Below are 72,089 nucleotides of genomic sequence, written 5' to 3'. Positions count from 1 at the left end.
TTTTGAATTTGAATTCTGCATCATTGATACATTTTTTAATTTATTTTAAATGTTTACAAAATTATTTTTCTACAAAATTTGAACTAACTAAATAAACAATATTTACATTTATTAAATGAAATGATTGTAAAAAAAATGTAACCACTATTTATACATTTTAATTTTACAGGCTAATGTAACCATATAAAAATTAAAAATAAATTAATATTAAAAAAATTGTCATAAAAAAAAATTGTTGTCACAACACATTACAATAAAAAAATAAAAAAATATTTATAATTAAATATTAAATGAAATGATTATAAAAAAAATTTCAACCACTATTTCTACATTTGGATTTTACATACTAATGTAATTAGGAGTAAAAACATTTTTCATGGCATGGCTTAAGCTATTTTTTTTTTATTTTATATAAAAGACTTTTTTTAAAAAAAAAAATTTGTGCCATCAAAATTGTTGTCATAACATACTACAATAAAAAAATAAAAAATATATTTAAAATTAAATACTAAATAAAATAGTTAACAAAAAATGCAACCACCACTTATACATTTCGATTTTACATGCTAATGTAATCATATAAAAATTAAAAAATACATTATAAAGAATTTTTTTTGAGGTATTGATTTTTTTTCTTTTAAAAAGATTTTTTTTTTTTAAAAAAAAAAAAATTGTGCCTTCAACATTGTTCAGCATTGTTGTCACAACACATTATAATAACAAAATAAAAAATATTTATAATTAAATATTAAATGAAATTTTTATAAAAAAAAAAAATGCAACCACTATTTAAACATTTGGAGTTTACATGCTAATGTAATCAGATAAAATTTAAAAAATAAATTATAAAGAATTTTTTTGAGGTATTGAATTTTTTTTTTATAAAAATATTTAAAAAAAAAATTTGTTCCTTCAACATTGTTCAACATTGTTGTCACAACACATTACAATAACAAAATAAAAAATATTTATAATTAAATATTAAATGAAATTATTATAAAAAAAATGCAACCACTATTTATACATTTGGAGTTTACATGCTATGTAATCATATAAAAATTAAAAAATAAATTATAAAGAAAAAAATTCGTACATAGTTGTTTTTTGGGCTTCAATCACTTGAATATTTGTTATCTTTTTGAATAACCTGCAAGAAAAAAAAAATCAATGAAAACTGATATATATAAAATGTATTAATATAATTATAGGTGTTATGATTTTTAGATATTCTATAAAAAAAAAACCAATCACTAATTATTATATATAAAATTCTAAAAGTAAGTGCATAGCTCGCTCTCTCTCTCTCTATATATATATATATATATATATATATATTTAAATTAAAATTGCTAAATATATCACCATAAATTTTTTAGGCTTTATATCAGCCGAAAATCATTGTTCAAAAAAAAAAAAAATACGAAAACAAAAACAAAAACAAAAACAAAAACAAAAACAAAATCAAAATCAAAATCAAAATGTCAGTTGGAGATCACCCATGAAAAACAATTGATTGTATATATTCCCAAGCTCTGAAGCTATAGTTAGAGAGGCAACCAAGCCAACAAACGAAATAAAAAATAAAAATAAAGGCAAGAGATAATGTTCTTCGGCTTCAACTTCAACACAGAGTCACTTACAAGTTTGTTCTTCGTCTTCAACACTGAGGCAGCCTTGAAGACTTCAACACAGGTTCATCTATTCCCTCTTCCCTCTTCTCTCTTCTCTCTCTCTCTCTCTCTCTCTCTCTATCTCTCACTCATCTGTATTTCCTCTTCTCTCTGTCTTCATCTTCCCATGAGCCACTCTTTTTTATTTTTTGATCAGAAACTAGATGGTTGAAAATTTGTAAATCTGAAGATTTGAAAATTTGTGGATATATTCTGAAAAGAGGAAAATTTGTGGATGCATTCTCACCTCAAAGTTTTTCACAAGCTAAAAAGAGAAAAGACAAAATCTGTTCAATCATAATAAAGGTATGTACAACAGCATCCATAGTTTTTCAGCCTTTTCTTTTGCTTTTTTTTTTTTTTTGTGAAAAGAATTAGCTAATAATAGAGCGTAACGGTGCGTAACGGGCATTACGGCCACTACGGCCACTACGACGGCCGTAACAGCCGATACACCTATGAATCTCAATCACACCGCAAAAGTAGGGGTAACGCGTGGTGTCTACCGCCGCAACTGTTACGTAACGGCTGCAACTGTTACATAACACCGCATTTTGAAACCTTGGCCATAATAATCCGATAAGCACAACAACCTATCGCATGAACCAACAATCTTGAAAAATTCGTCGTAGTTTTGAAATGGGTATTCAAATTTCACAAACTCATCGCCAAATGTCTCATCATCGGTAAAGTAGGGATCTCGATTCTCATATTTGAACTTGATGAGTAGTTGTTAGTGTGGTTTGATTTAGTTCGATTGAGGTGTGTGGTGAGGAAACCTGGGTTGGTGACTAAGGAGTACCAAGATTTGCAGACTAACCTGAATCGAAGTAAAGACTTCACAGGTAGTCTTGCAAGGATTTCGATCAAGACTTCCATAAGTATGCAAGCGTTCGAAATTGATTTCTTCGTTGTTGTCGACATTTTTCTTTTGTTGCTTCTAAACTTCGTCGGCAATTGGGAAAAAAGATGATTGAGACTAAACAAAGACTTATGAAGGGATGTAAATTTCAACCACAAACTAGAACATAAAACCCAAAACCTATAAAGAACATAAAACCAAAACCCTAAAACTACACAATATCACTTGGGTTAAAACCTAAAACCTAGATATTAACTTCTTGTACCAACATAACAGATCAAAATCAAAACCCTAGATTCAACTTGCGTACATATTAGAACACAAAGTATCGATTAGTAGCAATGAAACAAAGAGAGATGAAGATTGAGAAAGAAACAGAGAGAGAGAGAGAGAGAGAGAGATAGACATAGAGAGATATACCAAGCTCTGTATCAAAGCCTAAATCGCGAATCCTATTGAAATGAAAGGAGGGCAATTTCTATCCCGATAAAGAAAAGATAAAGGAGTGAAATAGCTATTCCGTAGTGTTTGAAACAGAATACTCATTCAGTCCTATTAGTGAATGGTTATTCCGTTTGGAATGCCTATTCTATATTTTTTAAGGCAACCAAACAACGGAGTGGTTATTCCAATGGAATGATCATATTCCATTCCAACCTTCATTATCATGAACTAAACATAGCCTAAGAGGAAACAACTTTTATTGTCCCATTCCTCACTCATACAATAAAGTAAACAAATTTAAGATGATTGACTTTAGTAGTAGTCAATTTCAAGGGAAAGTGCCAATATTAAAATTCTTGATATCTCAAATAATTTTATTGAAGATACATTCCTCTTTTGGTTGGGAACCCTTACAGAGGGTCCGTTTGGTTTGGTTTTCAGAATCAATTTTGAAAGATAATTTTGTGAAAAGAGTTTTCAATTTTTGAAAATTTGTTTAGTTTCACATTCTAAATATATTTTTAGAAAATTGAAAATTCAAAACTCATTTGGTTTAGTGATTCTGAAATAATTGTTAAAACTCTATTTGGTTATAGAGTTTTCAAAAATAACTTTTGAATTTCAATTTGTCTTTTATTGTTTATGTGAACTTTTTAAATATTTTAATCAATGATTTTGAATTTTTAGATCTACTCAATCTAAACATAGTTAAAATGTATAAAATTTTATGAAAAAAATCTTTTAAACAATCATTAAATGCTAATGAACATACCAAAACAAATATACAATTTTATTTTATATTTTTCAATTTTTAGATCTACTCAATCTAAATACACTTAAAACGTAGAAATAAAGTTGATTAACTTTAAAATATGATGTACCGCATACTTCAACATATATATCGATTCAATTAATGCAGCTTTGGTAATCGAAATAAATTTCATTTCAAATAGTCTTGGGAATAGAGATAAATTTGGAATAGATTTGAAATAATTTTGGTTATAGAGATAAATTTGATTTGAAATAGTCTTGGGAATAATGATAAATTTTGAATAGATTTGAAATAGTTTTGGGAATAGAGATAAATTTAAAATAGTTTTGGAAATAGAGATAAACAAATGAGCTTTCAATTTTGGGCTCTCAAAAACCCATTCAGAAATCCAAACCAAATGGGGTCATAGATTGTCATCTTGCGATCCAATAAATTCTATGGTGCAATAGAGAGTCCTGAAACTAAGTTAGTGTTACCAAATTTGCGTATCATTGACCTCTCTTATAATGGTTTTATAGAGGAATTGCTAACAAAATATTTTCAAAATTGGAATGCAATGAAATTTTTTGATGAGGACCAGATGATATATACGAAGGCTACTATAAGGGAAGACCATGTGTTAGCAGAAAACTATTTTTACTAAATGACCATTACAAACAAAGCTGTAAATATAGTGTACAATGTGATCCTGGATATCTTCACTACCATTGATTTGTCAAGCAACAAATTTAAAGGGGAGATTCCAAAATCTATTAAAAACCTTAAGGGGCTCTAGCTCAACCTTTTGAACAATGATTTAAGTGGTCAAATCCCAACATGCTTTGGGGAACCTGACAAACCTCGAATCATTGGACCTTTCTCAAAACAAGCTCTCGATCAAGGTTTCAAAATGCGGTGTTACGTAATGGTTACAGCGGTAGGCACCACGTGTTACCCCCGCATTTGCGGTGTGATTGAGATTCACAGGTGTATCGGCCATTGTAGCGGCTGTAACAGTGCTGTAACGGCCGTAACGGCCATAATGCTATTTTATTACCTAATTCTTTTCCAAAAAAAAAAAAGGAAAAGAAAAGGCTGAAAAACTATGGATGCTGTTGTACATACCTTTATTATGATTGAACAGATTTTGTCTTTCCTCTTTTTAGCCCGTGAAAAACTTTGAGGTGAGAATGCATCCACAAATTTTCCTCTTTTCAGAATATATCCACAAATTTTCAGATCTTCAGATCTGAAAATTGCAATTGATTCAAATCTTTAGATTTACAAATTTTCAACCATCTAGTTTCTGATCAAAAAATAAAAAAGAGTGGCTCATGGGAAGATAAAGACAGAGAGAAGAGGAAATACGGATGAGTGAGAGATAGAAAGAGAGAGAGAGAAGAGGGAATAGATGAACCTGTGTTGAAGTCTTTAAGGATGCCTCTGTGTTGAAGATGAAGAACAAACCTGTAAGTGACTCTGTGTTGAAGTTGAAGCCGAAGAACATTATCTCCTGCCTTTTTTTATTTTTTTTATTTTGTTTGTTGGCTTGGCTACCTCTCCGACTATAGCTTCAGACCTTGGGAACATATATAATCAATTGTTTTTCATGGGTGATCTCCAGCTGGCATTTTGATTTTGTTTTTTCTTTTGGAGTTTTTTTTTTCTTTTTGAACAATGATTTTCGGCTGATATAAAGCCTAAAAAAATTATGGTGATATATTTAGCTATTTTAATTTAAAAATATAGAGAGAGAGAGAGCTATGCACTTACTTTTAGCATTTTATATATAATAATTAGTGATTGATCTTTTTTTTTATAACATCTAAAAATCATAACACCTATAATTATATTAATACATTATATATATATATATATATATATATATATATATATCAGTTTTCATTGATTTTTTTTTTCTTGCAGGTTATTCAAAAAGATAACAAATATTCAAGTGATTGAAACCCAAAAAACAACTATGTATGAATTTTTTTCTTTATAATTTATTTTTTAATTTTTATATGATTACATAGCATGTAAACTCCAAATGTATAAATAGTGGTTGCATTTTTTTTTATAATAATTTCATTTAATATTTAATTATAAATATTTTTTATTTTGTTATTGTAATGTGTTGTGACAACAATGTTGAACAATGTTGAAGGCACAATTTTTTTTTTTAAAAAAAATCTTTTTAAAAGAAAAAAAAATCAATACCTCAAAAAAAAATTCTTTATAATTTATTTTTTAATTTTTATATGATTACATTAGCATGTAAAATCGAAATGTATAAGTAGTGGTTGCATTTTTTGTTAACTATTTTATTTAGTATTTAATTTTAAATATTTTTTTTATTTTGTTATTATAGTGTGTTGTGACAACAATTTTGATGGCACAAATTTTAAAAAATAAATAAATTAATTAAAAAATGTATCAATGATGCAGAATTCAAATTCAAAAATGCCACGACAAAAGGGAGCCAATGATGAACCCCCAAGTGATGATATTAGTTGGAAATTTGGAACTTCAGTTGAAGGCACTAGACATCATATTATTTGCAAATTTTGTGGACATCTCATTAAAGGTGAGATTACGCATTTCAAACAACACTTAGCACATCAAATTGGGCAAGTGTGTTCTTGTCCTAGTGTTAATAGAGACATGATGCAAGAAATAATGAAACATTTACAAGATAAGAAAATGAGTAAAGCAGACAAACAAAAGAGAAAAGATGAATTTGAGGCACATATTAGGGGAGATGATCTCTATTATGAGGATAAATGAGGAAATTTTGTTGATCTTCGAGATGATGACTCTAACTCTAATCTAGAGATGACTAGGGCTAGACAAGCAAGCATTCGTTCACAACAACAATGGGAGGAAAGGCAACAATTTAGACTAGGTACAGCAGGTCATTGTAGACATCCCATTTTTGACCGTCCTCAAAACTTGGATGTGCTTGCAAGTACATCCGATTACAAGTTTGATTGCTCGTTGAGCGCTCAACTTTCGCAACGGAATGCCAGGTTTGCTCTTTCCAAACCCTATTTCCATTCTGTCTCATTTTTTGACCATGCCTTGGTCCCTCCATATTGATGTTTGTGATGGCCTGCCGGCCATGGAGAAGGGGCTGCCGACCATGGATTTGGCCCTGCCGGCCATTGATAAGGCCTGCCAGCCATCAATGAGGCACTGCCGGCCACCACTGATGGCTGGCAGGACACCTTGTTTTCAACAGATATTATTTTAGATCTTTTGAGCCAACTATTTTTCACTGAGCCATCCTCCATATATGGAGGGATGGAGGCCATTTCAAGCTTGTCAAGCAAGCTTTGCATTGCATTGCTCTATATAAAGGGAGGCTCCTCCCCTTTTCCAGAGGTTCAAATTTTTTTAGAGACAAAATCTCACACTCTCTCTTGAATTCTCACTCTCTCTATATATATTGTGCTCAATAGTGCCTTAAAGTGTGTTTTCTTCACATTTTTGCAAAGGAACATCTAGTCAAACACCACTACCTTGGAGCTGAGACTTTTGGAGGTTTGTTTGGAACTCAAAAGGCTGGTTTTGGCTCAGAAAAAGACCTGTCTTGCTGTTGTACTTCAAGGGTGAGCATGTTCCTCTTTTAGGCATATTTTTGTATACCATGTTAGCCCTCCTTGCATGCTGTTTTAGGCTTGGTTGTTAACTACAAAAAGTTCTATTTTTAAGTGCTTAGAATGGTTGTTTGAGGCCTCTTTGGTGTTGAGGATGTTCTACCCTCTTATGTGCCTTATTTGCTTAGCTTTGGTGCCATCCCTTTAGGCCCTTGAGTTCACCTTTGTTTGGCCTTTCCATCACTGAATTCTAGAGGAATTTTAGTAGTGGAAAGTGGGTTTTGAGACCCAAAATGGATGGGGGTGCCCCCCCTCCTTTTGTGCTTTGTTTGCATGTATTGTTGGTTCAACACTTTGGCATGTTTTTCTACCTTCTTGAGGCTCTATCTCAGCATGTTTTAGGCCTTATTTTAACGTGTTATAACTCTGTTTTGGGTTGGTTTGGTTGCCACTTGCATGCTTCATGTACTTGTAGTGCAATCTTGTTTACTAGCCTAGCATGTTTGGAGTTTTAGCCTATTGATCTAGCATGTGTATGCTTTATTCCAGCACATTTTTGGCTTTGATTTAATATGCTTTAGGTCTGATTTGAGTGGTTTTGGTCATGCATGCCTTGCTTTGCATGGCTCTAGTGTGATTGGCCTTGCTAGCCTTAAGCTTTGAGACCTCTAGTATGTTATATTTGAGCTTTTTGCATGGCATGGCATCATTTGGCATGGCATCATTTGGCATGTTATTTCAGATCATATACCTCTGCCATATTCTTGCATTTATCGCCATTTTGTTATGCTTTAGGGTTGATCCTTATGCTTCACTTATAAGCCTATATGTAGGCATGCTTGCCTAAGCTTTGGGGCTACCATCTCAGCATGTTTTTGGTGTTACTTTGCCATGTTACAACTCTGATTTTTGTTGGTAGAGTCACCTCTTACTTAGTTTTGGTATGTGTAGTCTAATCCCACTCATTGGCCTTGCATGCATCATACTTCATGCCTCCCATTCTAGCTTGCTTTGGCTACACTTCATCATGTTTCTAGCATTGTTTTGTCCTACCTTAGGACTGTTTTGAGTGATCTTGGTCTTTCGGGGCTTGCTTGATATGGCTATGGTGCAAGTACCTTAGCTAGTCTTGAGTTTTGAGCACAGTAGTATGCTATGTTTGTGATGATTGCATGTTTCGGCATTGTTTAACATGTTATTTCAGAGCGAATACATATGTCATGTTCTCACTTCTTTCATTCCTTGAGAGCTTTTGAGAGTTATGTTTAATGCCTAGCTTGCGACGCAATGCATGAGCATGTTGTTGTAGCTTTTGGTGCTTCATTTCCAGCAGGATTTTGCCACTGTTTTGGCATGCATGGGGTCTGTTTGGTGTTGGTTTAGTCCATCGAGCATTGCTTTGCATGATTCTAGTGTTGTGTCCTTCATTAGCTTTTAATGCTTAAGTGTTCTAGTATGTTGTGCATGAGTGTTTGCATGTTAGAGTCTTGCATTTCATGCCAAGATTAGCATGTTGTTTGCATGTCATGTTGCTTGCTTTGCATTGTGTTCAATCGGATGTTGTGTTGAACACAAGGTGGATTAGTTCATTTCATACTTGAAGTGATGAAGTGAGCCAATCTCCCTTGGTCTCCATTGCCTTTGATCTGTCATGATAAGGAGATGGTTTAAGTGTCTTGTTTGTCATGCATTTATTGAATTTGTACATGTTGGATCTTTGGCCATCATGCATTGAGATGCTTGATTGATGGTTTTGGATCCAACGGTGCGTCTCCCTTGATGTTTTGAGGTGATATGGAGGGGTATGGTACATACATGTCCTTAGAAGACCGTCCATTTCCTCTCTTTTGAGCTCTGTTGCAGAATGGAGTTTCAGTACAGTAGTGGCCGCAGTGCCTTATTGATGGCCGTCACCTCTTCATCCGTGGCCGACACTACACATCCTTAGCTGGCGGGAGGGTCGGCAGTCACCATTCATAGCCGGCAGGCCACTAGTGCATTCCCCAGCAATGATTTGGTAAGGTTCAGCAGCAAGTTCTTGGAGAAACCCTGCACACAGAGCCTCTAAAGAGCAAACCGGAGAGCTTTTAAGGGCGGAAACCGAGCATGCATCCTTCATTGTTCAAGGCAGAGCTGTGGCAGCCTAATTTAGATGCTTTTCATACCTAGTTGGTTTTGTAACTTAATTAATTTGATTAATTAGTCAAAGTTTTGTAATAATTAATTAGCTTAGCATAGTTAATTAGTCGGTTTATAATAATTAGTTTAATTAGCGTAGCTAGTTAGCTAAATTCATTCGGACCCTCCGTCGAGAGGGCACAATGTTGTAATAAGTGTGCATGAGTGTGTGAATGACTTCCAACCCCACGTCTTTCTCCCTTTTATTTACCAGCTTTTGATGGTTAGTTTTAGGGCATATTTCAATTAGCATACTTATGCTTTGCATGCGTGCATCATTCATTCGTATTGCATGCACCGAGTGTCACGACCCCAAACCGTCCCTAGTAGGGTGGTGTCATGATGGCCGGTAATCCGAGATTACCAAGGCCTCTTACGAGGATTCACACACACACACAGAGTATAAATAAGGGGCTTACAAATGCGGAAGCAGTAAATTAAAATCCAAGTGGTCCATAAGAGCTGTGCATAGATCAAATGAAATGACATACATAATATGATTTTACAATCAGTTGCTTAATAAAACAAAATACATGTTACATCTTGATCAAAAGGCTTCTCAAGCCGACGTATGCAAAATACAAGTATTACAGGTCGAGAAGCATAATCTTCAAGATTGCCGACATGAATACAAGTCAAGCTGACATAACATGAATCCAAAACAAGCTTGTAAAACACATCTAGGCGTCGCCGCCGTCCTGCTCATCACCTACATATATATAGAGAGGGTGAGCTTGGATACTCAGTGAATGGTACAAGTAATAAAGGGTTTGCATGAATAATTGCCGAAGTCTTTCAAACAAAACATATCAAACTTTACAAATCAAGGGATGAACCACGTTCATCTAACAAATCTTCGAAGCTTCAAAGGATGCTTACGAGCATCAACATATTACAAAATGATGACATACCAAACAACAAACCCACGCGATAAACCGTCAATGGCAAAACAAGGGAATAATCGACCCGGAATCGATAAAACGAACCCACCCGCACAAGGCCGTCGGTGGCAAGGGAGATATCTCAAACAAGAGTGCTACAAAGAGTTTAGAGTCCTCTAGCACAAAAGGACCTATGTTACAAAGGCTTAAAGTCCTCTAACACGAAAAGGACTTGTACTGCGAAAGTTTAGAGTCCTCCAGCACAAGGGACTTGTACTGCAAACGTTTAGAGTCCTCCAGTGTAAGGGACTTTCCAAGAATGTCATTCGAAACAAAGCTAATACTTGATACAAAAAATAGGGATAATCATTCATGCTTGACAAATACTTTTATCAAAACGAAGCGAAGCAAGCTTTATCAAAACATTACAACATAGCTTTATTAAAAATACCACTCACTTAGTTCTTCAAACGTCGGGGTCAAGGCGAAAGTCCAAGTCCTACAAACACATGGCAAAGTCTATTGAACGCACTTTCAAACAAGTTTCACATGCAAACGGATGATCTCGGCATTTTTCAAAACTAAGTTAAATCAAAACAAAACATTGTTTCTCATCTCGAAAAAACAAGCTGGGCACCAACCAGGTCTTGGCCGAGGTTCCACACCTTTTCGCCGAGGTGGGGTCCCGACGGCCACTGTCAAAAGCGAAGTCGGGAAAATCTGGGTTTCCCTTTCGGGAACATGAAGAACATGAAGATGGAGAAGATGAAGGACATGCATGCTAAAATCATAACTTGTTATTACAAATTCTGAGATTTCATGCTATGAGTTCGAAAACATGGACCTGGGCACCCATACTTGAAGATCTTAAGAAAACAAACACAAAAACATGGTTCTTGATGCAAACTTTCGGATCAAAACAAGACTTTTATTCAAGAACACATGAATATCACTTCTCTTTCTAAAACTAAACTTTAAATCAATGCATGGCTTACAAATCGTGCTCGATCATGCAATGCAGTTAGATTGTCAATAAGAACAACAAGAGTAGATTAAGATTCTAACCTCAAAACTCGAATCTAACGGTTCAAACTCCAACGATCAAGCTTGGAGGTCTACTCTCCCACTCAAAAGCTTCTCCTCCTTCTTCCTAGAGTCTCTCTCTCTCTAAAAGACAAGATTTGATACAAAAAAGATATGTTTTCTCGACAGTCCCTGACTTAACCCTCTGCTGGGACACGTGGCATCAGCTGATTGGCTCTTCTCAAAAAGGTGACTGACTGATAAGACAAGATTATGACAAAGTGTGCTCAACAAGCTAGGCGGCAAGAGCACTCCGGCAGTGATGATCTCGGCTAAGGACAAAGCTTCGGCAAGTAGGGTAATAGTGACATCGGCTTGGAAGGACAACACTTGACTAAGATGTGCCACACCTTGGCCTAGATGTGCCACACCTCGGTCTAGGTCATATCAATCCAGGAACAAAATCACTTAGGTGCAAGGACAACATCTCGGCCTAGATAATACACATCCCGGCCTTGGTGCTGCACACCTCGGCCTAGATAGTGACATCTCGGCCAATATGCCAGGGCGAAGATGGAGGTCAACCAAGGTGATTCCAAGATAATTCTAAGTGTAAAAAGGGTTCAAAGGTGACTAGGCTTAAGATGACCTTGGCAACACACCAGGCAAGAACAAAGCACGCAGGCAACACTCAAGCAAAACAAGACAACATTTGCAAATTTAACATAACAAGACAAGATCATACATAAATGTATGCAAGTATGACTAAGTTGAAGTGAGGGTTGTTACACCGAACTCGGCGCATCATTCAAACTGTATTGTATTTCAATACGCTTCTTTGAATACATGTATCCAATGTCGCATTCATATGCCATCTTAGATAGCCGAGCCTACTTAGTTACATTTTGCATGTGTTGCATTAGGCACTTGACATAGCTAGGATCATGCATTGATTACTAACTAGCTTCTGTTTTGGCTTGGAGTACACTATAAGTGTTTATGTTTTAGCATCCTTGCATGTGTGTAACTGACTGCCATGATAGCATGCTTGCCATGAGGTTATGTGCTTAAATGATTAACTGCATGAATGCCTGTGGATGAAGGCTTCATTTCTTGAATTGGAACAATTCATCAAAATGTACGTTTTAAGCCCACTTGAGAGTGGCAAATCATGTTTTAAGCCCATTTAAGGGTGGCAAATCCGCGCTTTAGCCTACTTGAGGGTAGCAACTTCAAACCATTTTCGAAAAACAAACATGAGATGTTTTGTTCCAAATTGAGTGATTTAGTCTATACATGTGTATTGTACACATCACATAGTAAGTTAGGTTAATAAATCGGAATAAGAAAACATGTGTTTTCAAAAACAACATATCATGTTAGTAGAGGCCGATATTTGATCAGGCGAGCAGGGGTGCTCATTTCAGGACCTTCCCCTCTTGTACCCAAGTTCCCGAGCCGAGGCAACTTTGGTGATGACAGACACGTGGCCTTAGGCATGAGTCAGGGTTTCCTAAATTTTTCCAAAACAAAATATTTAGGTGGCGACTCTAAATTGTAGCAAAGCAGTCCATGTTTGGCGCTTTTTTATTAAAATCGATTTTCCAAAACGATTTGTCGGATTTGGACTCTTTGGTGATTTATCAGTCTTACATTGCACTTTGTGAGATTAGATTTAGAACCGTGACAGGAGTCTGAACTATAGTAGCTAGAACCCAAATCCACGCACTCTCCGAAAGGGGGCGCGCGGAGAGAGTTCGGGACGGTCTACAGTTTCTGGCGACTCTGTTGGGGATTTAGAGAACTTGACTCGAACATCATGACATGTTGTTTTATCTACACTTATGTGTTTCTTTGCATTGCATTTGCATTGGTGCGTCTAGGATACCGTGTTTGCCATCTACTATTCCTGAACGGTTTACCGGAGGCTTGCTCAAAAAAGCGTTCCATAAGGCTGACCGGTTACAGGCTCTACCACGATGGGAACACAAACCTCGGTTTTTACCGAGGCATCCTTTTTAACCATTCGACCTAGTGCATATCGGAAGCCGTAAAGACCATTCCAAACTAGGACAGGTTACTTACCCGATAGTAGGTTGTTTGAAAACCGCTGCATGCGTAGTGAAACCCTAGCTCCTAACAAAATAGGACAGGGAAACCCTACCCCACCATAGGGGTGTTTTGGCTCTCATTTGCTTGCTATGTGCTTTTAGAGTGCGTCTCTACAGGAATGCATGTATCAATTTGCAAGTCTGAGTATCAATCTGAGGACATCAGTATTTGAGGGTATTAGATTTGGGGCAGTGATTTGGGGGTAGCGATTAGTGTTTGAGAATAGTTCTTTCAGCTTGTGATTATCAATTGTGTGGTGTGTTTATTTAAGCCGAAATGCTGTCCGTTTTTCTGCTTGTTGTTTCCTTATTTTGCTTTATTTATCTTTTTACAGGGTAGTATAGCATCATTGCTTCCAAGGAGGTAGTTTCCCCCAAAGCACTCTGGGTTAGAGGTAGAAGGCTTCATCGATCCGAGGATCTAGTTGATGGACAAGCAGTGTTCTTTTCATTACCCCCGGTTGCAAGGCAGAGGGCAGTTAGGCAGGGAATATCAGTACAATAATTGTTGGTTCAGCGATCATTGTCCACCCCACCAGTGAGTAGTCGGGCTGAGGTTTCCGTTTCTACCACAGAGAGAGATACACCTATTTAGTTAGATCAGCACCTTATGGCAGGTATGGAGGACATGATGCGTCAGCTCCAAGAGACCATGCAAGCCATGCAGCGGGATGCTGCCCGCAGGCCGAGGTTACTGCACGCCAGGTAGAAGTGGTAACTCAACAGGCAGAGTTGATTGCCAGACTTCAGCAACAGCAGCAACCACAACAAGCCGGAGCATCTGCTTCACATCCACCCCCACCCCCACCTAGAGTTCCAACACTCGGGGATAATGTAAACGTCCAGGAGGATACGGACGCTCCAACGGGGCCAGTCCCGCCACCAGTTCTACCATAGACTTCAAAGACACCGACCTTCTCAACAGATACACCGTTTGAATCTGAGATGGACCCAACTGCTCTGAAGATGAGTAAGCTTGAAAAGCTGTTTAAACAGGCCCAGGGGGTCAATTCCATTCCAGACATAGAGGATGGTTACACTGATTCGACAGTAACATTGCCAAACAAATTCAAGATGCCTCACATAGACCGTTTTGACGGCTCGGGTGACCCTATGGTTCACCTGAGGCTGTTCTCAGATATTTTGTGCCAGATGGGCTTGACGAGACTCCAGAAACTATCACTCTTTGGTCGGACCCTGTCGGGTATTGCGGCTATTTGGTATGCCAAACTGGAGGACTCAGTGAAAAGGAGCTGGGAGGAAATAGCTGAGGCCTTCGTCGCACAATATTCATACAATACCCAGATTGAAGTCACGACCTGTGATCTTGAAGCGACCAGGCAAGAGTCGAAAGAAGGCTTTTCTGACTTTGTCACTCGATGGAGGGCCAAGGCCTCCATGATGACAACTCGGCCATTGGAGAAGGCTTAGATAAGAATGGTTGTGCGCAACCTCCAACCGAAGCTGATGCAGAAAATGATCGTCTTACCCCTCCCCACGTTTGCGGACTTACATGAGATTGGGGTACAAATTGAGGACGTTATGAAGCAAGGTCAGATTGACCAAGACAGGGAACAGCCCAAGAGGGCATTTACACGTAGTTCGAATGCAGGCACGAGTAGTACTGCAGCTGCCAGAACTTCTAATGTGGGCATGGTCACCACCACTACCCAAAAAACAGCCACACCTTTCACCAGTACATCCAAAACCGCCTCTCAACCAACAAACTATCCACCCCGAGGCAAGAGGGTTTTTACCCCACTTTATATGCCTTTGTCTAAAGCTCTAGAGGTCCTACTCAGGAAAGGACATCTGAAACCATTAGAACAACGGCCTTTACCCGATCCTCTCCCTCCAAAGCATGACCCGACTAAATACTATGCATTCCATCGGCAGCAAGGTGACGACACCGACTTCTGCTTTCAACTACATCATGAGATTCAAGATCTCATTGACAACAAGGTGATTGCACCCCCAGACAAACCAAATTTCACCACCAACCCACTCCCACAATACACTACAAGAAAATGCACTTTTGGCGACTAAAGTTTTAGTCGCCAAAATTAAGGTTTTTAGTCGCCGAAGTCTTTTCCCGACTAAATATTTTGGTCGCTAGATTTGTCGCGGAAAAACAGTCGGGGAAGGTTTTCGCGACTAAATTTTTTTTAGTCGCCAAAAGCTCTATAAATGGCAACTAATATTTTTAGTCCCCAAAAATAATATTTTAGTCACCAAAAATTTTATTTTACGCTACTAAAACTTTGGTCGCCAAAACTTGCAGTATCTACGGTGACCAAAGTTTTAGTCGCCAAAGGGTATTTTTTCCATCTTATTTTATTATTATTATTTTTTTAGCTACTAAATTCTTAGTCGCCTAAAGTCTTTTTTTTTATTTCAGCTACTAAATATTTAGTAGCCAAAATTTTTTCTCTATTTTATTTTTATTTTTAGCTACTAAATATTTAGTAGCCAAAAGTTTTTTTTCCATTTTTTTTTTTAATTTTTAGCTACTAACATGACAGTTGTATTTAAATAAAGAATTAGCAAATTACAAGCTTGGGTGGGAAGACAGTTCCATAGCTTGCGTGGGATTTATTCCAAACAATATCTAAATAAATATAATTTGTATACAGAACAAATTATCCACAAATTTTTTTTTCCTATCAATCCATAAATCAACACAATGAGACAAACTCAGAACATTTATAATCAAGTTGTGGGTGAGATTCCATCCCAGATCTCAATTAACCTTTATCCCAAATCCAAGTGAACTTCTGCAGATTGGCCTACACTGTAAAGCCATTTGTCAAAACATTAAAATGATAGCTACCTAAGAAAACAGTGGTTGTAACATCCATAGTGTCCAAATCTGAACCATTTTCCAAACTAATAAAGTAAGTCATTTTATTGACATTGTAGTGTCAGTTTCTCCAAACTAATGAAGTAAAAAAATCATCATTTAGTTTGTCAATAAACTAATCATTTTAGTCTGAAATTTATAGACAAACTGAAATTTATATTCAAGCTGGTAATGATGAACATAGTAAAGGCCAAAAATGAATATTCAGAAGGCAAACAATTTAGCATTTGCAGTTTGCTTCCTAAGGTAAGACAAAATCACCTCTGTTTGTATAATTGTATCATTTTAGCTTCCATTCTCTCTGATCTCACAATAAATCCCCCATTACTTAACCTGGATGGGAGAAACAAACACAGTTTCTATCACATTAAAAGCATTGAACAAGCTTCAAGTAAAAGCAAAATCAACTTCAGATTACCTTTCCTTGTAGAGAACAGGGTATATCCGTGTGACTCCAATTAATGTGCTAGGAACTGGACCTCCCATACCCTTGATACATCCAAATGCTAATGGAGCACCACCACCCTTACCTAGAGATAAAGATTAGAACATGTTCAAGCAAGATGAAACTGAAATGTGCTGCTACAAGATAATAAGGGCAAGTAGACAAGAATGCACGTAACTACTTAAACACTTACATAACCCCAAACGATCAGCCCAATGAGCTCTATATGTCCCATTCATGTGCATTAGAAGACCAACTGTGCTAGATGCCTGACACTAAAGCAAAAACTTGATCAAACCCTATAGTTACCATTGAAGTTTTAGCCAAACGACTTATATAGTAACTTAAACTGGGTAATAACCTCAAGAGGTGAAATAGGCCCAGCCCAACCACTTAATCCAGCTCCCCAGATCTTCAGATGACAACATAAACTGTAAGCAATAAGAAGTTCTAACCGGATATCTAGTCAAAAGAAGAAATGGAAAATAGTGAAACCAAAGAAGTACCCTAAGTTTCTGTCCCACAAACAATTGCCCAGTAGCCAGCTTCTTCATTAGCAGTGCATCTAATATAGCATTGATTGAGTACCTATAAAAACAAATGACATTCACATACCCCCAAAAAGAACACCAAGTTATAGCCTACATATGAAAACTACATAACAACCAACAAACCCAAGAAATTTTGTAATTGAAACCAAGTGTATTTGGATTTACGTCATATATATATATATATATTGGTTTCTTTTCCTTTTATCCTCTACAAAAAAATTTTAAAATTTAAAATTTAAACACAACTTAAAAAATTAAGCAAGTACTGTTGACAAACTAATAATTAAATCAGCATGATCAAGTAGTAGACCTACTTGTACAAAAACATTAAGTGTGTATATATTATAGTGACAATACAATACCATGTATGTTAGTTTCATTGTCACATCCCAAGTAACTTCGTGCTGAAAATGTGAAGTATCATGGTATTGCCATTATCTCTATAGCTTTATTGTGATTAATATTATCGATGAAAATAGGAGGACAAAAGTGGATATTGATTTCCTTTTATAAACAAAGGGTTATAAAACTCCCCACAGGCTATGTTTCGCACAGATTTGTCACATTGGGACTGATAATGATGTAAATGATAGCTAACTCTCATGCTTGTAGCTGTGTCTCCTTCTTGACTTCACTAGCAATATGGACCCCAACCCAACCTCACCTCTTGTTTTGTATAGTTAAAAATAATAATATATATATATATATATATATATTTATTTATTTATTATAACACTTCAGTTGGTGTAGACGAAAGTATATAACGTATTTTACTTGCCTAAATTATTTTTGCATGATCAAATAATTGCATCAATTCTTTGATAACTATTCTTCACTTTTCTACTTATATATATATATATATACCAAACCAAACCAAGCCTTAAGTCCCATCAAATGGGGTCGGCTACATGAATCCTTCTTCTCCACGCGGCCCTATCAAGGCCATTTCATTAGTTAAATTAAGTAGATTCATATATCTATTTATAACGCTAGTCAACGTTAATCTAGGCCTTCCCCGTCCCCTAACACTTCCATCTACCGTTACAGCATCGCATCTCTTCACTACTGCCTCTGTTGGTCTCCGTTGAATATGACCAAACTATCTCAAACGATTCTCTCTCACCTTATCTTCTATCGGTGCTACTTCTACCCATTCCCGAATACACTCATTCCTAATCCTGTCCTGTCTAGTCTTACCACACATCCACCTTAGCATCCTCATCTCAGTCACACTCATCTTATCTACATGTTGTTTCTTGGTTGCCCAACACTCTGTCCCATACAACATAGCTGGTCTAATAGCCGTTCTATAAAACTTACCTTTTAGTCTAGTGGGTATTCGTTTATCGCACAATACCCCAGACGCATTTCTCCACTTACACCATCCCGCCTTAATCCTATGGGCCACATCTGCATCAATCTCTCCCGCTATTGTGATAATCGACCCTAAATAACGAAAATGTTCACTCTTAGGCAGTTCTTGGTTCTCAATCTTCACTTCTCCTCTGCTTTCATTGTTACTGTTACTACATTTACACTCTATGTACTCTGTCTTAGTTCTGCTTATCCGAAATCCTTTAGATTCAAGAGCTTTTCTCCAAATCTCCAACTTTGTGTTAACTCCTTCTCTAGTCTCATCCACTAACACAATATCGTTTGCAAAACGCATACACCATGGCACGTCATCCTGAATATTTATTGTCAACTCGTCCATAACTAAAGCAAAAAGATAAGGACTTAAGGTAGATCCTTGGTGTAACCCTATAGTGATAGGAAATTCATTTGTCTCTCCCGCTAGAGATCTAATAGTGGTCATCACCACTTCATACATGTCTCTAATCACGTCAATGTAGCCTTTTGTCACCCTTTTCTTCTCTAACACCCACCATATTATATCTCGGGGCACTCTGTCATATGCTTTCTCAAGGTCGATAAGCACCATATGAATGTCTTTTTTCTTTTCTTTATACTTTTCTATTACTCTCCTCAAAAGATAGATTGCTTCCATTGTTGACCTACCAGGCATAAATCCAAATTGATTCTCTGACACCTCTGTTATGTCTCGCAATCAGCGTTCCATCACCCTCTCCCACACTTTCATTATATGACACATTAGCTTGATTCCTCTATAGTTGTTACAATTCTGGACATCACCTTTATTCTTATAGATTGGCACTAAAATACTCTTCCTCCACTCATCTGGCATGTTCCTAGTCAACAAAATTTTGCTAAACAACCTAGTCAACCAAGCAACTGCCTTTTTACCCAAACACTTCCAAGCTTTAATAGGGATATCATCAGGTCCTAAAGCCTTATTTGATTTCATCTTCTTAAGTGCAATCTCCACTTCAAAGTTCCTAATCCTGCGATAGAACCTATAGTCTTGGTTAATCGTATTACTGGCTATTTCTTTCCCTATTGTCGTACTTCCATGTTCCTCATTTAACAGTTTCTCAAAATAATTCTTCCATCTTTCCTTAGTCTCATCATCCTTCACCAATACCTTAGAATCCTCACTCTTGATGCACTTTACTTGATTAAAATCTCTTGTTTTCCTCTCCTGTATCTTAGCAAGTTTGTATACCCTCTTCTCTTCCTCTTTACTATCTAGTCTAGTGTATAGGTCATCATAAGCTTTCAACTTAGTCTCTCTCACTACTTTCTTGACTTCCTTATTAGCCAATCTATAGCTCTTAAGGTTTTCCTCAGTTCTATCCTTCTGCCACTTTTTAAAGCACTCTTTTTTTGCCTTAACTACCGCTTGAACCTCTTCCCTCCACCACCAAGTTTCCCTAGAGCTGGGTCCCGTTCCTTTCGACTCTCCAAGCACTTCCCTTGAGATTCTCCTCGTACAATTGGCCATCGAATTCCACATAGTGTTAGCATCGCCTTCTAAGTCCCAAGTACCTTCCTTATCCATTCGATTCTTAAATATTTCTAGTTTATCCCCTTTTAGGTCCCACCATCTCGTCCTACGACGCCCACCATCCTTCCTAGCTTGGTATTGCCCTCTAAAACATAAATATAGTACCAAAATCCTATGTTGAGAGACCAGACTCTCTCCAGGAATCACCTTACAATCATTGCATTTTAGGCAGTCCACTTTTCTCACTAAGAAGTAATATATTTGGCTCTTAACTAATCCACTCTTAAAGGTTATCAAATGCTCCTCCCTCTTCTTATACATAGTATTGGCCACCACCAGGTCAGAAGCCAACGTAAAATCTAAGATTCTCTCTCCAGCCTCATTTCTGTCACCAAAACCGTATCCACCATGCACCCTTTCATAACCTAGTTTATCTATGCCCGTATGGCCATTAAAATCTCCACCTATAACCAGGTTCTCTCCTACGGGTATCTCCTGTAAGATCTTATCCATTTGCTCCCAAACATCTCTCTTAGTCTGATCATCTAACCCTACTTGAGGGGCGTAAGTGCTAATAATGTTCACTATATTCCCTTCAATAACTAGTTTAACTAGCATAATCCTATCTCCTTTCCTAGTGACCGCCACCACACTTTCCACAAGACACTTGGCAATTATGATTCCTACCCCATTCCTGTGTCTATCCTTACCACTATAATAAAGTTTAAAACCAGTATCCTCAATTTCCCTAGCTTTCTCTCCCGTCCACTTAGTTTCTTGTATGCAAGCTACACTAACTCTCCTCCTAATCATAACATCTACCAATTCCATCGTACTACCAGTTAAGGTTCCTATGTTCCAAGTGGCTATCCTAAACCTATAGTCTTGGACTAGCTTCTTGACACGCGCTCGTCCAGAAAAACGCGGAAACCTTTGCCCATTTTACACCGCACCCAGGCGTCGATGCGGCGCCCCAAAATTAAATAAGACTCTTTCTCTCCCCCCCACTATTAGTGTAAACAGGGTTTATGGCAAGGACAATGACTTCAAACAGTATACAAATTTTGTTTATGCACTTTGAAAATGGCCCAGCTTGCTTTCTTCTAAACTTTACTCTATAGTCCCAAAAGCACTGAATAATGGTCCAAAGTAGTAAGAATGGCAAAGCATATGTGGAAACCAGGAATCATGTAAAAGGGGGATTTAGTATTAAATGAAATCAGTAACTCAAACGAATTATGGATTCATACAATAAAATTAAAGTTTCATGCATATTGAGCCATTATATTTTGAAGGGTAAATCAAATTTTGCATCCATAAAATTTTTATTAAATAAAACACTTTAGTGTTCATAGTTTCAAGTATGACACATTGTTGTGTATATTAAGTTTAATTGTCAACTTCATCTTAAGAATTTAGACAAGAATTAAATACACTTGAGTTCCACGTCAGTTCCATGTGATCCATGTGAGATTCATGAGAGCTTCACATGATCAAAGAAAGTTATTTGATATTGACATGTATTTTTGCATCCCAATTGCTAACAACAATTAACAGTTGGACCTAATTGAAACCAATTAAAAAATATGAAGTTCAATACATTACAATTAAAACTATAAGGACCAAAGGAAAATCCACTCCAAACTATGGGAGCACAAAAATGTAAATATCCAGTTCCCAATGGATGTCCAGATGCACCTGAATTTGGACACTTTTTTTATGACTGCATTATTACATTCTTAGTGAAATTCAGTTAAGAACTTAAGATAACTAAAGGCACCATTTTGCCATTTTGAAGATCAAAATAAACCCAGCAGCGGCATAAGAGACCATCATTGTAAAAGGGCAATCCAACAAAAGTACTGATGCCATCAAATTAAGAGGGACAGAAACCTGTACATGGTGTTCGATCCATAATGGAAATATGTAAGCTCAACTGGTCTCCATTTTCCAGCATAACAGCCACAAACCATCAGCTGTCTATTTTTGACCAAATTAATTTTGTCCAGGATTATCAAAGTAAAAAAGCTCAGTAAATAAGGAGGCTATATTGGCAGTTTAAGTCACTAGTGAAGCTACAATTGACCAAAAAGTCTAAGAAGGGAAAGCCTAACTGTTCAGAACATAAAGAGGCCCAAAGAAAAAATACAGCACAACATCTTCGAGCTTTAAAATGAATAATGGATATCCATTCATTTTGAAAAAATATGCTTTTCACACTCTAAAGCAGGTATATTCAAGTTACTTTTTATGTAATTTTGGAACTACTTCTACCATTCTTAAGCTATTACTTTGACAGCAAGTCAATGTTGATCAGCATGACTGATGAGATTCTTAACATAGAAAAAGGAAAGATCCAAAACTCCTGAGTTGTAGATCAATGACAATGATGAAGAAGGCAATTCACAAATTCCTTATCAAACTTAAGTATCTTGCATCTATATAAATCATTGTAGAAATCAGCCTTACTTTGATGACTGTCACATTCTTGGAGAACAAACAGAGCAGTGTAACTAGGAGGTCCATAATAAGTAATACTTTTTTTTTCCCTTTCTTTCTCTTTTCTTATTTTACAAGAAGGGAAGCCACATGAATACAGAATCAGTGAGAGCATCAGAAATTGCCAACCACCAAAAAAATAATAATAATAATTCAAACCAAGCTAATTGAGAAAAACAAAATCTAATTCAATTCTAACCCAGTTGCTTGAATTGAGTATGGTTTAATATATGAAAAAGAAAAAAAGACAAACAAAATATGGATATAAAAATTCAAAGAAAATGAAACCACCTATCAGATTCTACCCAGCTAAGGAAACATCATTTATTATTCAAATTCATACATCTCTGTGAAGGTAAATACTTACACACAGCTAAGCCCTCAAATTCAAATTCAGAAAACAAAAAGGAGGATGAGATTTCACAGTGACTCAAGCTTTTGTTATGCATAAAAAACTCAAAATCATTCAATCATGAGCACGAATAGCTATTAGGATCACAAAAATCACTACCTCCACCAAATCAAAGCAAGACCATTTTTTTATAATAAAAAAAAATCAAATTGAAACCCATTTGCTTAAATTGAGTAGGATTTGAAATATAAAACTCAAAAAATAATAAAAAAGTCAAAACCCATATGTAGAATACAGAGCAAATTTCAATCCTATTAAGCGAAGAGGACATCACCGAATTAAGTCCTAAAATTTTCCATTAACTTACCTACTAATAATATTCTTAAATTGTTTAGTACCTTAAATCAATTGCTATCTACCTAATAAAACCCTAGATCCGAGATGGTGAAATGGGAAAATAGAGGAAGAGAGAGAGAGAGAGAGAGAGAGAGAGAGAGAGAGAGAGAAACCTGAATGTGGCTGGGAGGGGGGCCGCGATGGTGAGCGACGGTGGCGAGAGCCGTGATGGTGAGCTGAGGTAGCGAGAGCCTCAATGTCGGTCGTGGAAGTTCGATGGTAACTGTTAGCAGGGATGGTGAGTGTGAGGTTTGCTAGTGTTTGACACAGAAGTGTATATGATATCGTGTGTCTGTGTGTGTGAGAGACAGAACAGAGTCTAAATAGGTCAGGCGCCAAAAATAATTTGTTTCCCTCTCAAACAAAAATTTCAACCTTTCGCGACTAAATATATTTTTGGTCGCCAAATAGCAATAAAATTCTTTTTGGGCGACCAAAATTTTGGTCGCCAAAGGTAAAAACATAATTTTTTAATTTTCAATCGGCGACTAAATGGTTTAGTAGCCATAAGTCAACATATAGCGACCAAGATTCTTTTTTGTCGCTGAAAATAAACGTTTTTTGGTCGCCAAAGGTAAAAAATTAAAATTTTTATTTCTCTTTTGGCGATAAAATGATTTTTGTAGCCAAAACTTAATGTACGGCGACTAAAAATTTTTTTACTCGCCAATTCTAGCATTTTTAGCGACGAAATTTTTTTTTAGTTGCCAAAAACTAATATACCCCGACTAAAAAAATTTAGTAGCTAAATATTTTACTTTTGGCGACTAAAAAAATTAGTTGGTCGCCAATTTCATAACTTTTGGCGACAAAATTTTTTTTATTCGCTAATTTTGGTCACCGAATGTGTATTTTGTTGTAGTGAGATAACCAAGCTCCTCCACCCAAACACATCAACCTGATCCAAATCATGGCCATCCCATGTGATCCAAGCATATACATCACACCCTCCCACCTACCCAAGCCTGAGGTATTCATCCCAGATAGCACGGACTTGTGCATGTTGAGCATCTCCCAAACCCAACCCGAGCTGATGGTGGTGACTGTCTAACACAGACCTGGGATGACTTTGGAGGCAAATGGAAGTGTTGATTCAGACCCTGAGGGATCTGGGAGCTTTACCGAGGGAGCATACAACCTGAGTGGTTATATAGTATCGTCGGATCAGGTCAAGCCGAGGGTAGAGTTGCCAGCTGGGACAAAAATCAGTGTGGTCCGGGAGGATGGACCTGGTTAGGGGCTAGATGACCTAGCAGAGTTAGAAGAGGACATTACAAATCTGCAGTTCTTTGAAGGGCAGGACTCAGGGGATGTGAACATCAACTGGTTCGACTTGGATGGATCGGCAGAGAATACGGGGTGGCTCAGCGACCAACCAGATGTTGTTGAAGAATCTCAGCCAGAACAGGGACCATTAGAAACAGGAACATCAGCAGTGGCTGGAATGGCTAAGAATCAGCAAGTATCGTTGGAGAGCATCGGTGCAAAGAATTCTGCTCGGGATCCGGGCAATTTTTGTACAGCAGACACTGAATAGAAGGCTGCATTAAAGAGGTTTGAACAAGAGAGAGTCGAGAATCTTGAAAGGGCTAGGAAGGCCAAAGCCCCTGCGAGGACGAAATGTGTCGTGAGCACAGAAACAGTTACAACGGAGCTGGACCGCTGTCTGTCGGTTGCCAACGGGATGTGATGGGAAGACGACGACTTACGTCTTGCCCACACTGATGAGGACTGGGGGCAGAATCGAATAGACGACACCTAGTATGTTGAGGAGGTCAACCATATAACCAGGAGTGGGCGGTATTTCAAGCCCCCACACTTGGACCAGCCGGAGGCGTCCGGGAAGGACAAAGAAGTGGAGAGGCAAAAGGAAAAACTACTGGAGGAGGAGGCTGTACTGAAGCAACTTAAGAAAATCCAAGCAGACATCTCCATCTGGGGACTGCTTATGGCCTCGAGGGTTCACAGACAAGATGTCCTTTCTGCCATGGACAAGGCGAACTTTCAATTGATACCACACCCGAACAGTTGGTAGGGCTGGTTTTCCTGGGAGGAGCTTCCCCGACCTTGACTTTCACCGATAAAGAACTGGGGCTCAGACCATAACAAATCACTCTACATCTCTGTGGAGTGTAGAGAGAAATGGATACCGGTGGCCCTGGTCAACACGGGGTCTGCAATCAATGTATGTCCGTCGAGAAGGGCATATGCTATCGGGTTGAAGCCCGCGGATTTTGTGCCTACAGGCCAGGTGATATGAGCCTATGATAATACCAGCCGAGAGGTGATGGGGACCATACAGATTAAGACTCAGGTTGGTCCGGGGTAGCAGGACATTGAGTTTCATGTCTTAGATGTTCCAACAACCTTCAATCTACTCCTTGGGCGGCCGTGGCTGCACCAGGTGAAAGCCGCCTCTTCCACGTTACACCAAATACTGAAGTACCCCCACGGGAAGGGGGTGGCAATCGTTTTTGGGAATTCTTTGATACATCCGCTGCCAGAGGTTTCTACACCAGTTCTAGAGATTGAGCATGGCGCGGAGGATGTATTTCTGTCAGGATTCACCCTAGCTGAGGCCCGAGTTGTACAGGATATGCAGGTTGCTGATGAGGGGCTATACGTCAGTGCACAGTCTGCCTACCTTATAAACAAGCTTCAGCACATGCCCGAGATGGGATTGGGGTGAAGTGGCCGGAAGGGTGTTACAGCATTGGCCGAAGTGCCGCATAACCCATATACCTTTGGCTTAGGTTATCTGCCTACCAAAGAAGATTGGGCGAGGAAAAGAAGAGAGATGGCCAGAAGAGCCAGGGTAAAGCAAGCCGGAAAGCATTATGAGATGGTGCACCGACCTATCCAGGGGACCCTGAACGGACGCTTTGTCCGGAAGGGGGAAGATTTCCCGTTCTGCGATTTTTCGGAGCCCTGGATGAATTCAGAGAAACGGTGCTTGCCCAGCTTTGAAATCTTTTTTGATCTTCAGTTGTCCGGGGATAAAGTTGCCGAATAGCAGACAGACCCACCCGCTGAGGCTGAGCAGTGCAAGGAGGAGGATTCCGAGAGCACAGAAATTGGGATGGGGGCAGCACTGGCTTGTCTCCTCTCAGATCCTCAGATCGTACTGGAGTGCTTGGGGGATAACTTCTTAGTTTCCATGATCGGGGATGAAGCGGCTGTGGGCCCATCTTCAGGCATTCTCGATGCATCCATCGCACCCTCCCTTGTCTGGCAATACGATGAGGGCTTTTTATCGAGCAACACCTGGTCAAGTAGTGAGCCGGAATCTGATTCCACTGAGTCTGTGGAGTCGGAATCAGATTCCAGCTCTTCTGAGTCTGAATCCGGTATTCCTTGGAGTCTGTTATAACCGAAGAAACAGGCGATCTAGATGTGATTAATGAGAATGGTATAGCTGTGGCTTCTGAGTACTTTTCTGTGCCTTTAATTTATTGCATTAATCACGACTTTCAAAATTTTGATGAAACGACGAGGAAGAAATTCCTCCGATTTTGAAATATTTGCTTGATCAAGAGTAGGAGAGGTTTGTAAAGCCTTTGGTTGATGAAATCACCACAATTAACGTTGGTACTGAGAAGGATCTGCGGCTGGTCCAGATCGGGTCCACATTGTCTTCGGAGGAGCGCGAGCGCTTAGTCGCTTTATTAAAATATTTCAAAGTTGTTTTCGCGTGGTCCTACGAAGATATGCCTGGAATCGATCCTGAGATTGTACAGCACTGGATCCCTCTTGACCCAGAGGCCCAACCTGTTAAGCAGAAGCTCCGAAGGATCTGCCCGGACTGGGCTATGAAAATCAAAGAAGAGGTCACCAAGCAGAACAACGCAAGGTTCTTGTTAATATCTGAGTATCCAACTTGGTTGGCCAATATAGTTCCGGTGCCGAAGAAAGACGATATAATTCGAGTTTGTGTGGACTTCAGGGATTTGAATAAAGCCAGTCCAAAAGATGACTTTCCTCTGCCTCATATCGACAAATTAGTGGACTTCACTGCTGGGCATACGTTGCTCTCGTTCATGGATGGTTTTTCAGGCTATAATCAGATTTCGATGGCACCTGAAGACAAGGAGAAAACTGCTCTAACTACCCCATGGGGAACCTATTATTATAGGGTGATGCTGTTCGGTTTGAAGAATGCTGGGGTTACGTATCAACGAGCCGTGACCACGATTGTGTACGATATGATCCATAAAGAGGTTGAGGTGTACGTGGACGACATGATTGTCAAGTCCAAGGAAACAGAGGGCCACTACACTGCCTTGCAGAAATTCTTCCAACGGATCAGAGAGTATCGGTTACGGCTGAACCCTCAGAAATGTACATTCGGTGTTACAGTAAGGAAAATGCTGGGGTTCTTGATCACGCAAAGGGGTATCGAGGTCGATCCTTCCAAAATCAAGGCCATCTTAGAAATGCCACCACCGAGAACTGAAAAAAGAGGTGCGAGGCTTTCTGGGCAAAGTGCAATTCATAAGATGGTTTATTGCAAAAATTAACCTTGACTTGTGAACCATTGTTTGGTCTCCTGAAGAAAGGAAAGAAGTTCCAATGGGACGACTGATGCCAAGTTACTTTTGAGCAGATCAAGCAATATCTACAGAACCCACCTGTGTTATCACCGTTTGAGCCGGGGAAACCGTTGATTCTGTACCTGTCAGTGACCGAAATGACAATGGGCTGCATGCTTGCACAGGAGTCTGAGGACAAAGTGGAGAAGGCTATCTACTACCTGAGCAACAAAATGTTGGATTATGAGACCCGCTACACTCCGTTGGAGAAGGCTTGTCTGGCCTTGGTATGGGCAACCAGGAAGCTGAGGCACTACCTGTTAGCTCACTCTGTAATATTGGTTTCGAGATTAGATCCCATCAAATATCTTTTGAAGAAACCGGCACTTACAGGTAGGCTAGCTCATTGGTTGCTTCTTCTCTCCGAATTTGATCTGAAGTACATAACGCGCAAGTCAGTGAAAGAGAGAGCGGTAGCGGAGTTCCTAGCCGACCACCCAGTTGAAGGGGGTGAAGTAATAGAATATCTGTTCCCAGATGAGGTCATTCTGCATGTCGAAGAAGAGACTTGGACGATGTACTTTCACGGAGAGTCAAACCAATACGGGTATGGGATAGGGGTGTTGCTGATAGCACCCGACAATTTCTGTGTACCTTTAGCATTCAAACTCTGGTTCAAAGTGTCGAACAATGAGGCAGAGTATAAGGCATGTATTGTTGGACTGGAAGCCGCCCTAGAACTAGGGGCAAAATGGTTGGATGTCATCGAGGACTCGAACCTTGTTGTATCTCAAGCTAAAGGAGATTGGAAAGTTAAAGAAGAAAAGATGAGAATCTATCACCAGACCTTGGACGTTCTGATTCCTCGGTTTGAAAAACTGAACTTCGCTCATCTGTTAAGAAAGAACAACAGGTTCACCGATTCATTAGCAACTTTATCTTCTATGATAGACATCCCTTTTGGAGTCCGGATGCGTTCGATCATCATTGAATAGAAATTCGTGCCGGCTTATGAGTTGATTGCTACCATAGATGAGGTACAAGATCAAAACCCCTGGTATTACAACATCTGGAATTTCTTGGAAAATGAGGCATATCCACCAGGGGTAAACGCCAAAGATAAGAGGGAAATTCAAAGAATGGCTGCTCAGTTCATCGTCTGTGGGGGTAAATTGTACAAGAGGGGTCATCTGGGGATGCACAAGCTGTGTGTTGATGCTGAAGAGTCCAAGCGCCTGATGGAGGCCATCCATGGAGGAGTGTGTGGAGCGCACATGAGCGGGGTGATGCTAGCTCGGAAGATCCTTAGACAGGGTTATTACTGGTCAACCATGGAGGAGGATTGTATTGGTTTTGTCCGGCAATGCCACAAACGCCAGATCCATGCAAACCGCATGAACATTCCGCCGTCGAAGCTGTACAACATGACTTCGCCATGGTCGTTTTCAGTCTGGGGGATTAATGTGATTGGGGCTGTCACTCCGAAGGGGTCCAATGGACATAAGTATATTCTGGTAGCGATAGACTACTTTACGAAGTGGGTTGAGGCCCAATCTTACACGGTGTTGAAGGCGGCACATGTTGCTAAGTTCATCAAGAACAACATTATCTGTCGCTATGGGGTCCCGAATGAGCTTATTTTGGATAATGGTTCCCACTTCAAGAAGGAGGTGATCGACTTGTTGGAAAAATACAACGTGGCTTTTCATAAGTCATCTACATACCGACCGCAAACTAACGGAGCTGTTGAGGCCACCAACAAGAACATCAAGCACATTCTACAGAAGATGGTAGAAACCTACAGGGACTGGCTAGATAAGCTACCGTTTGCTCTTTGGGGCTACCGGACTTCAATTTGAACTTGTACTGGGGCAACTCCGTATTCCTTGGTCTATGGGATAGAGGTTGTTCTACCTATCGAAGTTGAGGTTCCGTCATTGCGGGTAATGGCTGAGTGCCAGATAGATGAGGCAGATTGGCAGCAAAGCAGGTTCAAAGAACTCATGCTCTTTGATGAAAGAAGGCTGAAAGCACTGTATCACGTCCAGGGTTATCAACGAAGGATTGCCAGGGCTTTCAATAAGAAAGTTAAGTCCAGCAATCTGAAAGAAGGAGATTTGGTGCTCAAAGACAGCCGAGTTCCCATCCATGACCCTAGGGACAAGTTCAGACCCAATTGGACTGGTCCTTATATCATCAAGTCTATCTGGTCGGGTGGAGCTGTCGTTCTGATGGATTTAGATGGCCTTGAGTTCTCCCAGCTGATCAACATGGACAAGTTGAAGGAATACTATCCCTAAGTGGCTCGCTAGGCCAAAAACCCGAAAGGGCGACCTAGGCAAAAGTTAGAGCATAGAAAATTTGAAATAATAAAAACTGAGCTCGCAAGGTTGAAAACCCAGAAAGGGCGGTCTCGGCAAAAGTTAGAGCGTAAAAAAAGAGTGTTAATACACGAGTGAACCTGAACCGAACTATATAAGGCTTGATTCCCATCTTCGAGATACGTAGGCAACTTCATTCTGAAGTCCAGCCATAAACATTCTTCCAAATCGACTTTGTCCATGAGATCATGTTGGTCATCTTTGTCTATTCTGCATTCATGAGCTTGGTTGTGATCTCCAGTGCAGTACTGTTCAGACTAGGGGCAACTTTCCAGTTGTTTTGGATCAGGGGTTGTACATCTCAGTGATCGATCTCGGGCGTGTCCAATTGTGATCCATATCGAAAATGGTTTTGAAAAGTTTTAATAAAAATTGATTTTGCTCAAATTAATGTTTCTACAACTTGGACCATTTTTGGACCATAACGGAAAATTTTCAGTACCCACAACCTTCAATTACATTGATTTCAATACAGAGTTCTCCTACTCTTGAATACAAATTGAAGTTTCTTTTTATTACATTCATAAAGAAAACTTGAAAGTACTGATTAAAACAAATAAACTTGGGGCATAGTAAGGTGTTCCTGCACCCCCTTCCTGAGCTGGTTGAAGCCTCTGATGCCAAAATAGGCCCAACCTGCGAATCTTCATCGAGCCAAGATATGCACTCATCAGAGAGAGTGCAATTGAAAGTGGAAATGGGGGCCAGAAGCTCTCTCATCCTCCATGCTGTGGCATATCGAGCTAACTATGCGCCTCGGACCGGAAATGTAGCAGGGTACTCTATCCCTTCTTCCGGGCAAGTCTGATTATGTCCAAATTGGCGCCGGATTCGGAACGGGAAGTAAAAGACGCAGTGTGTCAGGCCAATCAACTGAATCCCGAGCTGGTGAGACATGCTGTAGCTCATCGCCAGTAAATTAAGCCAGGGGCAGCGCCAAGCAATGTTGACAGCAGACAGACTGCACATCCATTCGCACCACTATCCCTCATCTAGGGCATCAACTAGTCGTCACCGGAAGAAATAGCCGCGTGCTGAATATGCTGGGCATGAGTCCACCACCCTCAACTTGTCCATCAACCATATATGGGGAGGGATGAAAAATGAGAGATTAAAGAATAGAGACGTGTACGAGGAGAGAAAAGTGAGAAAAGGATTTTGAGAGAAAAACAAAGCTTGGGGGTCAAGTGATGTGAGGAATACACATGTAAGTAGGGAGGGAAACACTACCTGCAGTAGTAGTGGACTCCCTACGAACCTAGTCGACTCCCGGCGACGGAAAGCATTCAAACCCATCAGTGTCTCAGCTAGTGTCATGCCAATGTAGCTCTTGCCCTCTTTTAAACCTTAGGCAACCTCAATCAAACGGACACTAGACCCTCCAGAGCCTCGGGCAAGCAAGAAATGAGACAACATGCACAAGCAGAGGGCATGTCGCCGAAAACCCTGCCAGTGATGATCGCTGCGGTCACCGGTATCAGAAAACCGATGAATCAAGCTGGGGATGTCCAACTCCCCGTCACGAATCAAAGACCGAGCGTCATGCAAAGTAAGTCCACACATTCGTCCCAAAGCTTGGATATGGCCGAAACGGAGTTGGGACAAAATTTCTTCATCGCGCCGGGATTCTATCAAGGCTTGGAAATCTTCAAAAGTGGGGCACATCTCTTGACCCCCAAAGCTAAAAACATGAGTCACCGGATTCCAATGCCTAGCTGCGGCGTGGAGGAATGAAAAACGCAGCGGGGTGCGGCTCAGCGTGAATAGTGCATTCATTCCGAAACCACGAAAATTTAACTTTTCCGAGTCATCCAAAGCTACGAGCCAATTGGAGAGTCTTTGGACAATAAACAGTTCCATTTGCAGCAAAAATGGAGTTGAAATGAAGAAACCACGAGGCTGGAACCTTTATAGAAGATAAGGCAGTGAGTGGAAGACAGATGTCGACGTTTCGGAGGTTCTGTCATCTATGGCCGGTAGTGCCTCATTGATGGCCGGCAGTGGCTCATCAATGGCCGGCAGGGGTGCATTGATGGCCGGCAGGCTATCCCCCATGGCCGGCAGGCCTTCCCCAGTGGCCGGCGGCCTTTCCCTCATGCTCCCTGACCTTCTTGGTGAGAGTCTAGTTGTTTGCTGTAGTGGAATCCTGTTATTTGCACCTTTTGAGGTCTTGTTTTGATCCTTTTTTGGCTTAAGTTTGTTCGTTTAAGTTGCAATCGTTTGGTGTTTGTGAGTTGTATTTTTGTTGCTTATCGAGTTGTTGTAATTTACTTATCGAGTTATAAACTTGTTAAGGTCTTGTTGTTGCTTATTGAGTTGTTTTGTTTATTTCAGTTGTTAGTCGGTTCACTACCTGATTCAGACAAGTGCATGTACAATTTTCAAACAAAGATGAATCTCATTTTCATGCTGTGCGATGTTATGCGATGTTCAAAATACAGAATACAATACCTTTTGATCAAAAAGCTATTTTCATTCCATCATGGATTCTTTTTACAAAAGAGCACAAGTTTTAAAGAAAATAAAAACTGCCTGAGGCTGTACAATGTGCTAAAACTACTAGTAAAAGAGAATAAAGCAAAAACATCTGAATCGGTGTTATCTAGCTCAAGATCGAGAAGCCCCTCTTCACCATCTTCCTCGACTGAGGAGACCCTACACCATCGCTGTCGGCACCGCTGTCTGACTTGGATCCGTCGTCGTCTCCCTCCTCAGATGACTCAGACTGTCGACTCGCCACCTCGACTTCCTCACTCATCTCGTCGTCATCATCATTCGGCACGGGCTCTGAAGGGCCACTCTCGCTGTGGGTGCCTCTGCCTCTACCTCAGCCTCAGCCGTGTGTCTAAGCCTGTCTCCTTCTCCACTCTACTGATGGAGGAGGTGGTGAAGGACCCACCTCTGCTCCTGCTGGGGCATCTGATGGGCCTGGCATCAGGAAGGGAATCTGAAAAAGGCAGTTCACCAAAATGCATTAGTAATGAAATGTATCAGACACAAAAAAATAATGTGCTGTGAACAGTGAATGATTTGCAGTGTATGGGAGCAATGTATCAGATCTGTGTAGTTTGAAGAAACTCACCGGGATCCTGTAGAGGTTAAGCAGATCTAAACTCATCTTTATCATCTCTGTCAAGGCGGCCACTAGATCAATGGCCTGCCCTATGTACTCTATGGGTGCCTGCGAGTGCATCGAAAAGATTAGTATCCGATGAAGCACAATTGAAATGAAGTAAATATACAAAATGTGGAGTTTAGTACATATTGGAGTCGAGCCTCGAATCCTGGTGAGTGCACGCCCAGCTGATGCAGGCGCAATAGGGATCTGATAAGTCTCCCCAGAACGTCTCTGATAAGTCAATGAAGTAGGCAACTCTAGCCATCCAGTCTCCTGCCTCTCCTCAGGATCTCTCCTCCTACGGGATCTGGTCGTTCTGCCTCTCCCTCTCACAGCCAGAGCTCTCACCCCCTCACCTCCACGAACGCCGGTCAAAGACAGCATCAAATGCGTCTGAATGAAGGTCGCGTAGTCGCCCTCCATGTGAAAAAAGTCCGCATTCAATCCTACCATGAATTGAATCACCTGGTCGGCAGACAGCCTGTGTGTCTCCCTCATAGACGCAAGAGGTGCCATCTGTATAAACTGGGCAAGTGATCTCAAGGTCTGGCGTACGAAGCGCTCACTCAAAAACCAAGCATGACAGATTGGACCCTCGAAGAGGATGTGGTAGCGGGAGACAATCCAGGCAACGTTGTACTGATCTCGGAGTCCTAACGGTATCACATCCCACGGCTGCCACGTGATCTGAGGAAAAGAGAACGAACAAGATGATCAGTCGTCAAATAACCAATGTGGATGCATCAGATTAATTGAAATAATTTCGTTGCGGAATTACCTCGCACGCCGTGACTGAGTCAAAATACTGCTAGAAGAACACAAAGCTCTCTTGGGTCCTACGACGGAGCTGGCCATCATATACATCAAAGAATGGGACTGTTGCCGGTGTCTCCTCCACAGGTTCCGGAGCCATTGTCAAGAAGTATGCGTACACCCACAGCTGTAAGGAAGATGCAATCAATATAGTGTATGAACAGAGTATAGAAAATGCAAAAAGTAGAACGCAGTACAATGCATAAGGAGTGCAGGTCCAGAGCAAAGATTAGACTTTGTGTGTGTAGTGTATGGTATGCAGTGTGCAGTATGTATGGTGTACAGAAAATGCAAAGCAGAAAGCATATAGTGCAAGAGCAGATACAGAGAATGCAGAAAGTACAAGAGTTGAACAAAGTGAAAGCAGAAAATGCTAAGCAAATAATGAAAAGGGGAAACTAAGCTGTGTACCTCCCAAGCTCGCCAGTAGCCGCCGATCAGGGTCCACACATCCGAGAGGTCGAGCTCATGTATCCATACAAGGTGGTAAGGCCGGCTGCGCCCCAATCATAGAAATGGACCTGCTGGAGCACCACCAGGGCACTCAGGAAGTATAAACCCACGGTATTCCACCTGTTCGAAAACAAGGTGGTACCGAAAAGGAATAGGAGGAAGCCCCTAGCATACTGCTCCACCTCCTCATCAGTCTCAGGATCCTCTCCTCTGTAGTGCTCCTCGAACCAAGTATACCGGACCATGCCTGATCAAAGTATCGGTGGGCGCGCCCCAAGAAGTGTATCCCATGCGGCCACCCACTCTCCCATGTCGGGATCGAGAGGAATTGGGTTACCTCCTACGCCCAGGCCAGTGATCATGGCGAAGTCGAAAGGAGTCATCATCATCTCTCCCGTCGAGGAGAAGTGGAAAGAGTTGGTGGTGTCCTACCATCTCTCCACAAGAGCCCCTAGGAGAGGGTGACTCGCAATGACCCGTGTCAAGCTGGAGCAGAATAGGCCAAAGCTGGTCCCGTCTATGATCAAGCTGATCCTCGCGGGAAGCTCATCATAACAATCCCAAGCTGTCGTCGCACCATAGCCTCTGAAGGATCGGGATCCGTCCTGTGGCAGTGCATGTGATGTAATCAGATCAAGCGACAAAAGTACAGTTGAAAGTACAGTTGAATATAGAATAGTGATGTATTGAAAATACAGCTGAATTCAGAGTAGTGATGTATTGAAAGTATAGTTGCATAACAAAGCAGTGATATATTGAAGATACAGTTGAATGCAGAGCAGCAATGTGTGAAATACAGTTGCATAATAGAGCAGTGATGTGTGAAGTACAGTTGAATGCATAGCAGCTATGTATGAAATACAGTCAGATCAAGGTATATGATGCAATCTGATCAAAACAGTGCAAGAAATGCAAATAGTTGAAAGTAGTACTGCAGAAAAGCAGAGTTGGTACCTCCACAACAATGGCCGACAAGTAAGACATAGGCTTTCTCAATAGGAGGTCGCCTGGCGCATCCTCATCGAAATCAGTGAAGGCGTTGATGCCTCCCGCAACAAGTATAATGTGAGCCTCCGGGTGATACCTCGTGAGGTCAAAGGGGCGTACGCTCGGTGGTAAAGACTGAGGCTCGACCCCCGGCTCAGCTGCAAAGTCCGCTACAAGCTCTACCGAAGGGAGTGCGGGGAAGCCCCCATCATGCGGGATATCGTCAGCCATCTGAGATAGATGCAAAAATGAGCAAAAATGAGAAAAGATGAGCAAAATGGCGAAACTTTGAACAAATCAAACCCTAAGAGAGAGAAAAGTCAAAGAAAATCAAAAACCCGGGAAAAGTGAACTAACCTTGAGAGAAACTCGTGGGAAATGATCCTTGAATGGGGGAAATGACGAAAAGGGGCCTCAGAATCAAATTCTAATCGGTTCACATCGAAGAGAACAAAGGGGTTTTAGTGATTCAAGGTTGTTTAGGGTGTTGGGAAACCCGTAGAACACGCGGATCTAGAGAGAAGGCACACCTAGAGAGCAAGGGAAATGTTTTTTGTGCAAGGGTTTGTAAAGAAATGGGTTGATTTTGAGTGTATATGAAGACCCACGGCCGAAAAGACCAAAAAGCCTGAATTTGCCATCGATGGCCGGCAGTGGCACATCGATGGCCAGCACCACTTCATTGATGGCCGTCAGCTGTCACCGATGGCCGGCGGGTGGCCGGCGACATTCCCCCATGGCCGGCGGGGTCCTACAAGCTTCCTAGGCCTCTATTTTTTTTTTTTTTTTTGATATGTGTCATTCGATTCCAAATTATGCAAGATATGTGCAAAATTTGATTCAAAGTGCCTCCGCGGAAGCTCGAAATGGCGTTCATGATGCGCAATGGCCATCACTCATCAACACATGCGAGGTGTATCCTTTTAACATGTTGTGACTCTCCAATAGGTAAATTGGAAGCTACCGTTGAGTGTTCTCTTTCATACGCGCTTTGGTCACCGCAAAAGGGTATATATTGCTTTGTTGTTACATTGAAAGTGCGTTTTGAATCCTTGCATTGCTATGCACCTTTTCATTTGCATTGCTATGCATGTTCCACTTGCATTGTTGTGCACCTCTTCATTTGCATGGTTTTGCATCTTTTCGTTTACACCATGCATATATACGCATATATCTTATCTTGAAGTGATATCTTGATATAACGTTGAACATGGGTTTCTACTATATTGTACCTGTCAAAGTTCTCTTTTGTGCAAGCACAATATTGTATGCACGGTTCATTTGAGGCTGGCACAACCAGGCAATATTGGATGTGCAGTCCATTCAGAGAAGTTCTGTTCAAGAATGCTCACTTTTATGTATCTACCACACTTTGTTCACCTAGTGTATCTATCACACTTTGCTCACCTAGTGTATCTATCACACTTTGCTCACCTAGTGTATCTATCACATTTTGCTCACATAGTGTATCTATCACACTTTGTTCATCTAGTGTATCTATCACACTTTGCTCACCTAGTGTATCTATCACACTTTGTTCACCTAGTGTATCTATCACACCTTGTTCACCTAGTGTATCTACCACACTTTACTCACTTTGTGTATCTATCACATGTTCACTCCGTGTATCTATCACACATACTCACTTTGTGTATCTATCACATACTCACTTTGTGTATCTATCGTACGTTCGCTAAGATTGCATAATTTTCTTACATCCTTTCTGCATGAGATGTAATTTGGTTCGTGTTTACTTATTTATGTGCGAGTTCGCTGTAGCATTGCTTTACATAACATTTGCATCTAGATGTTTCATTGCAGCCCTCTTTGCATAATCATAAGTTATGATCTGCATCGTGCATGGCATTTGCATTTTGCCCCAGCCTGCGGGCGCATCTATATTGTTATCTCGTTTGTTTGTCTGAGTCTTCGGCCTTGTCAAAAATGGGTCGTCTTCGAGCTTTGACATTCACTCCCATCATTTTATGACTTTCGAGTTCTGTCAAAAAGGGGCAACTGTAGATACCCCATTTTTGACCATCCTCAAGACTTGGATATGTTTGCAGGTACATCCGATTACAAGTTTGATTGCTCGTTGAGCGCTCAACTTTCGCGACGGAATTCCAAGTTTGCTCTTTCCAAACCCTATTTCTGTTCTGTCTCATTTTTTGACCATGCCTTGGTCCCTCCATATTGATGTTTGTGATGGCCTGCCGACCATGGATTTGGCCCTATCGACCATTGATAAGGCCTGCCGGCTATCAATGAGGCATTGTCGGCCACCACTGATGGCCGGCAGGACACCTTGTTTTCAGAAGATATTGTTTTAGATCTTTTGAGCCAGCTGTTTTTCACTGAGCCATCCTCCATATGGGGGGATGGAGGCTATTTCAAGCTTGTCAAGCAAGCTTTGCATTGCATTGCTCTATGTAAGGGGAGGCTCCTCCCCCTTTTTAGAGGTTCAGATTTTTTTAGAGAAAATCTCACCCTCTCTAGAATTCTCACTCACTCTCTCTCTCTCTCTCTATATATATATATATATTGTGCTCAATAGTGCCTTAAAGTGTGTTTTCTTCACATTTTTGCGAAAGAACACCAAGTCAAACACCACTACCTTGGAGCTGAGACTTTTGGAGGTTTGTTTGGAACTCAAAAGGCTGGTTTCGGCTCAGAAAAAGACATGTCTTGCTGTTGTACTTGAAGGGTGAGCATGTTCCTCTTTTAGGCATATTTTTGTATACCATGTTAGCCCTCCTTGCATGTTGTTTTAGGCTTGGTTGCTAACTACAAAAAGTTCTATTTTTAAGTGCTTAGAATGGTTGTTTGAGGCCTCTTTGGTGTTGAGGATGTTCTACCCTCTTATGTGCCTTATTTGCTTAGCTTTGGTGCCATCCCCTTAGGCCCTTGAGTTCACCTTTGTTTGGTCTTTCCATCACTAAATTCCAGAGGAATTTCAGTGGTGGAAAGTGGGTTTTGAGATCCAAAATGGATGGGGGTGCCCCCCCCTTTTGTGCTTTGCTTGCATGTGTTGTTGGTTCAACACTTTGGCATTTTCTTCTACCTTCTTGAGGCTCTATCTCAACATGTTTTAGGCCTTATTTTAACATGTTATAACTCTATTTTGGGTTGGTTTGGTTGCCACTTGCATGCTTCATGTACTTGTAGTGCAATCTTGTTTACTAGCCTAGCATGTTTGGAGTTTTAGCCTATTGATCTAGCATGTGTATGCTTTATTCCAGCACATTTTTGGCTTTGATTTAACATGCTTTAGGTCTGATTTAAGTGGTTTTGGTCGTGCATGCCTTGCTTTGTATGACTCTAGTGTGATTGGCCTTGCTAGCCTTAAGCTTTGAGACCTCTAGTATGGCATGTTTGAGCTTTTTGCATGGCATGGCATCATTTGGCATGTTATTTCAGATCATATACCTCTGCCATATTCTTGCATTTATCGCCCTTTTGTTATGCTTTAGGGTTGATCCTTATGCTTCACTTATAAGCCTGTATGTATGCATGCTTGCCTAAGCTTTGGGGCTACCATCTCAGCATGTTTTTGGTGTTACTTTGCCATGTTACAACTCTGATTTTTGTTGGTAGAGTCACCTCTTACTTGGTTTTGGTATGTGTAGTGTAATCCCACTCATTGGCCTTGCATGCATCATACTTCATGCCTCCCATTCTAGCTTGTTTTGGCTACACTTCATCATGTTTCTAGCATTGCTTTGGCCTGCCTTAGGACTGCTTTGAGTGATCTTGGTTCTTCGGGGCTTGCTTGATATGGCTATGGTGCAAGTACCTTAGCTAGTCTTGAGTTTTGAGCACCGTAGTATGCTATGTTTGTGATGATTGCATGTTTGGGCATCGTTTAACATGTCCTTTCAGAGCATATACATCTGTCATGTTCTTACTTCTTTCATTCATTGAGAGCTTTTGAGAGTTGTGTTTAATGCCTAGCTTGCGAACCAATGCATGAGCATGTTGTTGCAGCTTTTGGTGCTTCATTTCCAGTAGGATTTTGCCACTGTTTTGGCATGCATGGGGTCTGTTTTGTGACGCCCCAAAAAAAAAAATTTTTTTTTTTTTGAAACGTCATAAGATTTTAAATAACAATAACTTGCTAGATAAAATTTTAACTACTAGTTAGGAACTTTTAAGTTCTTACAAAGCCAAAGTCCAACGACAGAATAAAACTACAAGTTCACACACAACGTCACAACATAGTTTAATCCTAATACAAGAGATAACAGGATTTTATTCTGACAAAATATTGACTCTAAGTCAGCCAAGGTTCGATATTGGCAGCAGCTCCAATTTCAGCCTCAGTCCCTTCTTCAACATAATCTGGCATGAAACGCCAGGGCAACAAAATATATGCCATGAGTTTTGCAACACAGTAAGAAAACGTAACCAACCTACCATTTTTTTTTTTAAGAGACAAATAATAATATTCTAAACATGAGATAACAATATAATTATACACAGAAATTACAACCATTAGAATAATTTCCGTAATTTTAATAATTTAGGTGACACTCGAAATCTCACCAATGAGATTTAACTTACCAACCACTAAGCATGGCAACGGTTAATTTGAAACCCTCCCTTGGTCAAATATTTAAGTGTTACCAACCGTAACTACCAGGGATGCCCACGTCCGGAGTTATATACCCAAGTAGTGGCATCCGTGGTCTGCCCCAAGGAAACGGTCTGCCAGGGGTAAGCAACCTCCCTGTGTGCCACCTGCACATCCACCCTTATTCCAAAACCGAATACCGAAAAGGGTTCAAATAAGTCCCGTGCCATCTTAGAGTTTCGCAACACAATTTACGTGAGAATTCTCAAAACCAGGGCTCACCCTGAACAACCGGTGTTAACCGTCAACCCTTAATTCCGTACAGTCTTTAAACCAAGACTCACTCCGAACAACTGGTATTAACTGTCAATTGTTAACTTTGTATATGCCGTTAATCATTTCAGTTAATTTTGATATTAATCACAAATAATTTTATACCAACTCATTAAAATTCCCAATCATAAAATATTGCATGTGTCACACAATACTAAATAAAAGTACAGAATGTAAATAAGCAATTTATTTAAACCATGGTATGAAATAATAACTTAGATACAAGAATTAAACCCTAAACACACACATGCACAAATTTTTGATTTACAAAATTAGACTAGCATAATATTAAAGTGGTGATTTTATTCTGTCCAGAAAAATTTTCAGAGTATATATCTTGCAATTAAAATTATAAATACATTACTTATACAACTCTAAAATTCATATCAATCTACAGGATACTAAATAAACATGTTATGGTTATTTTTCAGAAAGCTTTTTCCAAAAATAACTTATAAATAATTCTAAACAAATTCCAAGGGTGTTTATGGCACAGATTTGTCACATTTCCTTATATTAATTCCATGCTTAAATTTAAAGATCAAACCCATAATCTAAGAATTTATTATGAAACTAGACTTCTCAAATTTCATCTTCTAGTTAGAAATTACCAGATTTGGCTTAGTATAGAATTTTAAATAAATTTTCAAATACATGGTAAAATCTGTCTCACAGTTTCAGATTCAGTTAGAAATTTGTATAAATTCGTAGAAAGGTCGAAAATTGTTTCCAAAAATTTCTGGATAAACTAGACATCATTATCAACAACTTTGTAGAAGAAAGCATCTCGAAATTCTGAGTATAAAAGTGTCTAAAAATTCGGGTAACATGCTGGCAGATTCAAGACAGAGTATTCTCAACACAGTTTCAGGTTTAGTTAAAAATTTGTATAAATTCGTAGAAAGCTCTAAAATTGTTTCCAAAAATTTCTGGATAAACTAGACATCATTATCAACAACTTTGTAGAAGAAATCATCTCGAAATTCTGAGTATAAAATTGTCTAAAAATTCGGGTAACATGCTGGCAGATTCAAGACAGAGTATTCTCAACACAGTTTCAGGTTTAGTTAAAAATTTGTATAAATTCGTAGAAAGCTCAAAAATTGTTTCCAAATTTTTTTGGATAAACTAGACATCATTATCAACAACTTTGTAAAAGAAATCATCTCGAAATTCTGAGTATAAAATTGTCTAAAAATTCGGGTAACATGCTGGCAGATTCAAGACAGAGTATTCTCAACACAGTTTCAGGTTTAGTTAAAAATTTGTATAAATTCGTAGAAAGCTCGAAAATTGTTTCCAAAAATTTCTGGATAAACTAGACATCATTATCAACAACTTTGTAGAAGAAATCATCTCGAAATTCTGAGTATAAAATTGTCTAAAAATTCGGGTAACATGCTGGCAGATTCAAGACAGTATTCTCAACACAGTTTTAGACAATGTATCAAATGTACATAATCTGAAAAATTTCAATTATATAAAAACAAAATGAGAGGATTGAGAGGGTTTTCTTACTTAGTAATAGAGTGACAAAATGGTTGAGAATTTTGGCTTCTTTAATCTCCTACTCTTCTTCCTCTCCTAACACCAAGCTTGGGGGCTTTGGGGATTTCTCTCTTCTTCTTTTTTTTTTTCTTCTTTTTTTTTTTCTTTCTCACCGGATGCTTGCATGCACAAGGAAGGCTTGCATGCATATAAATATTGAAGACATCTCTCTCTCCCTCTCATTCTTTCCATTATTTTATTTCCTCAAAAACACTCCATTCTCTTTCTCCAATTTCTAAGAGCCAACTTTCTCTAATTTTCATAAGTTCTTCCCTAAATTTTATAAAGGATGGTGGGTTTGGTAGAAGTTGTGGGTTGTTTGCCCACGGTTTGTTTGATTGTTTTTTTTTTTTTTTTTTTTTTTTTTGGGTTTCTGAAAATTGACACACTAAGATTTTTAACTAAGGTATTTAGTAAGAATAGTTATTATATTGAATCATAATTAAAATAATTTATAAACAACAAATATTGAACACCCACAAAATTATTATTCTTAATAATGTCTTGTTAGTGATTGAATTGAGTCAATTTAAAACTAACTTTTACACTAATGTATAATTCAGATAGACTGTAGACAAAATTAATTAATAAATTTTCTTTAAAGAATAATTAAAAGATGGGTTTTCACAATCTACCCTCCTAAAAGAAAATTTCATCCTCGAAATTAATTCGTACCTTTAGACTCGAATAGTTGAGGGTAATTGATACGTATCATATCTTCTCGCTCCCACGTTGACTCTTCCATCCCACGATGTCTCTAGAGAACTCGAACCAATGGTATAGTTTTGCCTCGTAATTTCTTCTCGCGACGATCTAAAATCTTGACAGGCTTTTCTTCAAATGTCACGTCTTCATCAAGATTAATTTCCTCCCAATTGATGATGTGAGAAGGGTGTGGCTCGTATTTTCGTAGCATAGAGACGTGGAAAACATTATGCACTCCAGCCAGTTGAGGCGGTAGAGCCAAACGGTACGCCACTTCTCCTATTTTGTCCAAAATTTCGAAAGGCCCTATGAAGCGAGGTGACAACTTTCCCTTCTTTCCGAAACGAACAACTCCTCGGCGAGGCTGTATTTTCAGAAACACATGATCTCCAACTTTAAATGCTAAAGGTCTTCTCCTTTGATCTGCATAGCTTTTCTGCCTACTCTGAGCGGTCTCAAGCCTTTGCCTAATTAGTTTCACCTTCTCGGTAGTTTCCTGAACTAACTCTGGCCCTAAAAGAGGTGCTTCTCCGACTTCTGTCCAACATATTGGTGATCGGCAAGGCCGTCCGTACAAAGCTTCATACGGTGCCATACCAATACTTGCTTGAAAACTGTTATTGTAAGAGAATTCGACTAGTGGTAAATATTTCTCCCAACTACCTTTAAAGTCCATCACACAAGCTCGAAGCATGTCTTCTAAAGTCTGAATTGTTCTTTCCGATTGACCGTCAGTTTGAGGGTGAAAAGCTGTACTAAAACACAACTCTGTACCCAAGGCCTTTTGCAGACTTTGCCAGAACTGTGACGTAAAACGAGAATCACGATCTGACACTATTGAGACTGGTACTCCGTGCAATCTAATGATTTCTCGAATAAATAATCGACTTAAAGATTCGAGTGTGCCTGCTGGCCCTATTGGTAGGAAATGTGCCGTCTTAGTTAATCGATCAACCACCACCCAAATTGCATCATGGCCTTGCGGCGATCGGGGTAATCCCGTTACAAAATCCATTGTTATGTGTTCCCATTTCCACTTAGGTATTGGTAAAGGTTGGAGTTTCCCTGCCGGCCTTTGATGTTCTGCCTTCACTTGCTGACACGTCAAACACTTAGATACGAATTGAGCAACGTCCTTCTTCATTCCACTCCACCAATACTGTCGCTTAAGATCCTGGTACATCTTATTTCCTCCCGGATGGACCGCAAAAACCGAATGGTGAAATTCTTTAAGTACTTCCTCTCTTAATTGTTCGATGTTTGGCACAAAAATTCTACCTAAATACCTTAAACTACCATCTTGATGGAGCGTCCAATCTGGTGAAGATTCCCCGGACACTAATCGGGCCTTGATGGAGTCGGTCTCCTGATCAAATCTTTGGGCTTCCAACACTTTGGTAAGAAGTTGGGGTGTTGTAACTATTGTAAACAACCTACCCATCCCATTCCGAGTCTCTGGTTGTAACTTAAACTCATTCACAGTGCTTACCATTTCCCATTCTTTAATTGATATGTTGGCTACAATCTCTCTTGTCTTTCGACTTAGTGCATCTGCTACAACATTAGCCTTCCCGGGATGATAAGATATGGTGAATTGGTAATCTTCAAGGTACTCCATCCAGCGTCTCTGCCTCATGTTCAAATCTCTTTGTGTGAACAAGTACTTCAAGCTTTTGTGATCGGTAAATATCTCAAATTTTTCGCCATAAAGGTAATGTCGCCAAGTCTTAAGTGCATAGACCACAGCCGCCAACTCCAGATCGTGAGTAGGATAATTTTTCTCATGATTCTTCAATTGTCTTGATCCGTAAGCCACTACCTTCCCGTTTTGCATTAACACACTACCTAGCCCTTCTTTAGAGGCATCACAGTAAACAGTGTACCCAACGTCACGTTCGGGTATGATTAATATTGGAGCGCTTGTCAGTCTCTTCTTGAGTTCTTGAAATGACTGCTCACACGCTTCGTTCCATTCAAACTTTACTCCTTTTTGCGTTAGGCGTGTCATTGGCTTGGCTAATTTGGAGAAATCCTGAATGAATCTCCTATAATAACCTGCTAATCCCAAGAAACTACGAATCTCAAACGTATTCTTAGGTTGTTTCCACCCCATCACTGCTTCTACTTTAGCAGGGTCCACTGATATCCCTGATTCAGATACAACATGACCTAAGAACTTTACTTCCTTTAGCCAAAATTCACATTTGCTAGCTTTAGCATACAATTGGTTTTCTCTTAGAATTTGCAAAACGGTCCTCAGATGTTGCTCGTGGTCTTCCTCCGATCGTGAGTATATCAAAATATCATCAATGAATACTACCACAAATTGGTCCAAATAGGGGGTAAAGATTTTGTTCATTAAACTCATGAATACCCCAGGAGCATTTGTCAAACCAAATGGCATTACCACAAACTCATAGTGGCCATAACGGGTTCGAAATGCAGTTTTGGGTATATCTTCTCCTCTAACACGAAGTTGGTGGTATCCCGACCTAAGGTCAATTTTGGAAAAACATTTTGAACCTCTTAATTGATCAAACAAGTCATCAATTCTGGGTAAGGGATATCGATTTTTAATGGTGGCTCGATTTAGTTGTCGATAATCGATGCACAATCTTAATGTCCCATCCTTCTTCTTTGCGAATAATGCTGGCGCTCCCCAAGGGGACGTACTTGGTCTGATGAACTTCTTACTCAACAGTTCTTGCAACTGCTCCTTCAATTCTTGAAGTTCAGCTGGCGCCATACGATGTGGTACTATTGAAATCGGTGAAGTCCCGGGTTGAAGCTCAATCGTGAAATCTACATCTCGTTTTGGAGGTAATCCTGGTAATTCGTCAGGGAAAACGTCAGCGTACTCGCACACCACATGGGGTAATCCTGGATCCTCTCGATTTTCGTCTTCCAAAATTAGGCTCGCCAACCATCCAGTTAGTTGATCATGCCATCGCGACTTGCGACACGTTGGAGTTAGAGAATCTTGTCTATCCCCTTTAAATTGGACTTTCGTGCCGTTAAGGGAGGATGCTGTCACTGTCTTACAGTAACAATCAATAATGGCTCGATGAACTGACAACCAGTCCATTCCTAGGATGACGTCAAAATCCGACATATCCATAACTCTTAGATCACAGATCAAATGTGAACCGGAGATTTCTAGCTCACAAGATTTACATACTAGATTTACTCGGGTTTGACCTCCTAAGGGTGAAGCGACACTCATAGCTATCTCTAACGCTTCTGGCTTTAAACCCAAACTTGTCACACATGCAGTGGATATAAAAGAATGCGAAGCTCCAGAATCAAATAATACTTTAACCCAAGAATTCATAAGGATTAACATACCTTGAATTACTGATGGGTTATCAACATCTTCTTCTTCTTGGAGAGCATACATTCTTCCTACTGCCTGTTGGTTAGTCTCTCCCGGTTTCTTTCCATTTCCAGCTCCTTGTGGTTGTGTTCTTGGTCGGCCTGCATTCTTAGAGGCTTGAGGCTGCCCCTTGTTGGTCTGGGCATGTTAAGTAGGCTTAGAGCCTTGCCCTGGTTGGCATTTGTTGTATGGTTGTGCCCCTCGCTGATCCATAAAATACTTCCCTCCTTGAGGACACTCACTTCGACGATGCCCCTGTTGACCACATCCGAAACATCTTCCTTTCCACTCACTTACAAAGTTTCCTCCTTGCTGGTTTCCTCGATTCTGTCTTTGTTGCTGCTGCATCCCTCCGGCATAAGGTGCTGGCGCAGGATGGTTTCTGGTGTTGCGGACTGGGCCTCCTCCGCGTGGTTGGTTGTTGTTCCTTGATCGCTGATTTCGAACGCGTTCAGAATCTGCTAACTCTCGTTCCACAATTAAAGCTCGATCCACCATTTGGGCATAAGTGGAGAGTTGTACTGCGATCAATTTTCCTCTAATGTCTGTGTCCAAACCCCATTCAAATCGCCTAACCTTATCCTCTTCATTTGCTACTATGGCTGAAGCATGCCGTGAAAGAGCTTCAAAACGGTTCGCATATTGAGCGACTGACATTTTTCCTTGTTTCAGTTGAAGGAACTCTTGAATCATTTCTTGTCTTAGCGAGTTAGGAAAATACTTTTCCATGAACAGGTCTTCGAACTGTCTCCAAGTTAATGTCTCTACTTGTCGAGTACTTTTGATCATTTCCCACCAATGATCTGCTTCCCCTTCCATTTGAAATGCCGCTATAGTCACTCTATCTTGTTCATTTCGGATGTCGGAAGTATCTAGCAACTTCTTAATTTGTCTTAACCAAGCTTCAGCTTCATGGGGGTTTGATCCACCAAGGAATTTGTGGGGACGTAGCTTTTCAAATTTTGCTATCATCTCCGATTTGTTTTGATCTTGGTTTCGGGGTGGTATATTGCCTACCCTATCAGCAATCGCGCGTATAATTCGAGCAACATCGCCATCAGGCACTCCATCGCCATTACCGTTGTTATTATTTCTTGTTCGTCCAGCCATTCTGCATGACGGGATTTTCGTGTGATTTATTCACTTATTTATTATCAGTATTATTATTATACTTATGTGCAAGGACAGTTAAAAAAAAAGACTTCATTAATTAGATTAGATAAGCTACAATTAGCAAAATACAAATAGAACAAAGGAAAAGATTAAATAACATACTACGGGCAAGAGATAGCCCCTACAATCCGAGTTAACTCCTACACTCACAATTTTAAACTAGGCAATTTCTTTTACATGTAAGCATACAAAACAATCAGTTAGCCTAGTCTATAGTTCCCTTAAGACCCCTTAAAATAGCCAAGGAAAGTCTCTCCACACCAGGGCTTCCGGCTCCCATGTGGCTTGGAAAAGTCCCATGAATCGCCATAGCACCCTTACGAAGATAGCAGTTTCGCACACACGATGCCCTAGCAGCAGCACCGGCTCCTCCCGATAGGTCCTCCAGTCTCTGAAGTCCACTGATCCATCTCTCCTCACAATTTTGCTTGGGTCGGGCATGATATACTGAAGGCTCCAAAAGTCAAAAAGGTCGCCCACTCTTTCGGTGAAACCGTCCGGAAAGGGGCCTAGTTGATATACCCAGGGAGTCTCTTGTCTTAGGATCTGGATAGGTCCGATATAGGTGCCCACCCAACTCTCATTTTTCCAAGCACAACCTCCGAGGGGATAAAGTCTGACATATACAAAAGAGCCAACCTGCAACCCGTTTTGCACATCCCAACCCTCAAACGTGGCTCCTATATCTCCAGGGTTCCCCTCGGTATTGCCTTCCATAGACTCATCCTCAGTGTCTGACTCAATCACAATAACCTCCGGGGGGTTGTATATCGGTACAACTTCTTCAACTTCTTTAGACTCAGGTTCAGGCTCAAGTTCAGGATCAGGTTCAGGGTCAAGCTCAGGCTCAGATTCATAGTCTTCTATAGGCATTTCCACGTCTTCACTTGGGTCGGATTCTATGTCATAGTTTTCCACTGAATTTTCCTCGTTAGTGTTAATGTCTGATGACCCTGGCATCCTACAATAAAAAGGTTCTAACTTAGTTAGGTCACCGAGAATTAAAAATTAACTTAAGGTTTTCTTAATTGTAAAAATAATAAACTACTACCCATGGCCCAAAGGTTCAAACCTAGGCTCTGATACCACGCTGTGACGCCCCAAAAAAAAAATTTTTTTTTTTTTGAAACGTCATAAGATTTTAAATAACAATAACTTGCTAGATAAAATTTTAACTACTAGTTAGGAACTTTTAAGTTCTTACAAAGCCAAAGTCCAACGACAGAATAAAACTACAAGTTCACACACAACGTCACAACATAGTTTAATCCTAATACAAGAGATAACAGGATTTTATTCTGACAAAATATTGACTCTAAGTCAGCCAAGGTTCGATATTGGCAGCAGCTCCAATTTCAGCCTTAGTCCCTTCTTCAACATAATCTGGCATGAAACGCCAGGGCAACAAAATATATGCCATGAGTTTTGCAACACAGTAAGAAAACGTAACCAACCTACCATTTTTTTTTTTAAGAGACAAATAATAATATTCTAAACATGAGATAACAATATAATTATACACAGAAATTACAACCATTAGAATAGTTTCCGTAATTTTAATAATTTAGGTGACACTCGAAATCTCACCAAAGAGATTTAACTTACCAACCACTAAGCATGGCAACGGTTAATTTGAAACCCTCCCTTGGTCAAATATTTAAGTGTTACCAACCGTAACTACCAGGGATGCCCACGTCCGGAGTTATATACCCAAGTAGTGGCATCCGTGGTCTGCCCCAAGGAAACGGTCTGCCAGGGGTAAGCAACCTCCCTGTGTGCCACCTGCACATCCACCCTTATTCCAAAACCGAATACCGAAAAGGGTTCAAATAAGTCCCGTGCCATCTTAGAGTTTCGCAACACAATTTACGTGAGAATTCTCAAAACCAGGGCTCACCCTGAACAACCGGTGTTAACCGTCAACCCTTAATTCCGTACAGTCTTTAAACCAAGACTCACTCCGAACAACTGGTATTAACCGTCAATTGTTAACTTTGTATATGCCGTTAATCATTTCAGTTAATTTTGATATTAATCACAAATAATTTTATACCAACTCATTAAAATTCCCAATCATAAAATATTGCATGTGTCACACAATACTAAATAAAATTACAGAATGTAAATAAGCAATTTATTTAAACCATGGTATGAAATAATAACTTAGATACAAGAATTAAACCCTAAACACACACATGCACAAATTTTTGATTTACAAAATTAGACTAGCATAATATTAAAGTGGTGATTTTATTCTGTCCAGAAAAATTTTCAGAGTATATATCTTGCAATTAAAATTATAAATACATTACTTATACAACTCTAAAATTCATATCAATCTACAGGATACTAAATAAACATGTTATGGTTATTTTTCAGAAAGCTTTTTCCAAAAATAACTTATAAATAATTCTAAACAAATTCCAAGGGTGTTTATGGCACAGATTTGTCACATTTCCTTATATTAATTCCATGCTTAAATTTAAAGATCAAACCCATAATCTAAGAATTTATTATGAAACTAGACTTCTCAAATTTCATCTTCTAGTTAGAAATTACCAGATTTGGCTTAGTATAGAATTTTAAATAAATTTTCAAATACATGGTAAAATCTGTCTCACAGTTTCAGATTCAGTTAGAAATTTGTATAAATTCGTAGAAAGCTCGAAAATTGTTTCCAAAACTTTCTGGATAAACTAGACATCATTATCAACAACTTTGTAGAAGAAATCATCTCGAAATTCTGAGTATAAAATTGTCTAAAAATTCGGGTAACATGCTGGCAGATTCAAGACAGAGTATTCTCAACACAGTTTCAGGTTTAGTTAAAAATTTGTATAAATTCGTAGAAAGCTCTAAAATTGTTTCCAAAAATTTCTGGATACACTAGACATCATTATCAACAACTTTGTAGAAGAAATCATCTCGAAATTCTGAGTATAAAATTGTCTAAAAATTCGGGTAACATGCTGGCAGATTCAAGACAGAGTATTCTCAACACAGTTTCAGGTTTAGTTAAAAATTTGTATAAATTCGTAGAAAGCTCAAAAATTGTTTCCAAAATTTCTGGATAAACTAGACATCATTATCAACATCTTTGTAAAAGAAATCATCTCGAAATTCTGAGTATAAAATTGTCTAAAAATTCGGGTAACAAGCTGGCAGATTCAAGACAGAGTATTCTCAGCACAGTTTCAGGTTTAGTTAAAAATTTGTATAAATTCGTAGAAAGCTCGAAAATTGTTTCCAAAAATTTCTGGATAAACTAGACATCATTATCAACAACTTTGTAGAAGAAATCATCTCGAAATTCTGAGTATAAAATTGTCTAAAAATTCGGGTAACATGCTGGCAGATTCAAGACAGAGTATTCTCAACACAGTTTTAGACAATGTATCAAATGTACATAATCTGAAAAATTTCAATTATATAAAAACAAAATGAGAGGATTGAGAGGGTTTTCTTACTTAGTAATAGAGTGACAAAATGGTTGAGAATTTTGGCTTCTTTAATCTCCTACTCTTCTTCCTCTCCTAACACCAAGCTTGGGGGCTTTGGGGATTTCTCTCTTCTTCTTTTTTTTTTTCTTCTTTTTTTTTTCTTTCTCACCGGATGCTTGCATGCACAAGGAAGGCTTGCATGCATATAAATATTGAAGACATCTCTCTCTCCCTCTCATTCTTTCCATTATTTTATTTCCTCAAAAACACTCCATTCTCTTTCTCCAATTTCTAAGAGCCAACTTTCTCTAATTTTCATAAGTTCTTCCCTAAATTTTATAAAGGATGGTGGGTTTGGTAGAAGTTGTGGGTTGTTTGCCCACGGTTTGTTTGATTGTTTTTTTTTTTTTTTTTTTTTTTTTTTTTGGGTTTCTGAAAATTGACACACTAAGATTTTTAACTAAGGTATTTAGTAAGAATAGTTATTATATTGAATCATAATTAAAATAATTTATAAACAACAAATATTGAACACCCACAAAATTATTATTCTTAATAATGTCTTGTTAGTGATTGAATTGAGTCAATTTAAAACTAACTTTTACACTAATGTATAATTCAGATAGACTGTAGACAAAATTAATTAATAAATTTTCTTTAAAGAATAATTAAAAGATGGGTTTTCACATGTTTGGTGTTGGTTTAGTCCATCGAGCATTGCTTTGCATGATTCTAGTATGTTGTGCATGAGTGTTTGCATGTTAGAGTCTTGCATTTCATGCCAAGACTAGCATGTTGTTTGCATGTCATGTTGCTTGCTTTGCATTGTGTTCAATTAGATGTTGTGTTGAACACAATGTGGATTAGTTCATTTCATACTTGAAGTGATGAAGTGAGCCAATCGCCCTTGGTCTCCATTGCCTTTGATCTCTCATGATAAGGAGATGGTTTAAGTGTCTTGTTTGTCATGCATTTATTGAATTTGTACATGTTGGATCTTTTGCCATCATGCATTGAGATGCTTGATTAATGGTTTTGGATCCAACGGTGCGTCTCCCTTGATGTTTTGAGGTGATATGGAGGGGTATGGTACATACATGTCCTTGGGAGACCCTCCCTTTTCGCTCTTTTGAACTCTGTTGCAGAATGGAGTTTTAGTACATCAGTGGCTGGCAGTGCCTTATTAATGTTCGGCACCTCTTCATCCGTGGCCGGCACTGCACATCCTTAGCCGGCAGGAGGGTAGGTAGTCACCATTCATGGCCGGTAGGCCACTGGTGCATTCCCCAGCAATGATTTGGTAAGGTTCAGCAGCAAGTTCTTGGAGAAACCCTGCAACCAGAGCCTCTAAAGAGCAAACCGGAGAGCTTTTCGAGGCAGAAACCGAGCATGCATCCTTCATTGTTCAAGGTAGAGCTGTGGCAGTCTAATTTAGATGCTTTTCATACCTAGTTGGTTTTGTAACTTAATTAATTTGATTAATTAGTCAAAGTTTTGTAATAATTAATTAGCTTAGCATAGTTAATTAGTTGGTTTGTAATAATTAGTTTAATTAGCGCAGCTAGTTAGCTAAATTCATTCGGACCCTTCGTCGAGAGGGCACAATGTTGTAATAAGTGTGCGTGAGTGTGTGAATGTCTTCCAACCCCACGTCTTTCTCCCTTTTATTTACCAGCTTTTGATGGTTAGTTTTAGGGCATATTTCAATTAGCATACTTATGCTTTGCATGCGTGCATCATTCATTCGTATTGCATGCGCCGGGCTCGGCGCATCATTCAAACTGCATTGTATTTCAATACGCTTCTTTGAATACATATATCAAATGTCGCATTCATATGCCATCTTAGATAGCCGAGCCTACTTAGTTGCATTTTGCATGTGTTGCATTAGGCACTTGACATAGCTAGGATCATGCATTGATTACTAACTCGCTTCTGTTTTGGCTTGGAGTACACTGTAAGTGTTTATGCTTTAGCATCCTTGCATGTATGTAAGTGACTGCCATGATATCGTGACTGCCATGAGGCTATGTGCTTAAATGATTAATTGCATGAATGCTTGTGGATGAAGGCTTCATTGCTTGAATTGGAACAATTCATCAAAATGTACGTTTTAAGCCCACTTGAGAGTGGCAAATTATGTTTTAAGCCCACTTAAGGGTGGCAAATCCGCACTTTAGCCTACTTGAGGGTAGCAACTTCAAACCATTTCGAAAAACAAACATGAGATGTTTTGTTCCAAATTGAGTGATTTAGTCTATACTTGTGTGTTGTACGCATTACATAGTAAGTTAGGTTAATAAACCGGAATAAGAACACATGTGTTTTCAAAAACAACATATCATGTTAGTAGAGGCCGATCTTTGATCGAGCGAGCGAGGGTGCTCATTTCAGGACCTTCCCCTCTCGTGCCCAAGTTCCCGAGCTGATGCAACTTTGGTGATGACGGACACGTGGCCTTAGGCACGAGTCAGGGTTTCCTAAATTTTTCCAAAACAAAATATTTCGATAGCGACTCTGAAATCTGGCAAAGCAGTCCATGTTTGGCACTTTTTTATTAAAATCGATTTTCCAAAATGATTTGCTAAATTTGGACTCTTTGGTGATTTATCAGTCTTACATTGCACTTTGTGAGATTAGATTCAGAACCGTGACAGGAGTCCGAACTGTAGTAGCTAGAACCCAAATCCATGCCCTCTCCGAAAGGGAGGCGCGCGGAGAGAGTTCGGGGCGGTCTTAGTCATGGATCAAAATATGATTTAGGTGGTAGTTCTGGTGCAGGGGGTAGTGGTCAAAGAATGCCAAAAGGGTCAGGTATTGCTAATGTTTTTCGTCGATCACAGTCCGTGCATGAAACTGGTGAAAGTGGACGTAATTGGATTAAGCCCAATGCTCTTGAAGCAAGGTTGAGAGCAATGGATGTAGAACTCCAAAAAAGCAAGAGTACAAAGCAGCGAAAAATCTCTACAATGAATTTACAGAAGTTAAGGGAGAGATTGGGACGGGCAGTGTCCAATTTTATACTCTATAATCGTATTCCCTTCAATGTAGTTGATTCAGAGTGTACACAATCCATGCTTGATGTTGCTGCTAAAGTAGGGCCAGGAGTAAAGGGTCCTGGTGGTTATGAAGTTTCTGAAGTATATTTGAACATGGAGCATGATGAAATGACAGAATGGATAAGATCATTCAAGGAAATTTGGTTAGAGAGAGGTGTATCCATCATGTGTGATGGTTGGAGCAATCTAACTCGGTAACACATCGTCAACTTCTTAGTGTACTGCAATAGAGGTACCATATTTCACAAATCAATTTATGCCTCTAATATTATTAGTAGGACTGCTGAATATTATTTTGGGTTGTTAGATAAAGTTGTTGATGAAATTGGAGAGCAATACGTTGTTCAAGTGGTGACTGATAATGAACCTGCACTGAAAGCTACAGGCAAAATGTTAATGAGAAAAAAGAAAACATTTATTTTGACAACTTGTTTGGCACATTGTATCGATCTCATGCTAAAAGGCACAGCCAATAAGAAAAGTGTAACAAAGGTGATTGAAGATGGTAAAACCATCACCAATTTCATTTATAATAGTGGATGGGTGTTAGATTTAATAAGAAAATTCACTAGAAATAGAGAATTGATTCGACTTGCCATCACTCGATTTGCTACAAATTTTATTGCCATTAAGAGTATTGTTAGATATAAACAACAATTGAGAGCTATGTTTAATAGTGATGAGTGGAAGAATTCTAAATAGGGGAAGGCAAAGACTGGGCAGCCTTACAAGGTGAAAAAAAATATTTTGGGAAAGGAGTTTTGGCAAAAAGCAATAGACCTTTGTAAAGTTCATGAGCCACTAGTCAGAGTATTGAGGTTGGTTAATGGGGATGAGAAGCCAACAATGGGTTTCATATATGAAGCTATAGATAGAGCAAAGTTGGCAATTAAAAGAGATTGTCGCTACTACACCGAGTATTGGAAAATTATTGATACTCGATGGTCTTTTCAATTGCAACAAGATTTGCATACGGCTGGTAAGTGTTACGATTTCAATTATAAAATGTATATTTACTTACAATTATTAATTGTCTTTTTATTTTTGATGGATATTTTTTAAATCCTCAATTCCAATATGGTGTTACCTCATCCAATGAAATAATAAGAGAAGTGGTGCATGGACTTAAAAAAGTAATTACTAGATTGGAGCCTAATATGGATGCTCAAGTGAAAGCAACAAATCAGGTACGTACCAATTATTTAAATTTTAATAGTAATAATCTACTTTTGCAAATGTTACTTGTAATGATTGTCCAAATTATAGTTGTTGCTGTTTCGAGATAAACAAGAAACTTTTGGCACTCCTTTAGCACAAAGAGTATGGAAACAATCAAATCCAGGTTTTATTTTCAAAATTACAAATTTACAATATATGAATACTTATATAATTTTCTATCATATTTTGACTTATGTCTAATGTAATGTAATTTTGTGTAGCTGAGTAGTGGATTATTCATGGTAGTTGTGCTCTTGAACTTCAAAAAATAGCTGTGAAAGTATTAAGTCAAACCACCACATCATCTCGCTGTGAACGTAATTGGAGTACTTTTAGTCTCATCCATACGAAGACGAGGAATAGATTGAAATATAAGAAAATCCAAAGATTAGTCTTCATCACCTACAACGTGAGATTAAAATTGAGACACGTTAAAAGAAGCAGCCAATAGGAGATTGATAGGAGTTTTAATCCTATTAACTTGGATTACATATTTGAAGAAGATAATCCAATAAGTCCATAGATAGAAGAAAGGGAAAATCCTTTATTAGATGGTGTGGATAATTCTGAATGGCTAGATTTGGTCTCAGATGATGATGGTGGTGGTGGCGACGATAGCAATGGCGATGGCGGCGATGGAAATGATGGTGGTGGCACCCATAGATATCAAGCTTGACGCACTTCTCAAAGCTCAACTCTTACTCCAACTCAAAGTGATAATAGTGGTGGTTTAACACCATCTGATGGAGAAGGTGATGATAGTGATGGTGAAGGCACTTCTCACGGTGACGGTGGTGGTGGTGGCGACAGTGGTGGTAATGATGGTGATGGTACTAGTTTTGGTGCAAGAAGTGAAGATTTTATTTGAGGATTTGGAGTATGTGATGTTGGGAAGCATTATGATATTGGAGAACTTGTTGCACCTTGACCCCAACTACCTAGGAGGTTTCATGGTAGTCATACACATAGGGATGAAAGAAGAATAAGAAGTAAAGGACAACAGTTTGTGTAACGTCCCGAAAATTGGGCAAGATATATCTATTTATGCAACAAAACCCACTTGATAGACAAATACATATATATAGCTAACTATTCCATACATCCATTTCCATTAAATCCCAAATGCCAAATACATGCTGTTCACATCTCAATGCCCCAGTTCCAATCCCAAGCATGCATTTTACAACAAGTATGAAATGGAAACCAAACAGATAATAAGTGCCCTACAAGCTTACAAATTTATCCAAGAACATTCTTGATTAAACAAAATGGAGTTTCAACTCAATGCAAATACAGCCCCGGGCTTACATTCAACAAATAACCATAAAACAAAAATGAACCCTCAACTCTGAGTCCTCCCAAGTCAATGCCTTGGCAGAGGCATATCACCTATACCTGAAATGGTTTCCCTTATAGGGTGAGCCATAGCCCAGTAGAGATATACTACACAACATATGGACCATGACAAGACTAAAGAGGAGTATGCTCATGCCATGCTCATGATAAAATAGTTTATCTCTCTTTTTATAAAGCATGCAATGCTGAGATGCAACAACGTATATAAACCCATTTCTATTTTAAACCATATCTGTTACATGAATACAGGTGAATGTCTGCAAGTAGGCCCTAATGCACTACCACTGTCATTTTTACCAGTAAACTGGAAGGCTCGACACTTAACCGTGCGGTTCCACACTCCCTACCCAGATTCACCAAGTATTCATCTTTTTGCAAATAAATACATTTCCAAACATTTCTAAAAAACAGATACATTTCCAATGAAATGAATGTAATGCAATGTCCAATGCAACAAATGAGTAATGTGGTTCAATTTACCTAAGTCTCATGCATTTCTACAACAATCATGGCTATCCTCCACCGGTAGCTCAAAACAAATATTTCTAAACAGATATTTAAACAATTAAAATCCAAAAATTCCAATAAATACAATCTATTCCATATCTCATCAAATATGAACAACTATACTAGTTTTCATATCACAATCACGTCTGATAACCTCTCAAGTTCTATTTCTAATCGTGTCGTTTTTATTCCAACAGATACATTAAACAAAATAATACCGTTAATACCCAAGAAAATATCATTTTCTTCCCAAACTCATTTTCCAAGCATTATTCAACTATGACATCCTATTTTGATCAAAAGCCCTAAAAGTTAAACGTAATTCTTTTGTTTTCTTTAAAAATGCTCTTTTGGTCGCAAAACGGTAAAAATTTCAAAGCCGATCGAATCAAAAAGTCCGTTTTTGTTCAAATTTCAAACATAACTCTTTCATAACCTTACAAACATATTCCAAGTTTATACTTTCGCAATTTGGGCATCAACTCTTTATTTTTCTCAAAATTTCTCTTTTAAGCAAATAAATCACAAAATTTTCAAAAATTCTAATTAAATTATATACAACTCTAAGCTCCATATAATCAAGTAAAAGTACATAAAGAAGTGTAGGAAAAACCCCTACCTCAAGCCAAGAAGCTTTTAAATTTTTCGGCAACAGAAATTAAATTTTTTTAGAGCCAAACGACGTCTTTTCCGCCCTCTACGTTTTGATCCAAAGCACTAGGGGTAAAAAATGACTTACACTAGATCAAACCCAAAAAAAACTAACATTGGAACCCTTTTCTCTTCTTTCTTCATGGCAAGATTTCCAAGAATTCCCAAAAGTTGGACAAAATATTCCATTTGGTCACTTTAATAGATATTTCCTAAACAAATATCTAACTATATATATACACCTATATATATATCAATTAAAAATACATTTCAATATCTTTAATGACAAAAGTAAATATAATATTTTCTCACTACAAAACATATTTCGTTTAATGGTACATATCATAAATATTCACAACTCTTTTATGGTAATTAAATAATAATAATAAAACCACAACACTATTACATGGTTACTAACATAGCTCTTTCATAACCTTACAAATTGAAGTCCATTTTTGTTCAAATTCAAAACATAGCTCTTTCATAACCTTACAAACATATTCCTAGTTTACACTTTCATAATTTGGATATCAACTCTTTATTTTTTTCAAAATTTTCCTTTTAAGCAAATAAATTACGAATTTTCCAAAAAAATCTAATTAAATTATATGTAATTCTAAACTCCCTATAATCAAGTAAGAGAAAAGTTAGGGATCGTAAAAAAAATTTCATGAAAATGATCATGAAAGATTTATGATTCTTGGATTACCTTGATTAGTGTGTGGTGCTTTATTGTAAGGCCTCGTTTGGGAACATGCTAATTTAGTAACTTTTTGGCTATTTGACTAAAATATGAGCTAAAAAAACTAGTATGTTTGGGATGACTTTTTGGCTTTTTACGAAAAGATGTGCAAAAAGTAGAGAGAAAAGAGAATCTTTGACTTTTTGTCCCGCCGCCCTCGTACTTCGCAAAATTTCAACAGTTCCCGCCCTTTCACTTTCGTCCTTTTCACAAAACAATCTCCTCATTTTTGGATTCACCACTGTATTTCTTATTTCCCTCATTCTCTCTTTCAAGCTCCATTGCTCTCCAACTTTTGCAACTGTGAAGCTTGCTTCGTGTTCCTCTTTTACTGCTGTCGCTTCCATCTCCAGGTCTTCTACTTCAATCTGGTAAGCAAAAGCATCTTTCTTGCTTTGTTTGTTTTCGTATTTGTTCAATCCATATTTTGTTTTGTCTGCTTTTTGCAAACACCTTTTCTGTTTAGCCTTCGTCTTTTCTGCAAAACATGTAGTAGAACCACTCAACTTCACGAAACCTGTAGAACATCACTATTGATCCACAACCCCAACATAACCGAACTAAGAAGTTGTTTGTGGCTGGTGCCTGCATAACCAGGCTATCCACCGGACTAACACTTCACACAAAACTAGTAGTTTCACCAAGTCAAACCACCTTCTGATTACTTTAACCGAGATAAACGAACCGAATTAAGTTTGAACTAAGCAAACTGGAAACCTTTGCATTCGACCGAGCTAAGTCTTCGGGGCTAAGCCAGCTTTCCTTGTTTTTAAACCGAACTAAGAAAGCTGCCCCTTATAGGTTTGACCGTGGTAACAAAAACCCGTAGTTCAAACCGTATAAAACCAATCCCATACACAAACCAATCTATCGAACCCCTTGCTCAATCCGAGCTACCAAGCACTTTGCTGAACCGAGATAAACCCTGTAGCATCCCCCATAGGCCGAAGTAGGACTTCTTTATCTTTACTTTGATTTTGTAGCACGGTCAACGATCTGTGCTTAACACCTTTGTTTTCCACTTTGCAGACTTAGGTTGCCCAGGCACTCCTCTGTGCGCTCAACCGAGCTACTGAGCACCGTTTTCCGACCGAACTAATTTATTCTTTAACTTATAAAATAAATGGGGAAGTATAGATTCTTAGTAGAGACACCAGGTGGTTTAGCCGAATTCCGTAAGGACTACAACATTCCTGATGATGTCCACCTTACCCTAGCCAAAAAAGGGGTCACACCATGGGGGAATGAAGGTTTTGTGCCTTTTACCCTTCTTTCAATAATAGAGACCGGACTAAGATTCCCAGCCCAACCCTTGATTTGTGAATTCCTTAGACAAACCAGAATATGCCCAACCCAACTATCCACCAATTCATACCGTATAATAATGGGAATAGCCGAACTAAACTGCCAAGCCAGTCTCAACCTCAGTCTAGCTGAAATATTCCACCAATATTCCTTAGGATCAAAAGAAGATGGGTGGGTCTACTATTTAAGAATACGGCGTCGCCGAGAGAAGATAATAAAAGATACACTGGATAAAGACTTAAACGATGACGATTTTTTCTGGGTGTTTGGGAACTTTGAAGATCATCAAGCCCAGATTCCTGGCCGAAGTATAAACTGGAAAAAAGGAATCCCCGGTATAACTTACTTCGGTTTCCTTTTATTCTTTGTCTTTTACCTTGGCTTCCAATTTTAAGCCGATCTAACAGTTTGTCTTCTTTCTGCAGATTCAGCCCATTTTCAATCATTGTACAGCTACCCTAACCTTGAAACTCTCCGCGCCGCACTTCGATATAAAGAACGGAGTTGGGCTAAGCTGTTAAATTTTGAGCCGACCTACAGATACAGTGGTCGCCGAAAAGCGAGAGTGACCAACTTCCTGCTAGAAGAGGCCCCCAAACCGGATCCAACCTTGCCAGAAATTAGACTAATCCCACTAACCGCTGAAGAGGAGATGACCAAGAGAAGCAGAGTCAGGGCCCTTTTGACCGAAACAAACAGGCCCGAAGTACCAGAATCAAGCCAGGCTCAAGAGACCGTCGTCGCCCTTCCTTCTCAACAGCCTTCTTCCTTACGCCGAGCTAAACGTGCCAGGACTACCCAGACCGAACAACGTCTGGTTGATGAGGACGACACCATCCTTCCACCGAGCCACCCTCCAAGTCCACAACCGGAGCCCTCAGACCGAGCTACCTTAAAGTGGGCACCCAAGCTCACTTTTCAAAACCGAGATATACAAGAGACTGACTCAGTGGTTGTTGAGAAGGATCACATATTGGCTTTCAACCTCGCCAAAAGTGTGTGCCTTCCAAAAGACATGGAGCACCACAATCAATTGAACACCGAGTTGAAGGCCATCCGATCTTCAACAAAATCCATGATCCTGGTAGGCACTTTTCCTCTTTGCTTTTATATCCTTCCAGTTTTTTTTCCAACTTTCAGTTCGGTTCAAAAAGAAAGTTACTATTCTTTTGCAGGCCATTCAGAAGAACAACATCACCCACAAGCGAGTGTTGGAGCTCAGGAGGACTACAAGGGAAGCCATGGCTGAAGCCGAAGCCAAGACCACCGAGCTAAAACAATCCCAGGAAAAGATGGCCGAGCTGGAGGCCGAGGTAACACGTCTAACCGGACTAGTTACCTCGGCTAACGCTGACAAGCAAAGAGCTTTGACCGAAATGAGAGATAAGCACCTGTGGGAGCTAGCAAAGCTTGAAAGCTCTAAGGCCGCCGAAATACAAGAGCTGAAGAAGAAATCTGATGATGCCGAAAAGAAGGGCTTCAAGGAAGGCGAGGCTGTATACATTCAGCAGTGTGAAGCTGCGAAGGACTTGTTCTTCAAGTGCAGCTGGAGGAGTACTGTGGAGCAGCTCGGTTGTGGTCCCGAGATCGAGGTCTACAACGCTCCTCAGTACTTCATTCCGGCCTCACTGGTGGAGTATGCAGCCGATCTCCAGAAGCAATTCCTTGAGGCATCTAACGACGACGATGAAGAGAACGAGCCAACTGACACTCCGGTTGACAATGTTCCAGCTAACCAATCACTTCGGGTGGAGCCTGTGGTAGAGGATGTGATCATTTAGCAACCAGCTGAAACTGAGCTCCAGGCCGAGACCGAGCTCCCAATTCAGACTGTAATTCCGTCTGAAACCGGGCATCGGGTTGATGCTGAGCTGGATGTTGAAATAGATGATCTTTTTAGCTGATTTTGCACTTTTTCTTCTTTCTTTTGTAACCGGGATGAGTCCCTTGTTCTGTAATGAAAATTGTTATGGACTTGGTATTGAAAACTTTCTCTTGAGTCCAGTGTTATATCAGTTTGTTGTCTTGTTTGTACTTGCTCTCTTCGATTGCTTCCTTTCCTTCGCGTGTTATTTCGATTTTTTGGTGGGTCAATCTATGCTTACTAGCCAACCACTCTGCAGCCGATATCATTACTTCGGCTGAGGAGTACAGATGGTTTAGTCCAGCCAACCACTCTTCAGCCTTAAACTTACTTCGGCTGAAGAGTAACAAGAGTTGGTTTAATCCAACCAACCACTCTTCAGCCTTAAACTTGCTTCGGTTGAAGAGTAACAAGAGTTGGTTTAATCCAGCCAACCACTCTTCAGCCTTAAACTTGCTTCGGTTGAAGAGTAACAAGAGTTGGTTTAATCCAGCCAACCACTCTTCAGCCTTAAACTTGCTTCGGCTGAAGAGTAACAAGAGTTGGTTTAATCCAGCCAACCACTCTTCAGCCTTAAACTTGCTTCGGCTGAAGAGTAACAAGAGTTGGTTTAATCCAGCCAACCACTCTTCAGCCTTAAACTTACTTCGGCTGAAGAGTAACAACAGTTGGTTTAATGCAGCCAACCTCTAAGTTAGTTTTTCCAGCCAACTTAGAATAAAATATTTGGTTATTCCGACCAAACGTCCCGTAGCCTGGATCCTTATCCTGGGCTTAGGAGGGGTGTTGGTTTTTCCAGCCAACCTGTAGATTGGTTTTTCTAGCCAACCTTGCTTTTTGATGTCCCTAACTTACTAATACAATCTCTTACAAAAAACAACTATGCTGAAAAGAATTGACCTTGCTTTATTGAGAAAAAGGAAATTACATATACTTTAAAGGAGAAACTAAAAGTAAAATAATTTGAGATTGGCCGTGTTCCATGGCCGGGGGATTACTTTGCCATCCTCATCTTCCAAGTGGTATGCCCCTTTGCCTGCTAATCCAACCACTTTGTAAGGTCCTTCCCAGTTGGGCCCTAACTTGCCATCTCCCGGTACCAAGGTGTTTCCCATCACTTTGCGCAGAACCCAATCTCCGATCTTGAATTGCCTTGGATGCACTGTTTTGTTGTATTTCCTGGATAACTCTTGTTGGTATGAGGCAATGTGAACCAGTGCTCTTTCTTTTCTTTCTTTCGTAAGGTCAAGCTCCAATGCTATGGCTTCTCCATTTAAGTCTGGATCAAAGTTTTCGCTTCTAATTGTGGGGAGACCGACTTCAAGTGGGATTACTGCTTCCATACCATAGGTTAGGGAGAATGGAGTTTCTCCTGTTGACCGTCGAGGTGTGGTGCGGTAAGCCCATAAAACATGAGGGAGTTCCTCCGCCCACTTGCCTTTGGCTTTTTCTAACCGTTTCTTCAGTCCATCCAATACTACCTTGTTTGATGCTTCTGCCTGACTATTTGCTTGGGGATATGCCGGTGTAGAATTGTAGAACTCTATCTTGCACTCTTCACAAAAGCCTCTGAAGATTTCGCCGTCGAACTAAGTGTCGTTGTCTGAGATTAGGGCTTTTGGTATGCCAAACCGAGTGATAATATTCTGCCAGACGAACTTCTTCACATCTTTTTCTTTGATTGATGCCAATGCTTCTGCTTCCACCCACTTTGTGAAGTAGTCTGTTGCTGCGAGAAAGAACTTCCTGTTGCCGGGTGCTGTTGGAAGTGGTCCTACTATGTCCAAGCCCCACATTACGAAAGGCCATGGACTAGTCAATGGTAGGAGTTCTCTAGCTGGTTGATGTATTTGGTGCGTGAATTTTTGGCATTTCTCGCACTTCTTCACATATTTTTCCGAGTCTGCCTGCATGTATGGCCACCAATATCCTTGTGAAATGGCTCTGTATGCTAGTGATCTTCTTCCTTGATGGCTTCCGCATATGCCCTCGTGTATTTCGAATAAGAATGCTTCCACTTTGCTGGGGTGAACACACTTTAGATAAGGTCCAGAGAATGATTTTTTGTACAATGCCATGGATGGGGAGAGCCAAAATCGCTGCGACTTTGCTATAATTTTGTTGGTTTCTTTCTTTTCTTCTGGTAGGACGCCATCTTTTAAGAACAGTATGATGGGGTCCATCCATGAGGGGCCTAGTTCGGCGCAACATATCTCTTGTGCTTCGGGGTCTTCAATGCTGGGTCTTGGTAAGTAGTCGAGGAGCAACGGATGAGGGATAGATGTATCTGCCATTGATCCAAAGCCCGCTAGTTCGTCTGCTCTGCTGTTTTCCTCTCTGCCAATCTGTTCTATCCTCACTACTTCAAATTTCTTGATCTCCGTTCTGACCAACTCTTGGTATTTGGCCATCTTGTCATCTTTTGCTTCGTAGTCGCCAGATATTTGGTTTACCACGAGCTGTGAGTCGCTGTAAACCATTAGCTCGGTGGCCTTCATGAAAAACGCTGATTTGAGGCCTGCAAGAAGCGCTTCATACTCTGCTTCGTTGTTTGATGCTGGGAAGACAAGGTTGATTGCCTGCTCCACTACTAGGCCGTCTGGAGAGATGAGGACTCTGCCGGGCCCTGCTCCATGTCGGTTGGACGCTCCATCCACAAAGAGCTTCCATATCTCTCCAACGAACAACTTCCAGCAAGTGGAGGGGTTAGATGATGTCGTGGAGTCAAGAATGTTGCTGGTGTTTTCTTCAAGGTCCCTGTTTGCGGTCTGCCCCTCGCTATCTGATTGAACCAAGTCTTCATTTGTTGGCAAGTCTTGGCTTGGTGCAGCATGGTTTGCTTCTTCCTTGTCCTCTTTACTTTAGTCTGTCTTGGAGTCTGATTGAGTATCCTGCACCAGGGGTTGCGATATTTCGGCGTCAACTTCCATCCCTAGTTCGGTTGTGTCAGTCAGGTCGACTGGGCAGATATGATGACTTCCTGGAGTAAATTCTGCGACAAAATCTGCCAATGCTTGAGCTTTTATTGCGGTTCTGGGTTGGAACTTGATGTCGAATTGTCCCAACTCTACTGCCCACTTCAAGATTCGCCCAGAAAAGTTCGCCCTCTCAAACAAAGCTTTTAATGGGAAAGCTGTTAGGACGACTATGGTGTGGGCGTGAAAGTAATGCGACAACTTCCTTGAGGCCATCATCAAGGCCAAGGCCAATTTTTCTAATGCTAAGTACCTTGTTTCGGCGTCCAGTAATGTCTTGCTGACATAAAAGATGGGCAGATGTTGGATTCCTTCCGCATGGACCAACACTGCGCTAATTGCGTGCTGAGAGACTGCCAAGTACAGGAAGAGTTCCTTTCCAGGTATTGGGGTGACAAGCAGTGGTGGAGAAGACATGTATTCTTTCAAGCTCTCTAGGGCGCGGTCGCATTCTTCATCCCACTCAAATTTGACTTTCAAAGCTTGAAAGAATAGTCGTAGTCTGTCTGACGACCGGCTAATGAATCGGTTAAGTGCGGCTGCCATGCCGGTGAGATGCTGCACTTCCTTTACTAAGTTTGGTCTCTCCAAATCCTGGATTGCTTTGATCTGAGAGGGGTCTGCTTCTATACCCCGGTTGGTTACAAGGAAGCCCAGGAATTTGTCAGATCTTACTCCGAAAGCACACTTGGACGCATTGAGGCGTAACTTGTGCTTCTTCAGGAACCCAAACATCTCGCCTAGGTCCTTGAGATGGTCATTCTCATCCTTTCTCTTGACTACCATGTCGTCGATGTAAGCCTCCATTGTTCTGCCTAACAATGGTTCAAACATCTTGGTGACCATCCGTTGGAACGTTGCCTCTGCGTTCTTTAGGCCAAAGGGCATGACCTTGTAACAGTATAGTCCTCTGGGAGTTGTAAAGGATGTGACCTCCTGGTCTGGTTCATGCATGGCGATTTGATGGTAGCCTCTGTATGCATCCAGAAAGCTAAGTTGGTTGTGCCCCGCCGTTAGGTCGACCAGTTGATCTATCCGTGGTAGAGGAAAGCTATCCTTTGGGCACGCCTTGTTGACTGTTTTGTAGTCGACGCACACAAGCCACTTGCATTCTTCTTTGGTACCATGACTGTGTTGGAAATTCATCTGGGGTAGTGTACTTCTCTGATTGCACCTACCTCCAGTAGATTTCCCACTTCTTCCGCAACTATCTCGGCGTGATGGAGTGCTGATCTGCGTGTGCGCTGAATGACTGGTCTGGCTGATGGGTGAACATTGAGTTGGTGACAGATGAAATTGGGATCAATGCCTGGCATGTCGTATGGTGTCCAGGCGAACACTTCGATGTTAGAGGTCAAAAATTCCAAGATCTCTAATCTCTCAGTGTTGAACAACGACGAACCGAGCAAAAAGAACTTATCCGGGTTCTTTTCATCTATATTTACCTTTACCAAGTCTTCCACTGCTTTTTGATCAGCTGCTTTGCCGACATCTGCGAATAGCTCATTGCTCTCAGGTTCTTCCACCGAATGAACGTATCCTTTGGCAGCGCGACTGCCATTCACTGTAACGAAGCATTGTTTCGACATGATCTGATCTCCATAGACTTCTTCAATTACCCCAGCGTCGTTGGGGAACCGCATTACTTGGTGATAGGATGACGCCACCGATCGCATGGCATGCAGCCATGTTCTGCCCAAGATGATGTTGTAAGTGGAGGGGACCTTCAATACCCAGAACTCCACTTGTTTTGTCGCGCTTCCTGCTTTGATTGGAAGAATTATTTTGCCGACGGGCCACTCTGGCATGGAGTTGAATCCAATTAGGGGAGATACGGCAGGCGCCAAGTCTTTGCCTTGTAGCTTTAATTGTTTAAATGTTTCGTAGTACATGATTTCACATTAACTACCCTGGTCAATCAGAATCCGCTTGACGTCAAAATCCTTGACTCGGAGAGTGACGACCAGGGCATCATTGTGAGGGCAATATATCCGTTCCAAGTCTTTATCCAAAAAAGACATGATATTTTTGGCCTCTGTCTTCCCTTTCTTGACGGCGGGTTGGGCACTTAGCACCTCTCTTAAGTGTTCGGCCTTTTTGATTGATCCCCTGAGCTCGCATACACGCTCAGGTTCAAAGACTCCATGTATCACATTGATAACGCCTTGAGGTGGGGCGTCGATTGGCATCCCGTTGGGCATATTCTGGTCTTGGGGGGCTGGCTACGTTCCTCCTTCAATGTATTTATCTAAGTGACCTGCTGCCACCAACTCCTCTAGGTGCCGTCTTAACGGCGTGCAATTCTCAGTTCGGTGCCCCTTTTCTTTGTGGAAGGTGCACCGTGATCTTTCGTCATAGTCCTTCTGAGCTTCCCCAAGCTTAGCTGGCCATCTGACAAAAGGCTCATCCCGTATTTCACTTAGAATTCGGTAGATCGGTTTCTTGAAGACCGTGGTTATGGCAGTGCAGACTCTCAACTATCTTTTATCCTGGTCCTCTTCGTTGTCCCGTCTGCCTCGTCTGTTTTTGCTTGAACGGTCTACCATGTTGACCTTTGCTGAGGCCTTCTTCTCTGGTATTGCGGTCGTGCCAGATTTTGTTTTGGCACGTGTGCCATCCTCTTCTATCCTGATGTGCTGATGCACTCTTTCCATCAGGGCTTCCATGGTAAGGGGTGGTGTCATGGTGATCGAGTCCCTCAGTCTGTTCCCGACCGGAAGGCCCCTCTTGTATTGTGAAATGGCGAGATTGGTGGGACAGTCCCCAATCTGGTTAAAGGTCTCCCAGTAGCGACTGTTGTAGGATTTTAGGGTCTCTTTGTCACCCATGTCGATGGAGAGTAGCTGGTCGATCTCCACCGGGGTTTTAGTGTTTGTTCGGAACCTTGTTACGAAGGCGTCCGCCAATTGCGCCCAGGAGGCTATGCTGCCTTCAGCAAGTTTTTCAAACCAAGTCAAGCCTAGGTCGCCAAGGCTAGATGGGAAGAGGATGCACATTAAAGCCTCCTTTCGCCGGTATATCGCCATGACCTGGCGAAAGTGGCTCAAGTGTGAGTAGGGGTCCGTCTTTCCATCATATGTAGGAAATTTGGGCTGAACGAAGCCTGATGGTAGGCGTGCGTTTTCAATTGCCGGAACGAATGGTGAGGTCTGCAGCCTTGCTAATGCCTTGTCCGTTGGTTCGTAAGCAAGGCGCGGTACTGGCATTCCAACCTCAACGCTTCCATGCGTCCGAGGAGCCAACCGCTGTAAGGCAGAAACTCTGTGTGGATCGCGTGCCCTGGCGTCTTCCCTGCATCGTGCCTTTTCTTCGAGCACGGTTCGTAAGTCGGACGATCTGGACAACTCCGTTTGTCTGGATCTTGTTTGGTGCGTACATGAGGGCCAATAGGTGCTTCCTTCAGTGTACGATCTCTCAGATCTCGTCCTCTCAGACCTGGAGTGACGAGTTCTGGAGGTTCTAAATTAAGTATCGCCTGTCCTGAGGCTTCTACTCTCTGCTTGTGAGGGTGTGGAACGCCTTCCATGGTCTTCTGAGCGGCGATGGGGCGTCTTGTTTTTGCGCCCCTCTCTTGTCACCACCCCGTTTCCCTTCATCTGGCGCTTCAAGGCCTCCATGTCCGCCGCCATCTTCCTTATTAATTCGTCTTGCTCTTTCACGCGGTCCTCCAGGACTTGAGGATCAATCCTCCGCCTTTGCCTATTAGGACTTTGTGATCGAGAGTGACGGGGGTTGTTAGTCCGCCTCCCCCTAGTATCCCTCCTGGTGTTGTGTCGTTGGGGCTCCAAGTCCGCCATAGGAGAGATAGAAGGTAGTCCTTCGCGCCTTGCACCCCCATCTGGTGTCTGCCCGTCGATGGCGGACTGTGGTAAATCTTCATTGTGCGCCATTGTTTCTAAAGAGGTAAAGCTTGATCAAGTGGTTTTGTCCTGTCTGAAGTTCCCACAGACGGCGCCAATTGTACGGGAAAGAAATAAACCTTCTCGTATAATCCTGTTGATCAAGTCTGCACTCCTCCGTACGTCGTCGCTTTATCACCTGAAAACACAAACGTGAGCTAGCCGGGGGGTGTGTGCTGGAAACTTCTCCGATGCCTAAGTCAGTAAGCTTGACAAATAGACAAAAGCTCTGTGTATTCAGAAAACAAAGTTGTGTTACCTCTCCATAGGTGATGTTTGTGAGCTTTTATAGGTTCCGTGTGGCACAATCCAAGTAGGACTCTTACTCCTCCATGTAGAGTCCTCCTAGGATTCTTACTCCTGAAAGACAATGCTTATCCTTCAACACCCCCCTTACTGCTTAAACCAAGTGAGATGGTTTTACCATGGCCGAGCTACAGGACCGAAATAACAGTACCATGCTGGACTAACTAGCGAGACCGATCTAACGGTTACATCGGCTATCCTTTCCTTTCTCCTACCTCGGTTTCATATACAAAAGCCGAGCTATCCATAGAAGAATTAAGCCGAGCTAACTATGATCAAGTCATAGGGCGGGCTCAACATACCTCGGTTCCAAACAGCGTGACCGAGCTAACCCCCCAAATCATGTAGACCGAATTAATCCCACTTGCTCCGGCGACAAACTTCTTAGTTCGGACCGGACTACCACTAGTCCATGGCCCATCTTTTAAGCCTCCTTAACGCGGCCCATAAAACGGCCCATCACCCTAGCTCGGCCCAATTTATATATAAATTACCCTCTCAGTGATATATTGCCTAATCGACTTCAGTTTCCTCGTCCCCTCCTTTTCTCCTTTTTCTATTTCTGTAGTTTCTTTGCAAAAGTCTTTATGAACCATTCATATTACCTTGTAGTCAATGTGTGCCCAATAAATAACCGTCCCAATCACTATTCCACTCACACATCCCTTGCATATGAGAATCCAATCAACTATACTTTTGAACACTTAATCATTATCTTGTTTTAAGTTCAATGTTGGTGGTGATGATGATGGTGGTGCCTCTGACATTCAACATTTCCTTGACAAAGGATCTCCGCACAATCCTGGATTCCACTCAAAGGAATGGGTTGCAAATGTTAAATTGCTTCCGTTGTGGATTAAGTCCAGTGAGATGGTTATTTGGGACATTTAAGAAAGTAAGGAAAGTAAGAAGTGCTAGTTGTTGAGGGATTTCTACCGAGAGCAAGGTTCCGAAAAGCGGTTGCAGTCGCCGTAACGGTAACGGTGGCGGTGGCGCGGTTGCGGTTGTATGGTGTAAAGGTCGCAGCGTAACTGTTGCGGTTACCGGAACTGTGAATTTTTTTATTTTTCACATAATTTGCAAAAAACTTACCGATACGCATATATATATTTTTAGAATCATATTTATTGGGTTTTAAAATAAACTTTGATAAATTTTTGATAATTTTTAAGTATGATCTAATATATTTCATATTTTTAAATCACTAGAAAATGATTTTTTTTACATTTTATTTCAATAAGTAATGACTTTATATGTCATAAATCCATATTACAGTTGTGGCAACAATTTCTTTTATTGGACTTAGATGTATAAAATTATTTTTAATTATTATACTTGTGGAAGCATATATATATTTTAACTCTAATAGTTTTTAAAAAGTATACATCCTTAATGGAAGAACTTGACTAAGTACATAACTTCATAGCACAAATCACAAATAATAGAGAGTACATTTTACATAATATTACTACTAAAATTACATAATGTCACCACCAAAATGAGTGACGTGGTGCATCTTGGGATTCAGATTGTTGAGCTTGATTGTTGCTGCTACCTTTACCCCACCAAAATAAGTGACGCGGTGCATCTTGGGAATCAGATTGTTGAGCTTGATTGCTACTACCTTCACCCCATCTAGTAGGAAATATATAAGTAAATGTGCTCACACTACAAGAAAAGTGGGTTCATGAGACGGAACTATTTGCGACGGCACACTTGCCGTCTCAAAAAGTCATTTTTTGCGACGGTAGAAAATTCCGTCTAAAAAAAACAGAGTATTTGCGACGGCACCATTTGCCGTCTCAAAAAAGCAGAACATTTGTAACGGCACCATTTGCCGTCTCAAAAAATAAGAGCATTTGCGATGGTATTTTCTGCCGTCGCAAATACTCATTTTTTGAGACGGCAAATTGTGCCGTCGCAAATGCTCTACTTTTTTGAGACGGCAAATGGTGTCGTTGCAAATACTCTGCTTTTTTGAGATGACATTTTATACCATCGCAAAAAGTGACTTTCGTGTTTTTTTTTCTTAGTGAATATTTTTAAAATTTTAAATATTTTTTTTAGATGCACCTTATTTAGATGTATCTACAAAAAAAATTATGAAAAAATATTTTTAAAAATTAATAAATACATAAAAATACAAAAAAAAAATGTATTGAATTATTGTATTTTTGGTATTTAGTGAATTTTTAAAAGATTTTTTTTACAATTTTTTTAATTTTTAGGTGTGTTTATGTTAGGTGTGTCTAAAAATTAAAAAAATACTTAAAATATTAAAAAAATTTAGTAAAAATAATATAACACGGAAAACAAGAAAGTATAATTTTCTCAAAAGAGTTTTTGGAAAACTCTAATCTAGCATAGTGATTGTGGTTTTGAGACAACTTTATAGATATACAGTCACAAAATGGTTTGAATAAATTCAACGGTATTTTTTTATCGCAAAAAAAATTAAAAAAAACAATGTCGTCTTACTCTTTTGATATAACATTTCTCTTTTCATTCATTTTTTCATCTTCCTGTCTCTCTGTCTCTATCTCTCTCTCTCTCTTCTCTTTATCTCTTTCACTTACCACTCTTCTTTCTTTGTCTGTCTGTTTCTCTCTGTGTCTCTCGCCTATCTCTCTTCTCTCTATCTCTCTCATCTGTTTTCTTTCTCTGTCTCTCTCGCTCATCTTTCTTCTCTCTATCTCTCTCATTTATTTTCTCTCTCTCTCTCTCTCTCTCTCTCTCTTATCTTTCTATCTCTCTCTATCTCTCCTGCCCATTTCTCTTCTCTCTCTGTCCCTCTCTCTTTTTCTGTGTCTCTCTCTCTCGCTTATCTCTTTTCACTCTATTTCTCTCTTTTTTTGTCTATCTCTCGCTCATCTCTTGTTTCTCTCTATTTTTCTATCTCTCCTTCTATCTCTCTCTCTCTCTCTTTCTCTCTATCTCTCTCTCACTCATCACTCTTCTCTCTCTCTCTCTGTCTACTTGTCTATTTGTCTATTTCTCCCTCACTATGTTCGCCTTGCTCACTCTCTTACTTCCATCACTCATCTTTCTTCTTTCTTCGTCTCTCTATTTTTCTATGTCTTTCTCTCGATCATCTCTTTTTGCTCTCTTTCTCTCTCTCTTTGTCTATCTCTCGCTCATCTCTTGTTTCTCTCTATTTTTCTATATGTCTCTCTCTCTCTATATATATCTCTTTCTCTCTTTGTCTCTCTCTCACTTATCACTCTTCTCTGTTTTTTTTCTCTCTGTGTGTCTGTTTGTCTGTCTCTCATTCTTCTCTCTCTCTCTCTCTCTATGTGTCT

The 72,089-nt window shown here is 40.0% G+C and overlaps 3 protein-coding genes across 3 annotated transcripts; 1 reads left to right on the top strand and 2 right to left on the bottom strand.

Moving 5' to 3' along the window:
• Nucleotides 1–16,442: 16,442 nt before the first annotated feature.
• LOC114315330 (protein BREAST CANCER SUSCEPTIBILITY 2 homolog B) lies at nucleotides 16,443–23,707 on the bottom strand. Its single transcript, XM_028261945.2, has 4 exons — nucleotides 23,599–23,707; nucleotides 17,015–17,409; nucleotides 16,795–16,906; nucleotides 16,443–16,709 (listed from the first exon to the last, which is right to left on the bottom strand). Exons 2-4 carry the CDS (start codon nucleotides 17,064–17,066, stop codon nucleotides 16,634–16,636), a joined length of 240 nt encoding a protein of 79 aa, XP_028117746.1. The 5' UTR covers nucleotides 17,067–17,409; nucleotides 23,599–23,707; the 3' UTR covers nucleotides 16,443–16,633.
• Nucleotides 23,708–46,442: 22,735 nt separating this feature from the next.
• LOC145796199 (uncharacterized) lies at nucleotides 46,443–47,405 on the bottom strand. The gene has a single exon (XM_082881234.1). It carries the CDS (start codon nucleotides 47,403–47,405, stop codon nucleotides 46,443–46,445), a length of 963 nt encoding a protein of 320 aa, XP_082737360.1.
• Nucleotides 47,406–53,706: 6,301 nt separating this feature from the next.
• On the top strand, nucleotides 53,707–55,861 carry LOC114315344 (uncharacterized). Its single transcript, XM_082881233.1, has 4 exons — nucleotides 53,707–54,110; nucleotides 54,246–54,510; nucleotides 54,670–54,946; nucleotides 55,764–55,861. The coding sequence occupies exons 1-4, from the start codon at nucleotides 53,707–53,709 to the stop codon at nucleotides 55,859–55,861; spliced, it is 1,044 nt and encodes a 347-aa protein (XP_082737359.1).
• Nucleotides 55,862–72,089: the final 16,228 nt, after the last annotated feature.

Source organism: Camellia sinensis, chromosome 7 (assembly GCF_055761805.1).
Source record: "Camellia sinensis isolate YWXY chromosome 7, ASM5576180v1, whole genome shotgun sequence".
NCBI classification, from domain to species: domain Eukaryota; kingdom Viridiplantae; phylum Streptophyta; class Magnoliopsida; order Ericales; family Theaceae; genus Camellia; species Camellia sinensis.
Note: the sequence above shows the minus strand (reverse complement) of the source record. Positions and strands in the feature narration are given on the sequence as shown.

Excerpts from the sequence above, each read along its gene's own strand:
- LOC114315330 (XM_028261945.2), bottom strand. The coding sequence starts at position 17,066 with ATGCACATGAATGGGACATATAGAGCTCATTGGGCTGATCGTTTGGGG. Across the intron at positions 16,907-17,014 it reads GGCTGATCGTTTGGGGTTAT|GTAAGGGTGGTGGTGCTCCA; the intron begins GTAAGTGTTTAA and ends CTTTATCTCTAG. Across the intron at positions 16,710-16,794 it reads CCTGTTCTCTACAAGGAAAG|GTTAAGTAATGGGGGATTTA; the intron begins GTAATCTGAAGT and ends TCTCCCATCCAG.
- LOC145796199 (XM_082881234.1), bottom strand. The coding sequence starts at position 47,405 with ATGGCTGGACGAACAAGAAATAATAACAACGGTAATGGCGATGGAGTG.
- LOC114315344 (XM_082881233.1), top strand. The coding sequence starts at position 53,707 with ATGCCAAAAGGGTCAGGTATTGCTAATGTTTTTCGTCGATCACAGTCC. Across the intron at positions 54,111-54,245 it reads AGATCATTCAAGGAAATTTG|GACTGCTGAATATTATTTTG; the intron begins GTTAGAGAGAGG and ends TATTATTAGTAG. Across the intron at positions 54,511-54,669 it reads TCATTTATAATAGTGGATGG|GGGAAGGCAAAGACTGGGCA; the intron begins GTGTTAGATTTA and ends AATTCTAAATAG.